Source organism: Phalangium opilio, unplaced genomic scaffold, assembly GCF_054372755.1.
Source record: "Phalangium opilio isolate 3A_F unplaced genomic scaffold, DU_Popi_V2 ptg000056l_1, whole genome shotgun sequence".
NCBI classification, from domain to species: Eukaryota; Metazoa; Arthropoda; class Arachnida; order Opiliones; family Phalangiidae; genus Phalangium; species Phalangium opilio.
Window position 1 is genome coordinate 2,733,970 of NW_028324175.1, and position 72,089 is coordinate 2,806,058.

The 72,089-nt window shown below is 47.0% G+C and overlaps 13 non-coding genes across 13 annotated transcripts; all 13 read right to left on the reverse strand.

Annotated features, from left to right (window-relative positions):
• Positions 1-4,999: 4,999 nt before the first annotated feature.
• On the reverse strand, positions 5,000-5,072 carry TRNAN-AUU (transfer RNA asparagine (anticodon AUU)). Its single transcript has one exon. It is a non-coding gene; the product is annotated as a tRNA-Asn (tRNA).
• Positions 5,073-5,146: 74 nt separating this feature from the next.
• TRNAN-AUU (transfer RNA asparagine (anticodon AUU)) lies at positions 5,147-5,219 on the reverse strand. Its single transcript has one exon. It is a non-coding gene; the product is annotated as a tRNA-Asn (tRNA).
• A 15,014-nt stretch (positions 5,220-20,233) lies between these two features.
• Positions 20,234-20,306, reverse strand: TRNAD-GUC (transfer RNA aspartic acid (anticodon GUC)). The gene has a single exon. It is a non-coding gene; the product is annotated as a tRNA-Asp (tRNA).
• Positions 20,307-24,482: 4,176 nt separating this feature from the next.
• TRNAD-GUC (transfer RNA aspartic acid (anticodon GUC)) lies at positions 24,483-24,555 on the reverse strand. Its single transcript has one exon. It is a non-coding gene; the product is annotated as a tRNA-Asp (tRNA).
• Positions 24,556-30,342: 5,787 nt separating this feature from the next.
• TRNAD-GUC (transfer RNA aspartic acid (anticodon GUC)) lies at positions 30,343-30,415 on the reverse strand. The gene has a single exon. It is a non-coding gene; the product is annotated as a tRNA-Asp (tRNA).
• A 951-nt stretch (positions 30,416-31,366) lies between these two features.
• Positions 31,367-31,439, reverse strand: TRNAN-AUU (transfer RNA asparagine (anticodon AUU)). Its single transcript has one exon. It is a non-coding gene; the product is annotated as a tRNA-Asn (tRNA).
• Positions 31,440-39,547: 8,108 nt separating this feature from the next.
• TRNAD-GUC (transfer RNA aspartic acid (anticodon GUC)) lies at positions 39,548-39,620 on the reverse strand. Its single transcript has one exon. It is a non-coding gene; the product is annotated as a tRNA-Asp (tRNA).
• A 1,246-nt stretch (positions 39,621-40,866) lies between these two features.
• On the reverse strand, positions 40,867-40,939 carry TRNAD-GUC (transfer RNA aspartic acid (anticodon GUC)). The gene has a single exon. It is a non-coding gene; the product is annotated as a tRNA-Asp (tRNA).
• A 1,246-nt stretch (positions 40,940-42,185) lies between these two features.
• Positions 42,186-42,258, reverse strand: TRNAD-GUC (transfer RNA aspartic acid (anticodon GUC)). Its single transcript has one exon. It is a non-coding gene; the product is annotated as a tRNA-Asp (tRNA).
• Positions 42,259-44,827: 2,569 nt separating this feature from the next.
• TRNAD-GUC (transfer RNA aspartic acid (anticodon GUC)) lies at positions 44,828-44,900 on the reverse strand. The gene has a single exon. It is a non-coding gene; the product is annotated as a tRNA-Asp (tRNA).
• A 3,448-nt stretch (positions 44,901-48,348) lies between these two features.
• On the reverse strand, positions 48,349-48,421 carry TRNAS-GCU (transfer RNA serine (anticodon GCU)). The gene has a single exon. It is a non-coding gene; the product is annotated as a tRNA-Ser (tRNA).
• Positions 48,422-63,891: 15,470 nt separating this feature from the next.
• On the reverse strand, positions 63,892-63,964 carry TRNAI-GAU (transfer RNA isoleucine (anticodon GAU)). Its single transcript has one exon. It is a non-coding gene; the product is annotated as a tRNA-Ile (tRNA).
• Positions 63,965-65,649: 1,685 nt separating this feature from the next.
• Positions 65,650-65,722, reverse strand: TRNAI-GAU (transfer RNA isoleucine (anticodon GAU)). Its single transcript has one exon. It is a non-coding gene; the product is annotated as a tRNA-Ile (tRNA).
• Between the last annotated feature and the right edge of the window lie 6,367 nt (positions 65,723-72,089).

The following is a 72,089-nucleotide window of genomic DNA, read 5'->3' on the forward strand; positions in this document are numbered from 1 at the left end:
AGGTTTTTACACAATACCTGACGAGTATTTAACTTTCGGGCTTCCGTGGCGCAATGGTTAGCGCGTTCGGCTGTTAACCAATAGGTTGGTGGTTCGAGCCCATCCGGGAGCGGTGTTGTGAGGTCTCAGATGTGACGTAAGAAGTCAAGGTTTTTACACAATACCTGACGAGTATTTAACTTTCGGGCTTCCGTGGCGCAATGGTTAGCGCGTTCGGCTGTTAACCAATAGGTTGGTGGTTCGAGCCCATCCGGGAGCGGTGTTGTCAGGTCTCAGATGTGACGCAAGAAGTCAAGGTTTTTACACAATACCTGACGAGTATTTAACTTTTGGGCTTCCGTGGCGCAATGGTTAGCGCGTTCGGCTGTTAACCAATAGGTTGGTGGTTCGAGCCCATCCGGGAGCGGTGTTGTGAGGTCTCAGATGTGACGTAAAAAGTCAAGGTTTTTACACAATACCTGACGAGCATTTAACATTTGGGCTTCCATGGCGCAATGTTTAGCGCGTTCGGCTGTTAACCAATAGGTTGGTGGTTCGAGCCCATCCGGGAGCGGTGTTGTGAGGTCTCAGATGTGACGTAAAAAGTCAAGGTTTTTACACAATACCTGACGAGCATTTAACTTTTGGGCTTCCGTGGCGCAATGTTTAGAGCGTTCGGCTGTTAACCAATAGGTTGGTGGTTCGAGCCCATCCGGGAGCGGTGTTGTGAGGTCTCAGATGTGACGTAAAAAAGTCAAGGTTTTTACACAATACCTGACGAGCATTAAACTTTTGGGCTTCCTTGGCGCAATGGTTAGCGCGTTCGGCTGTTACCCAATAGGTTGGTGGTTCGAGCCCATCCGGGAGCGGTGTTGTGAGGTCTCAGATATGACGTAAGAAGTCAAGGTTTTTACACAATACCTGACGAGTATTTAACTTTTGGGCTTCCGTGGCGCAATGGTTAGCGCGTTCGGCTGTTAACCAATAGGTTGGTGGTTCGAGCCCATCCGGGAGCGGTGTTGTGAGGTCTCAGATGTGACGTAAAAAGTCAAGGTTTTTACACAATACCTGACGAGCAATTAATTTTTGGGATTCCGTGGCGCAATGGTTAGCGCGTTCAGCTGTTAATCGAAAGGTTGGTGGTTCGAGCCCACCCGGGAGAGGTGTTGTGGGGTCTCAAATGTAACGTAGAAAGCCAAAGTTTTTCCACAACACCTGACAACCATTTAATTTCTGAGCTTCCGTGGCTCAATGGTTAGCGCGTTCGGCTGTTAACCAATAGGTTGGTGGTTCGAGCCCATCCGGGAGCGGTGTTGTGAGGTCTCAGATGTGACGTAAAAAGTCAAGGTTTTTACACAATACCTGACAAGCATTTAACTTTTGGGCTTCCGTGGCGCAATGGTTAGCGCGTTCGGCTGTTAACCAATAGGTTGGTGGTTCGAGCCCATCCGGGAGCGGTGTTGTGAGGTCTCAGATGTGACGTAAAAAGTCAAGTTTTTTGCACAATACCTGACGAGCATTTAGGTTTCGGGCTTCCGTGGCGCAATAGTTAGCGCGTTCGGCTGTTAAGCAATAGGTTGGTGGTTCGAGCCCATCCGGGAGCGGTGTTGTGAGGTCTCAGATGTGACGTAAAAAGTCAAGGTTTTCCACAATACCTGACAACCATTTAATTTCTGAGCTTCTGTGGCTCAATGGTTAGCGCGTTCGGCTGTTAACCAATAGGTTGGTGGTTCGAGCCCACCCGGGAGCGGTGTTGTGGGATCTGAAATGTAACGTAGAAAGCCAAAGTTTTTGCACAATAAATGACGACCATTTAATTTTTGGGCTTCCGTGGCGCAATGGTTAGCGCGTTCGGCTTTTAACCAATAGGTTGGTGGTTCGACCCCATCCGGGAGCGGTGTTGTGAGGTCTCAGATGTGACGTAAAAAGTCAAGGTTTTTACATAATACCTGACGAGCATTTAACTTTTGGGCTTCCGTGGCGCAATGGTTAGCGCGTTCAGCTGCTATTCAAAAGACTGGTGGTTTGAGCTCTCCCGGGAGCGGTGTTGTGACGTCTCAAATGTAACATAAAATGTCAGAGTTTTTCCACAATACCTGTCGAACATTGAATTTTTGGGCTTCCGTGGCGCAATGGTTAGCGCGTTCAGCTGTTAATCGAGAGGTTGGTGGTACGAGCCCACTCGGGAGAGGTGTTGTGGGGTCTCAGATGTAGCGTAAAAAGTCAAAACTTTTCCACAATACGTGACAACCATTTAATTTCTGAGCTTCCGTGGCTCAATGGTTAGCGCTTTCAGCTGTTAACCAATAGGTTGGTGGTTCGAGCCCATCCGGGAGCGGTGTTGTGAGGTCTCAGATGTGACGTAAAAAGTCAAGGTTTTTCCACAATACCTGACGAGCATTTAATTTTTGGGCTTCCGTGGCGCAATGATTAGCGCGTTCAGCAGTTAACAAATAGGTTAGTGGTTCGAGCCCACCCGGGAGCGGCGTTGTGGGATCTCAAACGTAACGTAGAAAGCCAAAGTTTTTCCACAATACCTGACGACCATTTAATTTTTGGGCTTCCGTGGCGCAATGGTTAACGCGTTCGGCTGTTAACCAATACGTTGGTGGTTCGAGCCCACCCGGGAGCGGTGTTGTGGGATCTCAAATGTAACGTAGAAAGCCAAAGTTTTTCCACAATACGTGACGACCATTTAATTTCTGAGCTTCCGTGGCTCAATGGTTAGCGCGTTCGGCTGTTGAAGCCCAAAAATTAAATGCTCGTCAGGTATTGTGGAAAAACTCTAACATTTTACGTTACATCTGAGACGTCACAACACCGCTCCCGGGAGGGCTCGAACCACCAACCTTTCGGTTAACAGCCGAACGCGCTAACCATTGAGCCACGGAAGCTCAGAAATTAAATGGTTGTCAGGTATTGTTGAAAAGTTACGACTTTTCAAGCTACATCTGAGACCCCACAAAACCTCTCTCGTTTGGGCTCGAACCAGCAACCTTTCGGTTAACAGCTGAACGCGCTGACCATTGCGCCACTGAAGCCCAAAAATTAAATGTTCGTCAGGTATTGTGGAAAAACTCCGACATTTTACGTTTCATCTGAGACGTCACAACACCTCTCCCGGGTGGGCTCGAATACCAACCTTTCGATTAACAGCTGAACGCGCTAACCATTGCGCCACGGAAGCCCAAAAATTAAATGCTCGTCAGGTATTGTGGAAAAACTCTGACATTTTACGTTACATCTGAGACGTCACAACACCGCTCCCGGGAGGGCTCGAACCACCAACCTTTCGGTTAACAGCTGAACGCGCTGACCATTGCGCCACTGAAGCCCAAAAATTAAATTTTCGTCAGGTATTGTGGTAAAACCTTGTCTTTTTACTTCACATCTGAGACCTCACAACACCGCTCCCGGATGGGCTCGAACCACCAACCTTTCGGTTAACAACCGAACGCGCTAACCATTCGCCACGGACGCCCAAAAATTAAATGGTCGTCAGGTATTGTGGAAAAACTTTGGCTATTTACGTTACATTTGAGATCCAAAAACACCGCTCCCGGGTGGGCTCGAACCACCAACCTATTGGTTAACAGCCGAACGCGCTAACCATTGAGCCACGGAAGATCAGAAATTAAATGGTTTTCACGTATTGTGGAAAAGTTTTGACTTTTAACGCTACATCTGAGACCCCACAACACCTCTTCCGGTGGGCTCGAACCACCAACCTTTCGATTAAGTGCTCGACGCGCTAATTATTGCGCCACGGAAGGCCAAAAATTAAATGTTCGTCAGATATTGTGGAAAAACTCTGACATTTTACGTAACATCTGAGACGTCACAACACCGCTCCCGGATGGGCTCGAACCACCAACCTTTCGGTTAACAGCCGAACGCGCTAGCCATTGCGCCACGGACGCCCAAAAATTAAATGGTTGTCAGGTTTTGTTGAAAAGTTACGACTTTTCACGCTACATCTGAGACCCCACAAAACCTCTCTTTTGGGCTCGAACCACCAACCTTTCGGTTAACAGCTGAACGCGCTAACCATTGCGCCACGGAAGCCCAAAAATTAAATGCTCGTCAGGAATTGTGGAAAAATTTTGGCTATTTACGTTACATTTGAGATCCAAAAACACCGCTCCCGGGTGGGCTCGAACCACCAAGCTAATGGTTAACAGCCGAACGCGCTAACCATTGAGCCACGAAAGATCAGAAAACAAATGTTTATCACGTATTATGGAAAAAGTTTGACTTTTCACGCTACATCTGAGACCTCACAACACCTCTCCCGGGTGGGCTCGAACCACCAACCTTTCGATTAACAGCTGAACGCGCTAACCATTGCGCCACGGAAGCCCAAAAAATAAATGCTCGTCAGGTATTGAGGTAAAACTTTGACTTTTTACTTCACATCCGAGACCTCACAACACCGCTACCGGATGGGCTCGAACCACCAACCTTTCGATTAACAGCCGAACGCGCTAACCATTGAGCCACGGAAGCTCAGAAATTAAATGGTTGTCACGTATTGTGGAAAAGTTTTGACTTTTTACGCTACATCTGAGACCCCACATCACCTCTTCCGGGTGGGCTCGAACCACCAACCTTTCGATTAACAGCTGAACGCGCTAACCATTGCGCCACGGAAGCCCAAAAATTAAATGTTCGTCAGGTATTGTGGAAAAACTCTGACATTTTACGTTACATCTGAGACCCCACAACACCTCTTCCGGTGGGCTCGAACCACCAACCTTTCGATTAAGTGCTCGACGCGCTAATTATTTCGCCACGGAAGGCCAAAAATTAAATGTTCGTCAGGTATTGTGGAAAAACTCTGACATTTTACGTAACATCTGAGACGTCACAACACCGCTCCCGGATGGGCTCGAACCACCAACCTTTCGGTTAACAGCCGAACGCGCTAGCCATTGCGCCACGGAAGCCCAAAAATTAAATGCTCGTCGGGTATTGTGGAAAAACTCTGACATTTTACGTTACATCTGAGACGTCACAACACCGCTCCCGGGAGGGCTCGAACCACCAACCTATTGGTTAATAGCCGAACGCGCTAACCACTGCGCCACTGAAGCCCAAAAATTAAATTTTCGTCAGGTATTGAGGTAAAACTTTGACTTTTTACTTCACATCTGAGGCCTCACAACACCACTCCCGGATGGGCTCGAACCACCAACCTATTGGTTAATAGCCGAACGCGCTAACCACTGCGCCACGGAAGCTCAGAAATTAAATGGTTGTCACGTATTGTGGAAAAGTTTTGACTTTTTACGCTACATCTGAGACCCCACATCACCTCTTCCGGGTGGGCTCGAACCACCAACCTTTCGGTTAACAGCCGAACGCGCTAACCATTGCGCCACGGACGCCCAAAAAAAATGGTCGTCAGGTATTGCGGAAAAACTTTGGCTATTTACGTTACATTTGAGATCCAAAAACACCGCTCCCGGGTGGGCTCGAACCACCAAGCTATTGGTTAACAGCCGAACGCGCTAATCATTGAGCCACGAAAGATCAGAAAATAAATGGTTATCACGTATTATGGAAAAAGTTTGACTTTTCACGCTTCATCTGAGACCGCACAACACCTCTCCCGGGTGGGCTCGAATACCAACCTTTCGATTAACAGCTGAACGCGCTAACCATTGCGCCACGGAAGCCCAAAAATTAAATGCTCGTCAGGTATTGTGGAAAAACTCTGACATTTTACGTTACATCTGAGACGTCACAACACTGCTCCCGGGAGGGCTCGAACCACCAACCTTTCGGTTAACAGCTGAACGCGCTGACCATTGCGCCACTGAAGCCCAAAAATTAAATTTTCGTCAGGTATTGAGGTAAAATCTTGTCTTTTTACTTCACATCTGAGACCTCACAACACCGCTCCCGGATGGGCTCGAACCACCAACCTTTCGGTTAACAGCCGAACGCGCTAACCATTCGCCACGGACGCCCAAAAATTAAATGGTCGTCAGGTATTGTGGAAAAACTTTGGCTATTTACGTTACATTTGAGATCCAAAAACACCGCTCCCGGGTGGGCTCGAACCACCAAGCTATTGGTTAACAGCCGAACGCGCTAATCATTGAGCCACGAAAGATCAGAAAATAAATGGTTATCACGTATTATGGAAAAAGTTTGACTTTTCACGCTTCATCTGAGACCGCACAACACCTCTCCCGGGTGGGCTCGAATACCAACCTTTCGATTAACAGCTGAACGCGCTAACCATTGCGCCACGGAAGCCCAAAAATTAAATGCTCGTCAGGTATTGTGGAAAAACTCTGACATTTTACGTTACATCTGAGACGTCACAACACTGCTCCCGGGAGGGCTCGAACCACCAACCTTTCGGTTAACAGCTGAACGCGCTGACCATTGCGCCACTGAAGCCCAAAAATTAAATTTTCGTCAGGTATTGAGGTAAAATCTTGTCTTTTTACTTCACATCTGAGACCTCACAACACCGCTCCCGGATGGGCTCGAACCACCAACCGTTCGGTTAACAGCCGAACGCGCTAACCATTCGCCACGGACGCCCAAAAATTAAATGGTCGTCAGGTATTGTGGAAAAACTTTGGCTATTTACGTTACATTTGAGATCCAAAAACACCGCTCCCGGGTGGGCTCGAACCACCAAGCTATTGGTTAACAGCCGAACGCGCTAACCATTGAGCAACGGAAGATCAGAAATTAAATGGTTGTCACGTATTGTGGAAAAGTTTTGACTTTTAACGCTACATCTGAGACCCCACAACACCTCTTCCGGTGGGCTCGAACCACCAACCTTTCGATTAAGTGCTCGACGCGCTAATTATTGCGCCACGGAAGGCCAAAAATTAAATGTTCGTCAGGTATTGTGGAAAAACTCTGACATTTTACGTAACATCTGAGACGTCACAACACCGCTCCCGGATGGGCTCGAACCACCAACCTTTCGGTTAACAGCCGAACGCGCTAGCCATTGCGCCACGGACGCCCAAAAATTAAATGGTTGTCAGGTTTTGTTGAAAAGTTACGACTTTTCACGCTACATCTGAGACCCCACAAAACCTCTCTTTTGGGCTCGAGCCACCAACCTTTCGGTTAACAGCTGAACGCGCTAACCATTGCGCCACGGAAGCCCAAAAATTAAATGCTCGTCGGGTATTGTGGAAAAACTCTGACATTTTACGTTACATCTGAGACGTCACAACACCACTCCCGGGAGGGCTCGAACCACCAACCTTTCGGTTAACAGCTGAACGCGCTGACCATTGCGCCACTGAAGCCCAAAAATTAAATTTTCGTCAGGTATTGAGGTAAAACTTTGACTTTTTACTTCACATCCGAGACCTCACAACACCGCTCCCGGGAGGGCTCGAAATACCAACCTTTCGGTTAACAGCCGAACGCGCTAACCATTGAGCCACGGAAGCTCAGAAATTAAATGGTTGTCAGGTATTGTTGAAAAGTTACGACTTTTCAAGCTACATCTGAGACCCCACAAAACCTCTCTCGTTTGGGCTCGAACCACCAACCTTTCAGTTAACAGCTGAACGCGCTGACCATTGCGCCACTGAAGCCCAAAAATTAAATGTTCGTCAGGTATTGTGGAAAAACTCCGACATTTTACGTTACATCTGAGACGTCACAACACTTCTCCCGGATGGGCTCGAACCACCAACCTATTGGTTAATAGCCGAACGCGCTAACCATTGCGCCACTGAAGCCCAAAAATTAAATTTTCGTCAGGTATTGAGGTAAAACTTTGACTTTTTACTTCACATCTGAGGCCTCACAACACCACTCCCGGATGGGCTCGAACCACCAACCTTTCGGTTAACAGCCGAACGCGCTAACCATTGCGCCACGGACGCCCAAAAAAAATGGTCGTCAGGTATTGCGGAAAAACTTTGGCTATTTACGTTACATTTGAGATCCAAAAACACCGCTCCCGGGTGGGCTCGAACCACCAAGCTATTGGTTAACAGCCGAACGCGCTAATCATTGAGCCACGAAAGATCAGAAAATAAATGGTTATCACGTATTATGGAAAAAGTTTGACTTTTCACGCTTCATCTGAGACCGCACAACACCTCTCCCGGGTGGGCTCGAATACCAACCTTTCGATTAACAGCTGAACGCGCTAACCATTGCGCCACGGAAGCCCAAAAATTAAATGCTCGTCAGGTATTGTGGAAAAACTCTGACATTTTACGTTACATCTGAGACGTCACAACACCGCTCCCGGGAGGGCTCGAACCACCAACCTTTCGGTTAACAGCTGAACGCGCTGACCATTGCGCCACTGAAGCCCAAAAATTAAATTTTCGTCAGGTATTGAGGTAAAATCTTGTCTTTTTACTTCACATCTGAGACCTCACAACACCGCTCCCGGATGGGCTCGAACCACCAACCTTTCGGTTAACAGCCGAACGCGCTAACCATTCGCCACGGACGCCCAAAAATTAAATGGTCGTCAGGTATTGTGGAAAAACTTTGGCTATTTACGTTACATTTGAGATCCAAAAACACCGCTCCCGGGTGGGCTCGAACCACCAAGCTATTGGTTAACAGCCGAACGCGCTAACCATTGAGCAACGGAAGATCAGAAATTAAATGGTTGTCACGTATTGTGGAAAAGTTTTGACTTTTAACGCTACATCTGAGACCCCACAACACCTCTTCCGGTGGGCTCGAACCACCAACCTTTCGATTAAGTGCTCGACGCGCTAATTATTGCGCCACGGAAGGCCAAAAATTAAATGTTCGTCAGGTATTGTGGAAAAACTCTGACATTTTACGTAACATCTGAGACGTCACAACACCGCTCCCGGATGGGCTCGAACCACCAACCTTTCGGTTAACAGCCGAACGCGCTAGCCATTGCGCCACGGACGCCCAAAAATTAAATGGTTGTCAGGTTTTGTTGAAAAGTTACGACTTTTCACGCTACATCTGAGACCCCACAAAACCTCTCTTTTGGGCTCGAGCCACCAACCTTTCGGTTAACAGCTGAACGCGCTAACCATTGCGCCACGGAAGCCCAAAAATTAAATGGTCGTCAGGTATTGTGGAAAAACTTTGGCTATTTACGTTATATTTGAGATCCAAAAACACCGCTCCCGGGTGGGCTCGAACCACCAAGCTAATGGTTAACAGCCGAACGCGCTAACCATTGAGCCACGAAAGATCAGAAAATAAATGGTTATCGCGTATTATGGAAAAAGTTTGACTTTTCACGCTACATCTGAGACCTCACAACACCTCTCCCGGGTGGGCTCGAACCACCAACCTTTCGATTAACAGCTGAACGCGCTAACCATTGCGCCACGGAAGCCCAAAAAATAAATGCTCGTCAGGTATTGAGGTAAAACTTTGACTTTTTACTTCACATCCGAGACCTCACAACACCGCTCCCGGATGGGCTCGAACCACCAACCTTTCGATTAACAGCCGAACGCGCTAACCATTGAGCCACGGAAGCTCAGAAATTAAATGGTTGTCACGTATTGTGGAAAAGTTTTGACTTTTTACGCTACATCTGAGACCCCACATCACCTCTTCCGGGTGGGCTCGAACCACCAACCTTTCGATTAACAGCTGAACGCGCTAACCATTGCGCCACGGAAGCCCAAAAATTAAATGTTCGTCAGGTATTGTGGAAAAACTCTGACATTTTACGTTACATCTGAGACCCCACAACACCTCTTCCGGTGGGCTCGAACCACTAACCTTTCGATTAAGTCCTCGACGCGCTAATTATTGCGCCACGGAAGGCCAAAAATTAAATGTTCGTCAGGTATTGTGGAAAAACTCTGACATTTTACGTAACATCTGAGACGTCACAACACCGCTCCCGAATGGGCTCTAACCACCAACCTTTCGGTTAACAGCCGAACGCGCTAGCCATTGCGCCACGGAAGCCCAAAAATTAAATGCTCGTCGGGTATTGTGGAAAAACTCTGACATTTTACGTTACATCTGAGACGTCACAACACCGCTCCCGGGAGGGCTCGAACCACCAACCTTTCGGTTAACAGCTGAACGCGCTGACCATTGCGCCACTGAAGCCCAAAAATTAAATGTTCGTCAGGTATTGTGGAAAAACTCCGACATTTTACGTTTCATCTGAGACGTCACAACACCTCTCCCGGGTGGGCTCGAATACCAACCTTTCGATTAACAGCTGAACGCGCTAACCATTGCGCCACGGAAGCCCAAAAATTAAATGCTCGTCAGGTATTGTGGAAAAACTCTGACATTTTACGTTACATCTGAGACGTCACAACACCGCTCCCGGGAGGGCTCGAACCACCAACCTTTCGGTTAACAGCTGAACGCGCTGACCATTGCGCCACTGAAGCCCAAAAATTAAATTTTCGTCAGGTATTGTGGTAAAACCTTGTCTTTTTACTTCACATCTGAGACCTCACAACACCGCTCCCGGATGGGCTCGAACCACCAACCTTTCGGTTAACAGCCGAACGCGCTAACCATTCGCCACGGACGCCCAAAAGTTAAATGGTCGTCAGGTATTGTGGAAAAACTTTGGCTATTTACGTTACATTTGAGATCCAAAAACACCGCTCCCGGGTGGGCTCGAACCACCAACCTATTGGTTAACAGCCGAACGCGCTAACCATTGAGCCACGGAAGATCAGAAATTAAATGGTTGTCACGTATTGTGGAAAAGTTTTGACTTTTAACGCTACATCTGAGACCCCACAACACCTCTTCCGGTGGGCTCGAACCACCAACCTTTCGATTAAGTGCTCGACGCGCTAATTATTGCGCCACGGAAGGCCAAAAATTAAATGTTCGTCAGATATTGTGGAAAAACTCTGACATTTTACGTAACATCTGAGACGTCACAACACCGCTCCCGGATGGGCTCGAACCACCAACCTTTCGGTTAACAGCCGAACGCGCTAGCCATTGCGCCACGGACGCCCAAAAATTAAATGGTTGTCAGGTTTTGTTGAAAAGTTACGACTTTTCACGCTACATCTGAGACCCCACAAAACCTCTCTTTTGGGCTCGAACCACCAACCTTTCGGTTAACAGCTGAACGCGCTAACCATTGCGCCACGGAAGCCCAAAAATTAAATGGTCGTCAGGTATTGTGGAAAAATTTTGGCTATTTACGTTACATTTGAGATCCAAAAACACCGCTCCCGGGTGGGCTCGAACCACCAAGCTAATGGTTAACAGCCGAACGCGCTAACCATTGAGCCACGAAAGATCAGAAAACAAATGGTTATCACGTATTATGGAAAAAGTTTGTCTTTTCACGCTACATCTGAGACCTCACAACACCTCTCCCGGGTGGGCTCGAACCACCAACCTTTCGATTAACAGCTGAACGCGCTAACCATTGCGCCACGGAAGCCCAAAAAATAAATGCTCGTCAGGTATTGAGGTAAAACTTTGACTTTTTACTTCACATCCGAGACCTCACAACACCGCTCCCGGATGGGCTCGAACCACCAACCTTTCGATTAACAGCCGAACGCGCTAACCATTGAGCCACGGAAGCTCAGAAATTAAATGGTTGTCACGTATTGTGGAAAGGTTTTGACTTTTTACGCTACATCTGAGACCCCACATCACCTCTTCCGGGTGGGCTCGAACCACCAACCTTTCGATTAACAGCTGAACGCGCTAACCATTGCGCCACGGAAGCCCAAAAATTAAATGTTCGTCAGGTATTGTGGAAAAACTCTGACATTTTACGTTACATCTGAGACCCCACAACACCTCTTCCGGTGGGCTCGAACCACCAACCTTTCGATTAAGTGCTCGACGCGCTAATTATTGCGCCACGGAAGGCCAAAAATTAAATGTTCGTCAGGTATTGTGGAAAAACTCTGATATTTTACGTAACATCTGAGACGTCACAACACCGCTCCCGGATGGGCTCGAACCACCAACCTTTCGGTTAACAGCCGAACGCGCTAGCCATTGCGCCACGGAAGCCCAAAAATTAAATGCTCGTCGGGTATTGTGGAAAAACTCTGACATTTTACGTTACATCTGAGACGTCACAACACCGCTCCCGGGAGGGCTCGAACCACCAACCTTTCGGTTAACAGCTGAACGCGCTGACCATTGCGCCACTGAAGCCCAAAAATTAAATTTTCGTCAGGTATTGAGGTAAAACTTTGACTTTTTACTTCACATCCGAGACCTCACAACACCGCTCCCGGGAGGGCTCGAAATACCAACCTTTCGGTTAACAGCCGAACGCGCTAACCATTGAGCCACGGAAGCTCAGAAATTAAATGGTTGTCAGGTATTGTTGAAAAGTTACGACTTTTCAAGCTACATCTGAGACCCCACAAAACCTCTCTCGTTTGGGCTCGAACCACCAACCTTTCAGTTAACAGCTGAACGCGCACCATTGCGCCACTGAAGCCCAAAAATTAAATGTTCGTCAGGTATTGTGGAAAAACTCCGACATTTTACGTTACATCTGAGACGTCACAACACTTCTCCCGGATGGGCTCGAACCACCAACCTATTGGTTAATAGCCGAACGCGCTAACCATTGCGCCACTGAAGCCCAAAAATTAAATTTTCGTCAGGTATTGAGGTAAAACTTTGACTTTTTACTTCACATCTGAGGCCTCACAACACCACTCCCGGATGGGCTCGAACCACCAACCTTTCGGTTAACAGCCGAACGCGCTAACCATTGCGCCACGGACGCCCAAAAAAAATGGTCGTCAGGTATTGCGGAAAAACTTTGGCTATTTACGTTACATTTGAGATCCAAAAACACCGCTCCCGGGTGGGCTCGAACCACCAAGCTATTGGTTAACAGCCGAACGCGCTAATCATTGAGCCACGAAAGATCAGAAAATAAATGGTTATCACGTATTATGGAAAAAGTTTGACTTTTCACGCTTCATCTGAGACCGCACAACACCTCTCCCGGGTGGGCTCGAATACCAACCTTTCGATTAACAGCTGAACGCGCTAACCATTGCGCCACGGAAGCCCAAAAATTAAATGCTCGTCAGGAATTGTGGAAAAACTCTGACATTTTACGTTACATCTGAGACGTCACAACACCGCTCCCGGGAGGGCTCGAACCACCAACCTTTCGGTTAACAGCTGAACGCGCTGACCATTGCGCCACTGAAGCCCAAAAATTAAATTTTCGTCAGGTATTGAGGTAAAATCTTGTCTTTTTACTTCACATCTGAGACCTCACAACACCGCTCCCGGATGGGCTCGAACCACCAACCTTTCGGTTAACAGCCGAACGCGCTAACCATTCGCCACGGACGCCCAAAAATTAAATGGTCGTCAGGTATTGTGGAAAAACTTTGGCTATTTACGTTACATTTGAGATCCAAAAACACCGCTCCCGGGTGGGCTCGAACCACCAAGCTATTGGTTAACAGCCGAACGCGCTAACCATTGAGCAACGGAAGATCAGAAATTAAATGGTTGTCACGTATTGTGGAAAAGTTTTGACTTTTAACGCTACATCTGAGACCCCACAACACCTCTTCCGGTGGGCTCGAACCACCAACCTTTCGATTAAGTGCTCGACGCGCTAATTATTGCGCCACGGAAGGCCAAAAATTAAATGTTCGTCAGGTATTGTGGAAAAACTCTGACATTTTACGTAACATCTGAGACGTCACAACACCGCTCCCGGATGGGCTCGAACCACCAACCTTTCGGTTAACAGCCGAACGCGCTAGCCATTGCGCCACGGACGCCCAAAAATTAAATGGTTGTCAGGTTTTGTTGAAAAGTTACGACTTTTCACGCTACATCTGAGACCCCACAAAACCTCTCTTTTGGGCTCGAGCCACCAACCTTTCGGTTAACAGCTGAACGCGCTAACCATTGCGCCACGGAAGCCCAAAAATTAAATGCTCGTCGGGTATTGTGGAAAAACTCTGACATTTTACGTTACATCTGAGACGTCACAACACCGCTCCCGGGAGGGCTCGAACCACCAACCTTTCGGTTAACAGCTGAACGCGCTGACCATTGCGCCACTGAAGCCCAAAAATTAAATTTTCGTCAGGTATTGAGGTAAAACTTTGACTTTTTACTTCACATCCGAGACCTCACAACACCGCTCCCGGGAGGGCTCGAAATACCAACCTTTCGGTTAACAGCCGAACGCGCTAACCATTGAGCCACGGAAGCTCAGAAATTAAATGGTTGTCAGGTATTGTTGAAAAGTTACGACTTTTCAAGCTACATCTGAGACCCCACAAAACCTCTCTCGTTTGGGCTCGAACCACCAACCTTTCAGTTAACAGCTGAACGCGCACCATTGCGCCACTGAAGCCCAAAAATTAAATGTTCGTCAGGTATTGTGGAAAAACTCCGACATTTTACGTTACATCTGAGACGTCACAACACTTCTCCCGGATGGGCTCGAACCACCAACCTATTGGTTAATAGCCGAACGCGCTAACCATTGCGCCACTGAAGCCCAAAATTTAAATTTTCGTCAGGTATTGAGGTAAAACTTTGACTTTTTACTTCACATCTGAGGCCTCACAACACCACTCCCGGATGGGCTCGAACCACCAACCTTTCGGTTAACAGCCGAACGCGCTAACCATTGCGCCACGGACGCCCAAAAAAAATGGTCGTCAGGTATTGCGGAAAAACTTTGGCTATTTACGTTACATTTGAGATCCAAAAACACCGCTCCCGGGTGGGCTCGAACCACCAAGCTATTGGTTAACAGCCGAACGCGCTAATCATTGAGCCACGAAAGATCAGAAAATAAATGGTTATCACGTATTATGGAAAAAGTTTGACTTTTCACGCTTCATCTGAGACCGCACAACACCTCTCCCGGGTGGGCTCGAATACCAACCTTTCGATTAACAGCTGAACGCGCTAACCATTGCGCCACGGAAGCCCAAAAATTAAATGCTCGTCAGGAATTGTGGAAAAACTCTGACATTTTACGTTACATCTGAGACGTCACAACACCGCTCCCGGGAGGGCTCGAACCACCAACCTTTCGGTTAACAGCTGAACGCGCTGACCATTGCGCCACTGAAGCCCAAAAATTAAATTTTCGTCAGGTATTGAGGTAAAATCTTGTCTTTTTACTTCACATCTGAGACCTCACAACACCGCTCCCGGATGGGCTCGAACCACCAACCTTTCGGTTAACAGCCGAACGCGCTAACCATTCGCCACGGACGCCCAAAAATTAAATGGTCGTCAGGTATTGTGGAAAAACTTTGGCTATTTACGTTACATTTGAGATCCAAAAACACCGCTCCCGGGTGGGCTCGAACCACCAAGCTATTGGTTAACAGCCGAACGCGCTAACCATTGAGCAACGGAAGATCAGAAATTAAATGGTTGTCACGTATTGTGGAAAAGTTTTGACTTTTAACGCTACATCTGAGACCCCACAACACCTCTTCCGGTGGGCTCGAACCACCAACCTTTCGATTAAGTGCTCGACGCGCTAATTATTGCGCCACGGAAGGCCAAAAATTAAATGTTCGTCAGGTATTGTGGAAAAACTCTGACATTTTACGTAACATCTGAGACGTCACAACACCGCTCCCGGATGGGCTCGAACCACCAACCTTTCGGTTAACAGCCGAACGCGCTAGCCATTGCGCCACGGACGCCCAAAAATTAAATGGTTGTCAGGTTTTGTTGAAAAGTTACGACTTTTCACGCTACATCTGAGACCCCACAAAACCTCTCTTTTGGGCTCGAGCCACCAACCTTTCGGTTAACAGCTGAACGCGCTAACCATTGCGCCACGGAAGCCCAAAAATTAAATGGTCGTCAGGTATTGTGGAAAAACTTTGGCTATTTACGTTACATTTGAGATCCAAAAACACCGCTCCCGGGTGGGCTCGAACCACCAAGCTAATGGTTAACAGCCGAACGCGCTAACCATTGAGCCACGAAAGATCAGAAAATAAATGGTTATCACGTATTATGGAAAAAATTTGACTTTTCACGCTACATCTGAGACCTCACAACACCTCTCCCGGGTGGGCTCGAACCACCAACCTTTCGATTAACAGCTGAACGCGCTAACCATTGCGCCACGGAAGCCCAAAAAATAAATGCTCGTCAGGTATTGAGGTAAAACTTTGACTTTTTACTTCACATCCGAGACCTCACAACACCGCTCCCGGATGGGCTCGAACCACCAACCTTTCGATTAACAGCCGAACGCGCTAACCATTGAGCCACGGAAGCTCAGAAATTAAATGGTTGTCACGTATTGTGGAAAAGTTTGACTTTTTATGCTACATCTGAGACCCCACATCACCTCTTCCGGGTGGGCTCGAACCACCAACCTTTCGATTAACAGCTGAACGCGCTAACCATTGCGCCACGGAAGCCCAAAAATTAAATGTTCGTCAGGTATTGTGGAAAAACTCTGACATTTTACGTTACATCTGAGACCCCACAACACCTCTTCCGGTGGGCTCGAACCACCAACCTTTCGATTAAGTGCTCGACGCGCTAATTATTGCGCCACGGAAGGCCAAAAATTAAATGTTCGTCAGGTATTGTGGAAAAACTCTGACATTTTACGTAACATCTGAGACGTCACAACACCGCTCCCGGATGGGCTCGAACCACCAACCTTTCGGTTAACAGCCGAACGCGCTAGCCATTGCGCCACGGAAGCCCAAAAATTAAATGCTCGTCAGGTATTGTGGAAAAACTCTGACATTTTACGTTACATCTGAGACGTCACAACACCGCTCCCGGGAGGGCTCGAACCACCAACCTTTCGGTTAACAGCTGAACGCGCTGACCATTGCGCCACTGAAGCCCAAAAATTAAATTTTCGTCAGGTATTGAGGTAAAATCTTGTCTTTTTACTTCACATCTGAGACCTCACAACACCGCTCCCGGATGGGCTCGAACCACCAACCTTTCGGTTAACAGCCGAACGCGCTAACCATTCGCCACGGACGCCCAAAAATTAAATGGTCGTCAGGTATTGTGGAAAAACTTTGGCTATTTACGTTACATTTGAGATCCAAAAACACCGCTCCCGGGAGGGCTCGAACCACCAAGCTATTGGTTAACAGCCGAACGCGCTAACCATTGAGCCACGGAAGATCAGAAATTAAATGGTTGTCACGTATTGTGGAAAAGTTTTGACTTTTAACGCTACATCTGAGACCCCACAACACCTCTTCCGGTGGGCTCGAACCACCAACCTTTCGATTAAGTGCTCGACGCGCTAATTATTGCGCCACGGAAGGCCAAAAATTAAATGTTCGTCAGGTATTGTGGAAAAACTCTGACATTTTACGTAACATCTGAGACGTCACAACACCGCTCCCGGATGGGCTCGAACCACCAACCTTTCGGTTAACAGCCGAACGCGCTAGCCATTGCGCCACGGACGCCCAAAATTTAAATGGTTGTCAGGTTTTGTTGAAAAGTTACGACTTTTCACGCTACATCTGAGACCCCACAAAACCTCTCTTTTGGGCTCGAACCACCAACCTTTCGGTTAACAGCTGAACGCGCTAACCATTGCGCCACGGAAGCCCAAAAATTAAATGGTCGTCAGGTATTGTGGAAAAACTTTGGCTATTTACGTTACATTTGGGATCCAAAAACACCGCTCCCGGGTGGGCTCGAACCACCAAGCTAATGGTTAACAGCCGAACGCGCTAACCATTGAGCCACGAAAGATCAGAAAATAAATGGTTATCACGTATTATGGAAAAAGTTTGACTTTTCACGCTACATATGAGACCTCACAACACCTCTCCCGGGTGGGCTCGAACCACCAACCTTTCGATTAACAGCTGAACGCGCTAACCATTGCGCCACGGAAGCCCAAAAAATAAATGCTCGTCAGGTATTGAGGTAAAACTTTGACTTTTTACTTCACATCCGAGACCTCACAACACCGCTCCCGGATGGGCTCGAACCACCAACCTTTCGATTAACAGCCGAACGCGCTAACCATTGAGCCACGGAAGCTCAGAAATTAAATGGTTGTCACGTATTGTGGAAAAGTTTGACTTTTTATGCTACATCTGAGACCCCACATCACCTCTTCCGGGTGGGCTCGAACCACCAACCTTTCGATTAACAGCTGAACGCGCTAACCATTGCGCCACGGAAGCTCAAAAATTAAATGTTCGTCAGGTATTGTGGAAAAACTCTGACATTTTACGTTACATCTGAGACCCCACAACACCTCTTCCGGTGGGCTCGAACCACCAACCTTTCGATTAAGTGCTCGACGCGCTAATTATTGCGCCACGGAAGGCCAAAAATTAAATGTTCGTCAGGTATTGTGGAAAAACTCTGACATTTTACGTAACATCTGAGACGTCACAACACCGCTCCCGGATGGGCTCGAACCACCAACCTTTCGGTTAACAGCCGAACGCGCTAGCCATTGCGCCACGGAAGGCCAAAAATTAAATGCTCGTCAGGTATTGTGGAAAAACTCTGACATTTTACGTTACATCTGAGACGTCACAACACCGCTCCCGGGAGGGCTCGAACCACCAACGTTTCGGTTAACAGCTGAACGCGCTGACCATTGCGCCACTGAAGCCCAAAAATTAAATTTTCGTCAGGTATTGAGGTAAAACTTTGACTTTTTACTTCACATCCGAGACCTCACAACACCGCTCCCGGATAAGCTCGAACCACCAACCTTTCGATTGACAGCCGAACGCGCTAACCATTGAGCCACGGAAGCTCAGAAATTAAATGGTTGTCACGTATTGTGGAAAAGTTACGACTTTTCACGCTACATCTGAGACCCCACAAAACCTCTCTTTTGGGCTCGAACCACCAACCTTTCGGTTAACAGCTGAACGCGCTAACCAATGCGCCACGGAAGCCCAAAAATTAAATGGTCGTCAGGTATTGTGGAAAAACTTTGGCTATTTACGTTACATTTGAGATCCAAAAACACCGCTCCCGGGTGGGCTCGAACCACCAAGCTAATGGTTAACAGCCGAACGCGCTAACCATTGAGCCACGAAAGATCAGAAAATAAATAGTTATCACGTATTATGGAAAAAGTTTGACTTTTCACGCTACATCTGAGACCTCACAACACCTCTCCCGGGTGGGCTCGAATACCAACCTTTCGATTAACAGCTGAACGCGCTAACCATTGCGCCACGGAAGCCCAAAAATTAAATGGTCGTCAGGTATTGTGGAAAAACTTTGGCTATTTACGTTACATTTGAGTTCCAAAAACACCGCTCCCGGGTGGGCTCGAACCACCAAGCTAATGGTTAACAGCCGAACGCGCTAACCATTGAGCCACGAAAGATCAGAAAATAAATGGTTATCACGTATTATGGAAAAAGTTTGACTTTTCACGCTACATCTGAGACCTCACAACACCTCTCCCGGGTGGGCTCGAACCACCAACCTTTCGATTAACAGCTGAACGCGCTAACCATTGCGCCACGGAAGCCCAAAAAATAAATGCTCGTCAGGTATTGAGGTAAAACTTTGACTTTTTACTTCACATCCGAGACCTCACAACACCGCTCCCGGATGGGCTCGAACCACCAACCTTTCGATTAACAGCCGAACGCGCTAACCATTGAGCCACGGAAGCTCAGAAATTAAATGGTTGTCACGTATTGTGGAAAAGTTTGACTTTTTATGCTACATCTGAGACCCCACATCACCTCTTCCGGGTGGGCTCGAACCACCAACCTTTCGATTAACAGCTGAACGCGCTAACCGTTGCGCCACGGAAGCCCAAAAATTAAATGTTCGTCAGGTATTGTGGAAAAACTCTGACATTTTACGTTACATCTGAGACCCCACAACACCTCTTCCGGTGGGCTCGAACCACCAACCTTTCGATTAAGTGCTCGACGCGCTAATTATTGCGCCACGGAAGGCCAAAAATTAAATGTTCGTCAGGTATTGTGGAAAAACTCTGACATTTTACGTAACATCTGAGACGTCACAACACCGCTCCCGGATGGGCTCGAACCACCAACCTTTCGGTTAACAGCCGAACGCGCTAGCCATTGCGCCACGGAAGCCCAAAAATTAAATGCTCGTCAGGTATTGTGGAAAAACTCTGACATTTTACGTTACATCTGAGACGTCACAACACCGCTCCCGGGAGGGCTCGAACCACCAACGTTTCGGTTAACAGCTGAACGCGCTGACCATTGCGCCACTGAAGCCCAAAAATTAAATTTTCGTCAGGTATTGAGGTAAAACTTTGACTTTTTACTTCACATCCGAGACCTCACAACACCGCTCCCGGATGGGCTCGAACCACCAACCTTTCGATTGACAGCCGAACGCGCTAACCATTGAGCCACGGAAGCTCAGAAATTAAATGGTTGTCACGTATTGTGGAAAAGTTACGACTTTTCACGCTACATCTGAGACCCCACAAAACCTCTCTTTTGGGCTCGAACCACCAACCTTTCGGTTAACAGCTGAACGCGCTAACCAATGCGCCACGGAAGCCCAAAAATTAAATGGTCGTCAGGTATTGTGGAAAAACTTTGGCTATTTACGTTACATTTGAGATCCAAAAACACCGCTCCCGGGTGGGCTCGAACCACCAAGCTAATGGTTAACAGCCGAACGCGCTAACCATTGAGCCACGAAAGATCAGAAAATAAATAGTTATCACGTATTATGGAAAAAGTTTGACTTTTCACGCTACATCTGAGACCTCACAACACCTCTCCCGGGTGGGCTCGAATACCAACCTTTCGATTAACAGCTGAACGCGCTAACCATTGCGCCACGGAAGCCCAAAAATTAAATGGTCGTCAGGTATTGTGGAAAAACTCTGACATTTTACGTAACATCTGAGACGTCACAACACCGCTCCCGGATGGGCTCGAACCACCAACCTTTCGGTTAACAGCCGAACGCGCTAGCCATTGCGCCACGGAAGCCCAAATATTAAATGCTCGTCAGGTATTGTGGAAAAACTCTGACATTTTACGTTACATCTGAGACGTCACAACACCGCTCCCGGGAGGGCTCGAACCACCAACCTTTCGGTTAACAGCTGAACGCGCTGACCATTGCGCCACTGAAGCCCAAAAATTAAATTTTCGTCAGGTATTGAGGTAAAATCTTGTCTTTTTACTTCACATCTGAGACCTCACAACACCGCTCCCGGATGGGCTCGAACCACCAACCTTTCGGTTAACAGCCGAACGCGCTAACCATTCGCCACGGACGCCCAAAAATTAAATGGTCGTCAGGTATTGTGGAAAAACTTTGGCTATTTACGTTACATTTGAGATCCAAAAACACCGCTCCCGGGAGGGCTCGAACCACCAAGCTATTGGTTAACAGCCGAACGCGCTAACCATTGAGCCACGGAAGATCAGAAATTAAATGGTTGTCACGTATTGTGGAAAAGTTTTGACTTTTAACGCTACATCTGAGACCCCACAACACCTCTTCCGGTGGGCTCGAACCACCAACCTTTCGATTAAGTGCTCGACGCGCTAATTATTGCGCCACGGAAGGCCAAAAATTAAATGTTCGTCAGGTATTGTGGAAAAACTCTGACATTTTACGTAACATCTGAGACGTCACAACACCGCTCCCGGATGGGCTCGAACCACCAACCTTTCGGTTAACAGCCGAACGCGCTAGCCATTGCGCCACGGACGCCCAAAATTTAAATGGTTGTCAGGTTTTGTTGAAAAGTTACGACTTTTCACGCTACATCTGAGACCCCACAAAACCTCTCTTTTGGGCTCGAACCACCAACCTTTCGGTTAACAGCTGAACGCGCTAACCATTGCGCCACGGAAGCCCAAAAATTAAATGGTCGTCAGGTATTGTGGAAAAACTTTGGCTATTTACGTTACATTTGGGATCCAAAAACACCGCTCCCGGGTGGGCTCGAACCACCAAGCTAATGGTTAACAGCCGAACGCGCTAACCATTGAGCCACGAAAGATCAGAAAATAAATGGTTATCACGTATTATGGAAAAAGTTTGACTTTTCACGCTACATATGAGACCTCACAACACCTCTCCCGGGTGGGCTCGAACCACCAACCTTTCGATTAACAGCTGAACGCGCTAACCATTGCGCCACGGAAGCCCAAAAAATAAATGCTCGTCAGGTATTGAGGTAAAACTTTGACTTTTTACTTCACATCCGAGACCTCACAACACCGCTCCCGGATGGGCTCGAACCACCAACCTTTCGATTAACAGCCGAACGCGCTAACCATTGAGCCACGGAAGCTCAGAAATTAAATGGTTGTCACGTATTGTGGAAAAGTTTGACTTTTTATGCTACATCTGAGACCCCACATCACCTCTTCCGGGTGGGCTCGAACCACCAACCTTTCGATTAACAGCTGAACGCGCTAACCATTGCGCCACGGAAGCTCAAAAATTAAATGTTCGTCAGGTATTGTGGAAAAACTCTGACATTTTACGTTACATCTGAGACCCCACAACACCTCTTCCGGTGGGCTCGAACCACCAACCTTTCGATTAAGTGCTCGACGCGCTAATTATTGCGCCACGGAAGGCCAAAAATTAAATGTTCGTCAGGTATTGTGGAAAAACTCTGACATTTTACGTAACATCTGAGACGTCACAACACCGCTCCCGGATGGGCTCGAACCACCAACCTTTCGGTTAACAGCCGAACGCGCTAGCCATTGCGCCACGGAAGCCCAAAAATTAAATGCTCGTCAGGTATTGTGGAAAAACTCTGACATTTTACGTTACATCTGAGACGTCACAACACCGCTCCCGGGAGGGCTCGAACCACCAACGTTTCGGTTAACAGCTGAACGCGCTGACCATTGCGCCACTGAAGCCCAAAAATTAAATTTTCGTCAGGTATTGAGGTAAAACTTTGACTTTTTACTTCACATCCGAGACCTCACAACACCGCTCCCGGATAAGCTCGAACCACCAACCTTTCGATTGACAGCCGAACGCGCTAACCATTGAGCCACGGAAGCTCAGAAATTAAATGGTTGTCACGTATTGTGGAAAAGTTACGACTTTTCACGCTACATCTGAGACCCCACAAAACCTCTCTTTTGGGCTCGAACCACCAACCTTTCGGTTAACAGCTGAACGCGCTAACCAATGCGCCACGGAAGCCCAAAAATTAAATGGTCGTCAGGTATTGTGGAAAAACTTTGGCTATTTACGTTACATTTGAGATCCAAAAACACCGCTCCCGGGTGGGCTCGAACCACCAAGCTAATGGTTAACAGCCGAACGCGCTAACCATTGAGCCACGAAAGATCAGAAAATAAATAGTTATCACGTATTATGGAAAAAGTTTGACTTTTCACGCTACATCTGAGACCTCACAACACCTCTCCCGGGTGGGCTCGAATACCAACCTTTCGATTAACAGCTGAACGCGCTAACCATTGCGCCACGGAAGCCCAAAAATTAAATGGTCGTCAGGTATTGTGGAAAAACTTTGGCTATTTACGTTACATTTGAGTTCCAAAAACACCGCTCCCGGGTGGGCTCGAACCACCAAGCTAATGGTTAACAGCCGAACGCGCTAACCATTGAGCCACGAAAGATCAGAAAATAAATGGTTATCACGTATTATGGAAAAAGTTTGACTTTTCACGCTACATCTGAGACCTCACAACACCTCTCCCGGGTGGGCTCGAACCACCAACCTTTCGATTAACAGCTGAACGCGCTAACCATTGCGCCACGGAAGCCCAAAAAATAAATGCTCGTCAGGTATTGAGGTAAAACTTTGACTTTTTACTTCACATCCGAGACCTCACAACACCGCTCCCGGATGGGCTCGAACCACCAACCTTTCGATTAACAGCCGAACGCGCTAACCATTGAGCCACGGAAGCTCAGAAATTAAATGGTTGTCACGTATTGTGGAAAAGTTTGACTTTTTATGCTACATCTGAGACCCCACATCACCTCTTCCGGGTGGGCTCGAACCACCAACCTTTCGATTAACAGCTGAACGCGCTAACCGTTGCGCCACGGAAGCCCAAAAATTAAATGTTCGTCAGGTATTGTGGAAAAACTCTGACATTTTACGTTACATCTGAGACCCCACAACACCTCTTCCGGTGGGCTCGAACCACCAACCTTTCGATTAAGTGCTCGACGCGCTAATTATTGCGCCACGGAAGGCCAAAAATTAAATGTTCGTCAGGTATTGTGGAAAAACTCTGACATTTTACGTAACATCTGAGACGTCACAACACCGCTCCCGGATGGGCTCGAACCACCAACCTTTCGGTTAACAGCCGAACGCGCTAGCCATTGCGCCACGGAAGCCCAAAAATTAAATGCTCGTCAGGTATTGTGGAAAAACTCTGACATTTTACGTTACATCTGAGACGTCACAACACCGCTCCCGGGAGGGCTCGAACCACCAACGTTTCGGTTAACAGCTGAACGCGCTGACCATTGCGCCACTGAAGCCCAAAAATTAAATTTTCGTCAGGTATTGAGGTAAAACTTTGACTTTTTACTTCACATCCGAGACCTCACAACACCGCTCCCGGATGGGCTCGAACCACCAACCTTTCGATTGACAGCCGAACGCGCTAACCATTGAGCCACGGAAGCTCAGAAATTAAATGGTTGTCACGTATTGTGGAAAAGTTACGACTTTTCACGCTACATCTGAGACCCCACAAAACCTCTCTTTTGGGCTCGAACCACCAACCTTTCGGTTAACAGCTGAACGCGCTAACCAATGCGCCACGGAAGCCCAAAAATTAAATGGTCGTCAGGTATTGTGGAAAAACTTTGGCTATTTACGTTACATTTGAGATCCAAAAACACCGCTCCCGGGTGGGCTCGAACCACCAAGCTAATGGTTAACAGCCGAACGCGCTAACCATTGAGCCACGAAAGATCAGAAAATAAATAGTTATCACGTATTATGGAAAAAGTTTGACTTTTCACGCTACATCTGAGACCTCACAACACCTCTCCCGGGTGGGCTCGAATACCAACCTTTCGATTAACAGCTGAACGCGCTAACCATTGCGCCACGGAAGCCCAAAAATTAAATGGTCGTCAGGTATTGTGGAAAAACTTTGGCTATTTACGTTACATTTGAGTTCCAAAAACACCGCTCCCGGGTGGGCTCGAACCACCAAGCTAATGGTTAACAGCCGAACGCGCTAACCATTGAGCCACGAAAGATCAGAAAATAAATGGTTATCACGTATTATGGAAAAAGTTTGACTTTTCACGCTACATCTGAGACCTCACAACACCTCTCCCGGGTGGGCTCGAACCACCAACCTTTCGATTAACAGCTGAACGCGCTAACCGTTGCGCCACGGAAGCCCAAAAATTAAATGTTCGTCAGGTATTGTGGAAAAACTCTGACATTTTACGTTACATCTGAGACCCCACAACACCTCTTCCGGTGGGCTCGAACCACCAACCTTTCGATTAAGTGCTCGACGCGCTAATTATTGCGCCACGGAAGGCCAAAAATTAAATGTTCGTCAGGTATTGTGGAAAAACTCTGACATTTTACGTAACATCTGAGACGTCACAACACCGCTCCCGGATGGGCTCGAACCACCAACCTTTCGGTTAACAGCCGAACGCGCTAGCCATTGCGCCACGGAAGCCCAAAAACTAAATGCTCGTCAGGTATTGTGGAAAAACTCTGACATTTTACGTTACATCTGAGACGTCACAACACCGCTCCCGGGAGGGCTCGAACCACCAACCTTTCGGTTAACAGCTGAACGCGCTGACCATTGCGCCACTGAAGCCCAAAAATTAAATTTTCGTCAGGTATTGAGGTAAAATCTTGTCTTTTTACTTCACATCTGAGACCTCACAACACCGCTCCCGGATGGGCTCGAACCACCAACCTTTCGGTTAACAGCCGAACGCGCTAACCATTCGCCACGGACGCCCAAAAATTAAATGGTCGTCAGGTATTGTGGAAAAACTTTGGCTATTTAAGTTACATTTGAGATCCAAAAACACCGCTCCCGGGTGGGCTCGAACCACCAAGCTATTGGTTAACAGCCGAACGCGCTAACCATTGAGCCACGGAAGATCAGAAATTAAATGGTTGTCACGTATTGTGGAAAAGTTTTGACTTTTAACGCTACATCTGAGACCCCACAACACCTCTTCCGGTGGGCTCGAACCACCAACATTTCGATTAAGTGCTCGACGCGCTAATTATTGCGCCACGGAAGGCCAAAAATTAAATGTTCGTCAGGTATTGTGGAAAAACTCTGACATTTTACGTAACATCTGAGACGTCACAACACCGCTCCCGGATGGGCTCGAACCACCAACCTTTCGGTTAACAGCCGAACGCGCTAGCCATTGCGCCACGGACGCCCAAAAATTAAATGGTTGTCAGGTTTTGTTGAAAAGTTACGACTTTTCACGCTACATCAGAGACCCCACAAAACCTCTCTTTTGGGCTCGAACCACCAACCTTTCGGTTAACAGCTGAACGCGCTAACCATTGCGCCACGGAAGCCCAAAAATTAAATGGTCGTCAGGTATTGTGGAAAAACTTTGGCTATTTACGTTACATTTGAGATCCAAAAACACCGCTCCCGGGTGGGCTCGAACCACCAAGCTAATGGTTAACAGCCGAACGCGCTAACCATTGAGCCACGAAAGATCAGAAAATAAATGGTTATCACGTATTATGGAAAAAGTTTGACTTTTCACGCTACATCTGAGACCTCACAACACCTCTCCCGGGTGGGCTCGAACCACCAACCTTTCGATTAACAGCTGAACGCGCTAACCATTGCGCCACGGAAGCCCAAAAAATAAATGCTCGTCAGGTATTGAGGTAAAACTTTGACTTTTTACTTCACATCCGAGACCTCACAACACCGCTCCCGGATGGGCTCGAACCACCAACCTTTCGATTAACAGCCGAACGCGCTAACCATTGAGCCACGGAAGCTCAGAAATTAAATGGTTGTCACGTATTGTGGAAAAGTTTGACTTTTTATGCTACATCTGAGACCCCACATCACCTCTTCCGGGTGGGCTCGAACCACCAACCTTTCGATTAACAGCTGAACGCGCTAACCATTGCGCCACGGAAGCCCAAAAATTAAATGTTCGTCAGGTATTGTGGAAAAACTCTGACATTTCACGTTACATCTGAGACCCCACAACACCTCTTCCGGTGGGCTCGAACCACCAACCTTTCGATTAAGTGCTCGACGCGCTAATTATTGCGCCACGGAAGGCCAAAAATTAAATGTTCGTCAGGTATTGTGGAAAAACTCTGACATTTTACGTAACATCTGAGACGTCACAACACCGCTCCCGGATGGGCTCGAACCACCAACCTTTCGGTTAACAGCCGAACGCGCTAGCCATTGCGCCACGGAAGCCCAAAAACTAAATGCTCGTCAGGTATTGTGGAAAAACTCTGACATTTTACGTTACATCTGAGACGTCACAACACCGCTCCCGGGAGGGCTCGAACCACCAACCTTTCGGTTAACAGCTGAACGCGCTGACCATTGCGCCACTGAAGCCCAAAAATTAAATTTTCGTCAGGTATTGAGGTAAAATCTTGTCTTTTTACTTCACATCTGAGACCTCACAACACCGCTCCCGGATGGGCTCGAACCACCAACCTTTCGGTTAACAGCCGAACGCGCTAACCATTCGCCACGGACGCCCAAAAATTAAATGGTCGTCAGGTATTGTGGAAAAACTTTGGCTATTTAAGTTACATTTGAGATCCAAAAACACCGCTCCCGGGTGGGCTCGAACCACCAAGCTATTGGTTAACAGCCGAACGCGCTAACCATTGAGCCACGGAAGATCAGAAATTAAATGGTTGTCACGTATTGTGGAAAAGTTTTGACTTTTAACGCTACATCTGAGACCCCACAACACCTCTTCCGGTGGGCTCGAACCACCAACATTTCGATTAAGTGCTCGACGCGCTAATTATTGCGCCACGGAAGGCCAAAAATTAAATGTTCGTCAGGTATTGTGGAAAAACTCTGACATTTTACGTAACATCTGAGACGTCACAACACCGCTCCCGGATGGGCTCGAACCACCAACCTTTCGGTTAACAGCCGAACGCGCTAGCCATTGCGCCACGGACGCCCAAAAATTAAATGGTTGTCAGGTTTTGTTGAAAAGTTACGACTTTTCACGCTACATCTGAGACCCCACAAAACCTCTCTTTTGGGCTCGAACCACCAACCTTTCGGTTAACAGCTGAACGCGCTAACCATTGCGCCACGGAAGCCCAAAAATTAAATGGTCGTCAGGTATTGTGGAAAAACTTTGGCTATTTACGTTACATTTGAGATCCAAAAACACCGCTCCCGGGTGGGCTCGAACCACCAAGCTAATGGTTAACAGCCGAACGCGCTAACCATTGAGCCACGAAAGATCAGAAAATAAATGGTTATCACGTATTATGGAAAAAGTTTGACTTTTCACGCTACATCTGAGACCTCACAACACCTCTCCCGGGTGGGCTCGAACCACCAACCTTTCGATTAACAGCTGAACGCGCTAACCATTGCGCCACGGAAGCCCAAAAAATAAATGCTCGTCAGGTATTGAGGTAAAACTTTGACTTTTTACTTCACATCCGAGACCTCACAACACCGCTCCCGGATGGGCTCGAACCACCAACCTTTCGATTAACAGCCGAACGCGCTAACCATTGAGCCACGGAAGCTCAGAAATTAAATGGTTGTCACGTATTGTGGAAAAGTTTGACTTTTTATGCTACATCTGAGACCCCACATCACCTCTTCCGGGTGGGCTCGAACCACCAACCTTTCGATTAACAGCTGAACGCGCTAACCATTGCGCCACGGAAGCCCAAAAATTAAATGTTCGTCAGGTATTGTGGAAAAACTCTGACATTTTACGTTACATCTGAGACCCCACAACACCTCTTCCGGTGGGCTCGAACCACCAACCTTTCGATTAAGTGCTCGACGCGCTAATTATTGCGCCACGGAAGGCCAAAAATTAAATGTTCGTCAGGTATTGTGGAAAAACTCTGACATTTTACGTAACATCTGAGACGTCACAACACCGCTCCCGGATGGGCTCGAACCACCAACCTTTCGGTTAACAGCCGAACGCGCTAGCCATTGCGCCACGGACGCCCAAAAATTAAATGGTTGTCAGGTTTTGTTGAAAAGTTACGACTTTTCACGCTACATCTGAGACCCCACAAAACCTCTCTTTTGGGCTCGAACCACCAACCTTTCGGTTAACAGCTGAACGCGCTAACCATTGCGCCACGGAAGCCCAAAAATTAAATGGTCGTCAGGTATTGTGGAAAAACTTTGGCTATTTACGTTACATTTGAGATCCAAAAACACCGCTCCCGGGTGGGCTCGAACCACCAAGCTAATGGTTAACAGCCGAACGCGCTAACCATTGAGCCACGAAAGATCAGAAAATAAATGGTTATCACGTATTATGGAAAAAGTTTGACTTTTCACGCTACATCTGAGACCTCACAACACCTCTCCCGGGTGGGCTCGAACCACCAACCTTTCGATTAACAGCTGAACGCGCTAACCATTGCGCCACGGAAGCCCAAAAAATAAATGCTCGTCAGGTATTGAGGTAAAACTTTGACTTTTTACTTCACATCCGAGACCTCACAACACCGCTCCCGGATGGGCTCGAACCACCAACCTTTCGATTAACAGCCGAACGCGCTAACCATTGAGCCACGGAAGCTCAGAAATTAAATGGTTGTCACGTATTGTGGAAAAGTTTGACTTTTTATGCTACATCTGAGACCCCACATCACCTCTTCCGGGTGGGCTCGAACCACCAACCTTTCGATTAACAGCTGAACGCGCTAACCATTGCGCCACGGAAGCCCAAAAATTAAATGTTCGTCAGGTATTGTGGAAAAACTCTGACATTTTACGTTACATCTGAGACCCCACAACACCTCTTCCGGTGGGCTCGAACCACCAACCTTTCGATTAAGTGCTCGACGCGCTAATTATTGCGCCACGGAAGGCCAAAAATTAAATGTTCGTCAGGTATTGTGGAAAAACTCTGACATTTTACGTAACATCTGAGACGTCACAACACCGCTCCCGGATGGGCTCGAACCACCAACCTTTCGGTTAACAGCCGAACGCGCTAGCCATTGCGCCACGGAAGCCCAAAAATTAAATGCTCGTCAGGTATTGTGGAAAAACTCTGACATTTTACGTTACATCTGAGACGTCACAACACCGCTCCCGGGAGGGCTCGAACCACCAACGTTTCGGTTAACAGCTGAACGCGCTGACCATTGCGCCACTGAAGCCCAAAAATTAAATTTTCGTCAGGTATTGAGGTAAAACTTTGACTTTTTACTTCACATCCGAGACCTCACAACACCGCTCCCGGATGGGCTCGAACCACCAACCTTTCGATTGACAGCCGAACGCGCTAACCATTGAGCCACGGAAGCTCAGAAATTAAATGGTTGTCACGTATTGTGGAAAAGTTACGACTTTTCACGCTACATCTGAGACCCCACAAAACCTCTCTTTTGGGCTCGAACCACCAACCTTTCGGTTAACAGCTGAACGCGCTAACCAATGCGCCACGGAAGCCCAAAAATTAAATGGTCGTCAGGTATTGTGGAAAAACTCTGACATTTTACGTTACATCTGAGACCCCACAACACCTCTTCCGGTGGGCTCGAACCACCAACCTTTCGATTAAGTGCTCGACGCGCTAATTATTGCGCCACGGAAGGCCAAAAATTAAATGTTCGTCAGGTATTGTGGAAAAACTCTGACATTTTACGTAACATCTGAGACGTCACAACACCGCTCCCGGATGGGCTCGAACCACCAACCTTTCGGTTAACAGCCGAACGCGCTAGCCATTGCGCCACGGACGCCCAAAAATTAAATGGTTGTCAGGTTTTGTTGAAAAGTTACGACTTTTCACGCTACATCTGAGACCCCACAAAACCTCTCTTTTGGGCTCGAACCACCAACCTTTCGGTTAACAGCTGAACGCGCTAACCATTGCGCCACGGAAGCCCAAAAATTAAATGGTCGTCAGGTATTGTGGAAAAACTTTGGCTATTTACGTTACATTTGAGATCCAAAAACACCGCTCCCGGGTGGGCTCGAACCACCAAGCTAATGGTTAACAGCCGAACGCGCTAACCATTGAGCCACGAAAGATCAGAAAATAAATGGTTATCACGTATTATGGAAAAAGTTTGACTTTTCACGCTACATCTGAGACCTCACAACACCTCTCCCGGGTGGGCTCGAACCACCAACCTTTCGATTAACAGCTGAACGCGCTAACCATTGCGCCACGGAAGCCCAAAAAATAAATGCTCGTCAGGTATTGAGGTAAAACTTTGACTTTTTACTTCACATCCGAGACCTCACAACACCGCTCCCGGATGGGCTCGAACCACCAACCTATTGGTTAATAGCCGAACGCGCTAACCATTGCGCCACTGAAGCCCAAAAATTAAATTTTCGTCAGGTATTGAGGTAAAACTTTGACTTTTTACTTCACATCCGAGGCCTCACAACACCGCTCCCGGATGGGCTCGAACCACCAACCTTTCGGTTAACAGCCGAACGCGCTAACCATTGCGCCACGGACGCCCAAAAAAAATGGTCGTCAGGTATTGCGGAAAAACTTTGGCTATTAACGTTACATTTGAGATCCAAAAACACCGCTCCCGGGTGGGCTCGAACCACCAAGCTATTGGTTAACAGCCGAACGCGCTAACCATTGAGCCACGAAAGATCAGAAAATAAATGGTTATCACGTATTATGGAAAAAGTTTGACTTTTCAAGCTACATCTGAGACCCCACAAAACCTCTCTCGTTTGAGCTCGAACCACCAACCTTTCGGTTAACAGCTGAACGCGCTGACCATTGCGCCACTGAAGCCCAAAAATTAAATGTTCGTCAGGTATTGTGGAAAAACTCCGACATTTTACGTTACATCTGAGACGTCACAACACCGCTCCCGGGAGGGCTCGAACCACCAACCTTTCGGTTAACAGCTGAACGCGCTGACCATTGCGCCACTGAAGCCCAAAAATTAAATTTTCGTCAGGTATTGAGGTAAAACCTTGTCTTTTTACTTCACATCTGAGACCTCACAACACCGCTCCCGGATGGGCTCGAACCACCAACCTTTCGGTTAACAGCCGAACGCGCTAACCATTCGCCACGGACGCCCAAAAATTAAATGGTCGTCAGGTATTGTGGAAAAACTTTGGCTATTTACGTTACATTTGAGATCCAAAAACACCGCTCCCGGGTGGGCTCGAACCACCAACCTATTGGTTAACAGCCGAACGCGCTAACCATTGAGCCACGGAAGATCAGAAATTAAATGGTTGTCACGTATTGTGGAAAAGTTTTGACTTTTAACGCTACATCTGAGACCCCACAACACCTCTTCCGGGTGGGCTCGAACCACCAACCTTTCGATTAAGTGCTCGACGCGCTAATTATTGCGCCACGGAAGGCCAAAAATTAAATGTTCGTCAGGTATTGTGGAAAATCTCTGACATTTTACGTAACATCTGAGACGTCACAACACCGCTCCCGGATGGGCTCGAACCACCAACCTTTCGGTTAACAGCCGAACGCGCTAGCCATTGCGCCACGGACGCCCAAAAATCAAATGGTTGTCAGGTTTTGTTGAAAAGTTACGACTTTTCACGCTACATCTGAGACCCCACAAAACCTCTCTTTTGGGCTCGGACCACCAACCTTTCGGTTAACAGCTGAACGCGCTAACCATTGCGCCACGGAAGCCCAAAAATTAAATGGTCGACAGGTATTGTGGAAAAACTTTGGCCATTTACGTTACATTTGAGATCCAAAAACACCGCTCCCGGGTGGGCTCGAACCACCAAGCTATTGGTTAACAGCCGAACGCGCTAACCATTGAGCCACGAAAGATCAGAAAATAAATGGTTATCACGTATTATGGAAAAAGTTTGACTTTTCACGCTACATCTGAGACCTCACAACACCTCTCCCGGGTGGGCTCGAACCACCAACCTTTCGATTAACAGCTGAACGCGCTAACCATTGCGCCACGGAAGCCCAAAAAATAAATGTTCGTCAGGTATTGTGGAAAAACTCTGACATTTTACGTTACATCTGAGACATCACAACACCGCTCCCGGATGGGCTAGAACCACCAACCTATTGGTTAACAGCCGAACGCGCTAACCATTGAGCCACGGAAGCTCAGAAATTAAATGGTTGTCAGGTATTGTTGAAAAGTTACGACTTTTCACGCTACATCTGAGACCCCACAAAACCTCTCTCGTTTGGGCTCGAACCACCAACCTTTCGGTTAACAGCTGAACGCGCTGACCATTGCGCCACTGAAGCCCAAAAATTAAATGTTCGTCAGGTATTGTGGAAAAACTCTGACATTTTACGTTACATCTGAGACGTCACAACACTTCTCCCGGATGGGCTCGTACCACCAACCTATTGGTTAATAGCCGAACGCGCTAACGATTGCGCCACTGAAGCCCAAAAATTAAATTTTCGTCAGGTATTGAGGTAAAACTTTGACTTTTTACTTCACATCTGAGGCCTCACAACACCGCTCCCGGATGGGCTCGAACCACCAACCTTTCGGTTAACAGCCGAATGCGCTAACCATTCGCCACGGACGCCCAAAAATTAAAAGGTCGTCAGGTATTGTGGAAAAACTTTGGCTATTTACGTTACATTTGAGATCCAAAAACACCGCTCCCGGGTGGGCTTGAACCACCAACCTATTGGTTAACAGCCGAACGCGCTAACCATTGAGCCACCAAAGCTCAGAAAATAAATGGTTGTCACGTATTGTGGAAAAGTTTTGACTTTTTACGCTACATATGAGACCCAACAACACCTCTCCCGGGTGGGCTCGAACCACCAACCTTTCGATTAACAGCTGAACGCGCTAACCATTGCGCCACGCAAGCCCAAAAATTAAATGTTTGTCAGGTATTGTGGAAAAACTCTGACATTTTACGTTACATCTGAGACGTCACAACACTTCTCCCGGATAGGCTCGAACCACCAACCAATTGGTTAACAGCCGAACGCGCTAACCATTGAGCCACAGAAGCTCAGAAATTAAATGGTTGTTAGGTTTTGTGGATAAGTGTGACATTATGCTTTGTATTATTAGTAGGCCAGTTTATGAACAGCCCCATATTAGCCTAATGTCTATTATTTATCTAATCTCTCTTGTATAAAAAGGCCCCCTCTCTGTGTTAAAAATTCAGTCTATCTCGGACCTCGATCATGTATAAATCATTGTAAATAAAACCATAGTTTTAAAGTATCAACTCCTGTGTAGTCGTACAAACACACAACATGGTGTCAGAAGTTCGTTAATGTGGTATTTAGTCGCGCGATATCACGGTTAGCTTTAATTCGTTAATCAGTAATCGACTAGATTTGCGGTCTACCTCGACACGGAAAATGCAGAACGCCGCAGCCTTTCAAGTGCAACCGCCTTGCCAATTCAACTTTTCGAATTCCAATGAGTGGCCCCGATGGAGGAGGAGGTTCGAGAGATTCAGATCCGCGTCCGGTCTTAGTTCCAAGACAGGAGAGTAACAAGTCAACGCGTTAATATACATGATGGGCGACAAAGCTGATGACGTATTCTTGTCATTTACGTTTGCCACCGATGCAGAGAAGTCTGACTTCAATGTCGTTATGAATAAATTCGAAGGACATTTCATTCTCCGGAGGAACGTTATCTACGAGCGAGCAACCTTCAACTCACGAGTTCAGCAAGATGGCGAACCGGTAGAAGAGTTTATCACCGCGTGTCGAGCCCAGATTTAGAAATGTGCCTACGGAACTCTCCAAGACGAATTGCTGAGAGACCGAATAGTAGTCGGGGTGCGAGACAAAGCCCTGTCGGAAAAAATGCAATTAGACGGAAACCTTACACTGGAGAAAGCGATCTCAACCGCCCGCCATGCCGAAGAAGTTCGCCGACAACAACAAGAATTAAACGCAGGAAGTTATAAAAACGGAACTCCGGCTGTTGTCGAAAAGCTTGGCTCTCGAAACACCTCTCAGACGAAGGAGAACAGGCGACCAAGAGCAACTCATCCTTCAAGACCAATTCAACGCGATCAAAAGGTTACTTCAGATACCTGCAAGAAATGCGGAATATTCGAGAAACACAATCGAGAGCGATGCCCAGCATATAGAGCAGTTTGCAGGAAGTGTAAGAAGATTGGCCGCTACGAGTGTGTGTGTCAAAGGTCAACCATCAACTACAATCGTGAGGTCACATCGCAAATGATCTCTGTGGATGAAGATGACTCAACGCCAATGGATACGTTCTTGGGAAAAGTCAGCAGCGACGAGATTCAAGATCGTTGGATGGTAAACATTAGGAATAATGCAAAACAAGTTCAATTCAAGATAGATACCGGCGCGGACGTTTGCGTATTACCAGACTAGCTATACAAGGCGAAATTTCAAGACTTAGCACTGAATAAATCTGACCGACGTCTGTTTGGACCAGGGAAGACCTTGATTAACTGCAAAGGTTTCATTGAAGCCTACCTGTCAAGTAGAGATACCACCATCCATGACAAGGTCTATGTCATCGACCAATTGCAAGTTCCACTTCTAAGCCTCAGAGCAAGTGAAGACCTGAAAATATTTCAAAGAATCGATGAGCTGCAACTCACGGAGACGAGTATAAGACCAAAGGACCATTATCCTCAACTATTTACCGGCTTAGGACGAGTCAAACGAAGCTACAAACTGAAGCTTAAACCGAACGCAGTACCGTATGCAGTGACGACTCCACGTCGAGTTGCGATTCCTTTGATGTCACAAGTCGAAGCTGAATTGAAACGAATGGTGGACTTGGGAGTAATCCGGAGAGTCGAGGACCCCACAGACTGGTGCGCTCCCATGGTGGTCGTGAGAAAGGATTCTGGCGAATTAAGGATATGCGTGGATTATACGCAACTGAATAACTACGTACAACGTGAACGGTACCAGATACCGGCTGTAGACCATACGCTTGGACGACTGGCTGGAGCCGAGATCTTCTCAAAACTTGATTGTAATTCCGGTTATTGGCAGATACCGCTACATCCGGACTCCATATTACTAACGACTTTCATGACGCCATTTGGAAGATATTGCTGCAATTGCCTGCCCTTTGGTTTAACATCTGCATCCGAGCACTACCAAAGCCAAATGTCTTCGTATATTGAAGGCGTCAAGAACAGAGTTTGTCATCAGGACGACATTCTAGTATGGAGCAAGGACATGGCCGAACATGATGAAAACCTAAAGGAAGTTCTCGAAAGATTGAAAGACCAAGGAGTCACGCTCAATGAAAGGAAATGCCTCTTTGGAGTCAAAAGGATCAAGTTTTTGGGGCACGTAATAGACAGTGCCGGGATCAGTCCAGACGAGGAGAAGGTTCGAGCCATAGTCGAGATGAAATCACCATCTGATGTCGCAGAGCTACGTCGTCTATTAGGAATGGTAAATTATCTTGGAAAGTTCATTCCCCGAATGGCCGAGCAGCTTAAACCACTAAGTAGTCTATTGAGCACCAAGAACAGCTGGATTTGGGGCCCAAGTCAAGAAATGGCCTTCAAATACCTCAAGACGACGCTCACAAGCAAGCCTGTTTTGGGTATCTTCGATCTGAGGAAGCCAACAGTAGTATCCGCCGATGCGTCAAGCTATGGGATTGGAGCAATACTTCGACAAGAACAAGCCAATGGAACTTACAAAGTCATTGCCTATGCCTCGAAGACGTTATCCTCGACAGAACAACGCTATGCGCAGATCGAGAAGGAGGCGTATGCATTAACGTGGGCATGCCAGCGATTTGAGGATTTCATAACGGGTATAACAATAAAGCTAGAAACTGATCATCAGCCCCTTGTTTCCATATTGCATTCGAAACAACTGGACGATTTATCTCCGAGACTGCAAAGGCTACGTCTACGCATGATGCGATACTCGTACAAGGTCTCCTACGTGCCTGAAAATCCTTAGTTGCCGCTGATACATTGTCTAGAGCTCCGTTGATAGACGTTGACGACAACGAGCTACAACAAGAAATTTCTGCTCACGTACAGTTAGTAATGATGAACCTACCCACTACAGATCCAAAGCTTGCGGAAATTCTTCATAAACAACAGGAAGATGCTACATGCAGAACATTACAACGTTACCTCGAACATGGATGGCCGGAGAAAAAACGCGTACACAGTAGTTGTAATGACTACTTCAGCTACAGGCATGAAATCACCATCCAAGACGGAATCATCATGAAAGGCAGCAGACTGCTCATTCCAAGTTCCATGCGTCCAGAAATAATGGATCGAATTCATCAAGGTCACATGGGAATCGTCAAATATCGAGAAAGAGACAAACAATCCGTCTGGTGGCCTGGAATTTCACGGGAAATCGAAGATAAGGTGAAAAGATGCGAACGATGACTCAAAGAATCAGTCAACTTTCATGAGCCCTTAAAGCCAACAAGCTTACCCGAACGACCATGGCAAGCAGTTGCCATAGATATGCTACATCATGGGGGAAAATGGTACCTGGTCATGATGGACTACTACTCAAAATATCTGGAATTGGCTCGAATGAAAGATCAAACTACAAAAACTGTCATCGAGATCATCGAAGATATATTTGCACGACACGGAATTCCAGAGGTGGTCCGCAGCGATAATGGCACTAATTTATCAGCGACAAGAACCTTGGAATTCATCGCATTCTCCAAGAAATATGGATTTCGATCTATCACGAGCAGCCCAAGATATCCTCAAAGTAATGGGTTCGCAGAAGCAGCAGTAAAGACAGCGAAATCCATTTTAAAGAAATCTGACAACATCCCTTTGGCACTCTTGGCGTACCGATCTACACCGACGTCCAATGGTTTCAGTCCAGCACAAATGCTTATGAGTCGCCATCTCCGAACAACGCTCCCATTACCGTCAAACATGCTTGTCCCGACGATCTTATCAGCAGAACGTATCAAAGAAACATCACTAACGCAGAAAAAAACTCAAACGAAATTACGACCAACGCCATAGAGTCAGAGAGCTACACAAATTAGATCTTGGGAAAAGGGTATGGATAACCGATTTACGCAAAGAAGGAACCGTTGTCGAGAAAGCAGAGGAGCCCCGATCATATATAATCGAGACGTCTAAAGGAAGGATTCGAAGAAACCGGTTCCATCTAGTTCCCCTAGCGGACAGTCATCAAAATCACGGAATCAAGTCTTTCACTCCGGAATCAAGTATTGGCCCAGAGGACGTCATAGATCCACCAAACATCATTGATCGAGAGGAACCTGTCTCTGAGCCAGCCCACGACAATCATCCATGCAATGCTGAAAACATTCAAGATACCGACAGAGAGAACTTGCGAGCTGATCCATCTGAGTCCAATACCACGAGGTCACCGGAAAGTACGAATAAGAGAAAGACAAGAAGCAAATTGCCAAAAGACGACAAAGGGACAATAACACGATCCGGAAGAATCTCAAAGCCATCGACTAAGTTAAATTTATAAAACGCATTCTTATTTGTATAAAAAAAGGGGATGTGACATTATGCTTTGTATTATTAGTAGGCCAGTTTATGAACAGCCCCATATTAGCTTAATGTCTATTATTTATCTAATCTCTCGTGTATAAAAAGGCCCCCTCTCTGTGTTAAAAATTCAGTCTATCTCGGACCTCGATCATGTATAAATCATTGTAAATAAAACCATAGTTTTAAAGTATCAACTCCTGTGTAGTCGTACAAACACACAACAATAAGTTATGACTTTTTACGTTACATCTGAGACCCTACAACACCTCTCCCAGGTGGGCTCGAACCACCATCCTTTCGGTTAACAGCCGAACGCGCTAACCATTGCGCCATGGAAGCCCAAAAGTTAAATGGTTGTCACGTATTGTGGAAAAACTCTGACATTTTACGTTACATCTGAGACCCCACAACACCTCTTCCGGTGGGCTCGAACCACCAACCTTTCGATTAACAGCTGAACGCGCTAACCATTGCGCCACGGAAGTCCAAAAGTTAAATGTTCGTCAGGTATTGTGGAAAAACTCTGACATTTTACGTTACACCTCTTCCGGTGGGCTCGAACCACCAACCTTTCGATTAAGTGCTCGACGCGCTAATTATTGCGCCACGGAAGCTCAGAAATTAAATGGTTGTCACGTATTGTGGAAAAGTTACGACTTTTCACGCTACATCTGAGACCCCACAAAACCTCTCTTTTGGGCTCGAACCACCAACCTTTCGGTTAACAGCCGAACGCGCTAGCCATTGCGCCACGGAAGCCCAAAAATTAAATGCTCGTCAGGTATTGTGGAAAAACTCTGACATTTTACGTTACATCTGAGACGTCACAACACCGCTCCCGGGAGGGCTCGAACCACCAACCTTTCGGTTAACAGCTGAACGCGCTGACCATTGCGCCACTGAAGCCCAAAAATTAAATTTTCGTCAGGTATTGAGGTAAAACTTTGACTTTTTACTTCACATCCGAGACCTCACAACACCGCTCCCGGATGGGCTCGAACCACCAACCTTTCGATTGACAGCCGAACGCGCTAACCATTGAGCCACGGAAGCTCAGAAATTAAATGGTTGTCACGTATTGTGGAAAAGTTTTGACTTTTTACGTTACATCTGAGACCCCACAACACCTCTTCCGGGCGGGCTCGAACCACCAACCCTTCGATTAACAGCTGAACGCGCTAACCATTGCGCCACGGAAGCCCAAAAGTTAAATGTTCGTCAGGTGTTGTGGAAAAACTCTGACATTTTACGTTACATCTGAGACGTCACAACACCGCTCCCGGGAGGGCTCGAACCACCAACCTTTCGGTTAACAGCTGAACGCGCTGACCATTGCGCCACTGAAGCCCAAAAATTAAATTTTCGTCAGGTATTGAGGTAAAACCTTGACTTTTTACTTCTCATCTCAGACCTCACAACACCGCTCCCGGATGGGCTCGAACCACCAACCTTTCGGTTAACAGCCGAACGCGCTAACCATTCGCCACGGACGCCCAAAAATTAAATGGTCGTCAGGTATTGTGGAAAAACTTTGGCTATTTACGTTACATTTGAGATCCAAAAACACCGCTCCCGGGTGGGCTCGAACCACCAACCTATTGGTTAACAGCCGAACGCGCTAACCATTGAGCCACGGAAGATCAGAAGTTAAATGGTTGTCACGTATTGTGGAAAAGTTTTGACTTTTAACGCTACATCTGAGACCCCACAACACCTCTCCCGGGTGGGCTCGAACCACCAACCTTTCGATTAACAGCTGAACGCGCTAACCATTGCGCCACGGAAGTCCAAAAGTTAAATGTTCGTCAGGTATTGTGGAAAAACTCTGACATTTTACGTTACATCTGAGACCCCACAACACCTCTTCCGGTGGGCTCGAACCACCAACCTTTCGATTAAGTGCTCGACGCGCTAATTATTGCGCCACGGAAGCTCAGAAATTAAATGGTTGTCACGTATTGTGGAAAAGTTACGACTTTTCACGCTACATCTGAGACCCCACAAAACCTCTCTTTTGGGCTCGAACCACCAACCTTTCGGTTAACAGCCGAACGCGCTAGCCATTGCGCCACGGAAGCCCAAAAATTAAATGCTCGTCAGGTATTGTGGAAAAACTCTGACATTTTACGTTACATCTGAGACGTCACAACACCGCTCCCGGGAGGGCTCGAACCACCAACCTTTCGGTTAACAGCTGAACGCGCTGACCATTGCGCCACTGAAGCCCAAAAATTAAATTTTCGTCAGGTATTGAGGTAAAACTTTGACTTTTTACTTCACATCCGAGACCTCACAACACCGCTCCCGGATGGGCTCGAACCACCAACCTTTCGATTGACAGCCGAACGCGCTAACCATTGAGCCACGGAAGCTCAGAAATTAAATGGTTGTCACGTATTGTGGAAAAGTTTTGACTTTTTACGTTACATCTGAGACCCCACAACACCTCTTCCGGGCGGGCTCGAACCACCAACCCTTCGATTAACAGCTGAACGCGCTAACCATTGCGCCACGGAAGCCCAAAAGTTAAATGTTCGTCAGGTGTTGTGGAAAAACTCTGACATTTTACGTTACATCTGAGACGTCACAACACCGCTCCCGGGAGGGCTCGAACCACCAACCTTTCGGTTAACAGCTGAACGCGCTGACCATTGCGCCACTGAAGCCCAAAAATTAAATTTTCGTCAGGTATTGAGGTAAAACCTTGACTTTTTACTTCTCATCTCAGACCTCACAACACCGCTCCCGGATGGGCTCGAACCACCAACCTTTCGGTTAACAGCCGAACGCGCTAACCATTCGCCACGGACGCCCAAAAATTAAATGGTCGTCAGGTATTGTGGAAAAACTTTGGCTATTTACGTTACATTTGAGATCCAAAAACACCGCTCCCGGGTGGGCTCGAACCACCAACCTATTGGTTAACAGCCGAACGCGCTAACCATTGAGCCACGGAAGATCAGAAGTTAAATGGTTGTCACGTATTGTGGAAAAGTTTTGACTTTTAACGCTACATCTGAGACCCCACAACACCTCTCCCGGGTGGGCTCGAACCACCAACCTTTCGATTAACAGCTGAACGCGCTAACCATTGCGCCACGGAAGTCCAAAAGTTAAATGTTCGTCAGGTATTGTGGAAAAACTCTGACATTTTACGTTACATCTGAGACCCCACAACACCTCTTCCGGTGGGCTCGAACCACCAACCTTTCGATTAAGTGCTCGACGCGCTAATTATTGCGCCACGGAAGCTCAGAAATTAAATGGCTGTCACGTATTGTGGAAAAGTTACGACTTTTCACGCTACATCTGAGACCCCACAAAACCTCTCTTTTGGGCTCGAACCACCAACCTTTCGGTTAACAGCCGAACGCGCTAGCCATTGCGCCACGGAAGCCCGAAAATTAAATGCTCGTCAGGTATTGTGGAAAAACTCTGACATTTTACGTTACATCTGAGACGTCACAACACCGCTCCCGGGAGGGCTCGAACCACCAACCTTTCGGTTAACAGCTGAACGCGCTGACCATTGCGCCACTGAAGCCCAAAAACTAAATTTTCGTCAGGTATTGAGGTAAAACTTTGACTTTTTACTTCACATCCGAGACCTCACAACACCGCTCCCGGATGGGCTCGAACCACCAACCTTTCGATTGACAGCCGAACGCGCTAACCATTGAGCCACGGAAGCTCAGAAATTAAATGGTTGTCACGTATTGTGGAAAAGTTTTGACTTTTTACGTTACATCTGAGACCCCACAACACCTCTTCCGGGCGGGCTCGAACCACCAACCCTTCGATTAACAGCTGAACGCGCTAACCATTGCGCCACGGAAGCCCAAGAGTTAAATGTTCGTCAGGTGTTGTGGAAAAACTCTGACATTTTACGTTACATCTGAGACGTCACAACACCGCTCCCGGGAGGGCTCGAACCACCAACCTTTCGGTTAACAGCTGAACGCGCTGACCATTGCGCCACTGAAGCCCAAAAATTAAATTTTCGTCAGGTATTGAGGTAAAACCTTGACTTTTTACTTCTCATCTCAGACCTCACAACACCGCTCCCGGATGGGCTCGAACCACCAACCTTTCGGTTAACAGCCGAACGCGCTAACCATTCGCCACGGACGCCCAAAAATTAAATGGTCGTCAGGTATTGTGGAAAAACTTTGGCTATTTACGTTACATTTGAGATCCAAAAACACCGCTCCCGGGTGGGCGCGAACCACCAACCTATTGGTTAACAGCCGAACGCGCTAACCATTGAGCCACGGAAGATCAGAAGTTAAATGGTTGTCACGTATTGTGGAAAAGTTTTGACTTTTAACGCTACATCTGAGACCCCACAACACCTCTCCCGGGTGGGCTCGAACCACCAACCTTTCGATTAACAGCTGAACGCGCTAACCATTGCGCCACGGAAGCCCAAAAAATAAATGCTCGTCAGGTATTGAGGTAAAACTTTGACTTTTTACTTCACATCCGAGACCTCACAACACCGCTCCCGGATGGGCTCGAACCACCAACCTTTCGATTAACAGCCGAACGCGCTAACCATTGAGCCACGGAAGCTCAGAAATTAAATGGTTGTCACGTATTGTGGAAAAACTCTGACATTTTACGTTACATCTGAGACCCCACAACACCTCTTCCGGTGGGCTCGAACCACCAACCTTTCGATTAAGTGCTCGACGCGCTAATTATTGCGCCACGGAAGGCCAAAAATTAAATGTTCGTCAGGTATTGTGGAAAAACTCTGACATTTTACGTAACATCTGAGACGTCACAACACCGCTCCCGGATGGGCTCGAACCACCAACCTTTCGGTTAACAGCCGAACGCGCTAGCCATTGCGCCACGGAAGCCCAAAAATTAAATGCTCGTCAGGTATTGTGGAAAAACTCTGACATTTTACGTTACATCTGAGACGTCACAACACCGCTCCCGGGAGGGCTCGAACCACCAACCTTTCGGTTAACAGCTGAACGCGCTGACCATTGCGCCACTGAAGCCCAAAAATTAAATTTTCGTCAGGTATTGAGGTAAAACCTTGACTTTTTACTTCTCATCTGAGACCTCACAACACCGCTCCCGGATGGGCTCGAACCACCAACCTTTCGGTTAACAGCCGAACGCGCTAACCATTCGCCACGGACGCCCAAAAATTAAATGGTCGTCAGGTATTGTGGAAAAACTTTGGCTATTTACGTTACATTTGAGATCCAAAAACACCGCTCCCGGGTGGGCTTGAACCACCAACCTATTGGTTAACAGCCGAACGCGCTAACCATTGAGCCACGGAAGATCAGAAATTAAATGGTTGTCACGTATTGTGGAAAAGTTTTGACTTTTAACGCTACATCTGAGACCCCACAACACCTCTTCCGGGTGGGCTCAAACCACCAACCTTTCGATTAAGAGCTGGACGCGCTAATTACTGCGCCACGGAAGCCCAAAAATTAAATGTTCGTCAGGTATTGTGGAAAAACTCTGACATTTTACGTAACATCTGAGACGTCACAACACCGCTCCCGGATGGGCTCGAACCACCAACCTTTCGGTTAACAGCCGAACGCGCTAGCCATTGCGCCACGGACGCCCAAAAATTAAATGGTTGTCAGGTATTGTTGAAAAGTTACGACTTTTCACGCTACATCTGAGACCCCACAAATCCTCTCTCGTTTGGGCTCGAACCACCAACCTTTCGGTTAACAGCTGAACGCACTAACCATTGCGCCACGGAAGCCCAAAAATTAAATGGTCGTCAGGTATTGTAGAAAAACTTTGGCTATTTACGTTACATTTGAGATCCAAAAACACCGCTCCCGGGTGGGCTCGAACCACCAAGCTATTGGTTAACAGCCGAACGCGCTAACCATTGAGCCACGAAAGATCAGAAAATAAATGGTTATCACGTATTATGGAAAAAGTTTGACTTTTCACGCTACATCTGAGACCTCACAACACCTCTGCCGGGTGGGCTCGAACCACCAACCTTCGATTAACAGCTGAACGCGCTAACCATTGCGCCACGGAAGCCCAAAAATTAAATGCTCGTCAGGTATTGTGGAAAAACTCTCACATTTTACGTTACATCTGAGACGTCACAACACCGCTCCCGGGAGGGCTCGAACCACCAACCTTTCGGTTAACAGCTGAACGCGCTGACCATTGCGCCACTGAAGCCCAAAAATTAAATTTTCGTCAGGTATTGAGGTAAAACTATGACTTTTTACTTCACATCCGAGACCTCACAACACCGCTCCCGGATGGGATCGAACCACCAACCTTTCGATTGACAGCCGAACGCGCTAACCATTGAGCCACGGAAGCTCAGAAATTAAATGGTTGTCACGTATTGTGGAAAGTTTTGACTTTTTACGCTACATCTGAGACCCCACAACACCTCTTCCGGGTGGGCTCGAACCACCAACCTTTCGATTAACAGCTGAACGCGCTAACCATTGCGCCACGGAAGCCCAAAAATTAAATGTTCGTCAGGTATTGTGGAAAAACTCTGACATTTTACGTTACATCTGAGACGTCACAACACTTCTCCCGGATGGGCTCGAACCACCAACCTATTGGTTAATAGCCGAACGCGCTAACCATTGCGCAACTGAAGCCCAAAAATTAAATTTTCGTCAGGTATTGAGGTAAAACCTTGTCTTTTTACTTCACATCTGAGACCTCACAACACCGCTCCCGGATGGGCTCGAACCACCAACCTTTCGGTTAACAGCCGAACGCGCTAACCATTCGCCACGGACGCCCAAAAATTAAATGGTCGTCAGGTATTGTGGAAAAACTTTGGCTATTTACGTTACATTTGAGATCCAAAAACACCGCTCCCGGGTGGGCTCGAACCACCAACCTATTGGTTAACAGCCGAACGCGCTAACCATTGAGCCACGGAAGATCAGATATTAAATGGTTGTCACGTATTGTGGAAAAGTTTTGACTTTTAACGCTACATCTGAGACCCCACAACACCTCTTCCGGGTGGGCTCGAACCACCAACCTTTCGATTAAGTGCTCGACGCGCTAATTATTGCGCCACGGAAGGCCAAAAATTAAATGTTCGTCAGGTATTGTGGAAAATCTCTGACATTTTACGTAACATCTGAGACGTCACAACACCGCTCCCGGATGGGCTCGAACCACCAACCTTTCAGTTAACAGCCGAACGCGCTAGCCATTGCGCCACGGACGCCCAAAAATTAAATGGTTGTCAGGTTTTGTTGAAAAGTTACGACTTTTCACGCTACATCTGAGACCCCACAAAACCTCTCTTTTGGGCTCGAACCACCAACCTTTTGGTTAACAGCTGAACGCGCTAACCATTGCGCCACGGAAGCCCAAAAATTAAATGGTCGACAGGTATTGTGGAAAAACTTTGGCAATTTACGTTACATTTGAGATCCAAAAACACCGCTCCCGGGTGGGCTCGAACCACCAAGCTATTGGTTAACAGCCGAACGCGCTAACCATTGAGCCACGAAAGATCAGAAAATAAATGGTTATCACGTATTATGGAAAAAGTTTGACTTTTCACGCTACATCTGAGACCTCACAACACCTCTCCCGGGTGGGCTCGAACCACCAACCTTTCGATTAACAGCTGAACGCGCTAACCATTGCGCCACGGAAGCCCAAAAAATAAATGCTCGTCAGGTATTGAGGTAAAACTTTGACTTTTTACTTCACATCCGAGACCTCATAACACCGCTCCCGGATGGGCTTGAACCACCAACCTTTCGATTAACAGCCGAACGCGCTAACCATTGAGCCACGGAAGCTCACAAATTAAATGGTTGTCACGTATTGTGGAAAAGTTTTGGCTTTTTACGCTACATCTGAGACCCCACATCACCTCTTCCGGGTGGGCTCGAACCACCACCCTTTCGATTAACAGCTGAACGCGCTAACCATTGCGCCACGGAAGCCCAAAAAATAAATGTTCGTCAGGTATTGTGGAAAAACTCTGACATTTTACGTTACATCTGAGACATCACAACACCGCTCCCGGATGGGCTAGAACCACCAACCTATTGGTTAACAGCCGAACGCGCTAACCATTGAGCCGCGGAAGCTCAGAATTTAAATGGTTGTCAGGTATTGTTGAAAAGTTACGACTTTTCACGCTACATCTGAGACCTCACAACACCTCTCCCGGGTGGGCTCGAACCACCAACCTTTCGATTAACAGCTGAACGCGCTAACCATTGCGCCACGGAAGCCCAAAAAATAAATGCTCGTCAGGTATTGAGGTAAAACTTTGACTTTTTACTTCACATCCGAGACCTCACAACACCGCTCCCGGATGGGCTCGAACCACCAACCTTTCGATTAACAGCCGAACGCGCTAACCATTGAGCCACGGAAGCTCACAAATTAAATGGTTGTCACGTATTGTGGAAAAGTTTTGGCTTTTTACGCTACATCTGAGACCCCACATCACCTCTTCCGGGTGGGCTCGAACCACCACCCTTTCGATTAACAGCTGAACGCGCTAACCATTGCGCCACGGAAGCCCAAAAAATAAATGTTCGTCAGGTATTGTGGAAAAACTCTGACATTTTACGTTACATCTGAGACATCACAACACCGCTCCCGGATGGGCTAGAACCACCAACCTATTGGTTAACAGCCGAACGCGCTAACCATTGAGCCGCGGAAGCTCAGAAATTAAATGGTTGTCAGGTATTGTTGAAAAGTTACGACTTTTCACGCTACATCTGAGACCCCACAAAACCTCTCTCGTTTGGGCTCGAACCACCAACCTTTCGGTTAACAGCTGAACGCGCTGACCATTGCGCCACTGAAGCCCAAAAATTAAATGTTCGTCAGGTATTGTGGAAAAACTCTGACATTTTACGTTACATCTGAGACGTCACAACACTTCTCCCGGATGGGCTCGAACCACCAACCTATTGGTTAATAGCCGAACGCGCTAACCATTGAGCCACGGAAGCTCAGAAATTAAATGGTTGTCAGGTATTGATGAAAAGTTACGACTTTTCAAGCTACATCTGAGACCCCACAAAACCTCTCTCGTTTGGGCTCGAACCACCAACCTTTCGGTTAACAGCTGAACGCGCTGACCATTGCGCCACTGAAGCCCAAAAATTAAATGTTCGTCAGGTATTGTGGAAAAACTCCGACATTTTACGTTACATCTGAGACGTCACAACACTTCTCCCGGATGGGCTCGAACCACCAACCTATTGGTTAATAGCCGAACGCGCTAACCATTGCGCCACTGAAGCCCAAAAATTAAATTTTCGTCAGGTATTGAGGTAGAACTTTGACTTTTTACTTCACATCTGAGGCCTCACAACACCGCTCCCGGATGGGCTCGAACCACCAACCTTTCGGTTAACAGCCGAACGCGCTAACCATTGCGCCACGGACGCCCAAAAAAAATGACCGTCAGGTATTGCGGAAAAACTTTGGCTATTTACGTTACATTTGAGATCCAAAAACACCGCTCCCGGGTGGGCTCGAACCACCAAGCTATTGGTTAACAGCCGAACGCGCTAACCATTGAGCCACGAAAGATCAGAAAATAAATGGTTATCACGTATTATGGAAAAAGTTTGACTTTTCACGCTTCATCTGAGACCTCACAACACCTCTCCCGGGTGGGCTCGAATACCAACCTTTCGATTAACAGCTGAACGCGCTAACCATTGCGCCACGGAAGCCCAAAAATTAAATGCTTGTCAGGTATTGTGGAAAAACTCTGACATTTTACGTTACATCTGAGACGTCACAACACCGCTCCCGGGAGGGCTCGAACCACCAACCTTTCGGTTAGCAGCTGAACGCGCTGACCATTGCGCCACTGAAGCCCAAAGATTAAATTTTCGTCAGGAATTGAGGTAAAACCTTGTCTTTTTACTTCACATCTGAGACCTCACAACACCGCTCCCGGATGGGCTCGAACCACCAGCCTTTCGGTTAACAGCCGAACGCGCTAACCATTCGCCACGGACGCCCAAAAATTAAATGGTCGTCAGGTATTGTGGAAAAACTTTGGCTATTTACGTTACATTTGAGATCCAAAAACACCGCTCCCGGGTGGGCTCGAACCACCAACCTATTGGTTAACAGCCGAACGCGCTAACCATTGAGCCACGGAAGATCAGAAATTAAATGGTTGTCACGTATTGTGGAAAAGTTTTGACTTTTAACGCTACATCTGAGACCCCACAACACCTCTTCCGGGTGGGCTCGAACCACCAACCTTTCGATTAAGTGCTCGACGCGCTAATTATTGCGCCACGGAAGGCCAAAAATTAAATGTTCGTCAGGTATTGTGGAAAATCTCTGACATTTTACGTAACATCTGAGACGTCAAAACACCGCTCCCGGATGGGCTCGAACCACCAACCTTTCGGTTAACAGCCGAACGCGCTAGCCATTGCGCCACGGACGCCCAAAAGTTAAATGGTTGTCAGGTTTTGTTGAAAAGTTACGACTTTTCACGCTACATCTGAGACCCCACAAAACCTCTCTTTTGGGCTCGAACCACCAACCTTTCGGTTAACAGCTGAACGCGCTAACCATTGCGCCACGGAAGCCCAAAAATTAAATGGTCGACAGGTATTGTGGAAAAACTTTGGCCATTTACGTTACATTTGAGATCCAAAAACACCGCTCCCGGGTGGGCTCGAACCACCAAGCTATTGGTTAACAGCCGAACGCGCTAACCATTGAGCCACGAAAGATCAGAAAATAAATGGTTATCACGTATTATGGAAAAAGTTTGACTTTTCACGCTACATCTGAGACCTCACAACACCTCTCCCGGGTGGGCTCGAACCACCAACCTTTCGATTAACAGCTGAACGCGCTAACCATTGCGCCACGGAAGCCCAAAAAATAAATGCTCGTCAGGTATTGAGGTAAAACTTTGACTTTTTACTTCACATCCGAGACCTCACAACACCGCTCCCGGATGGGCTCGAACCACCAACCTTTCGATTAACAGCCGAACGCGCTAACCATTGAGCCACGGAAGCTCACAAATTAAATGGTTGTCACGTATTGTGGAAAAGTTTTGGCTTTTTACGCTACATCTGAGACCCCACATCACCTCTTCCGGGTGGGCTCGAACCACCACCCTTTCGATTAACAGCTGAACGCGCTAACCATTGCGCCACGGAAGCCCAAAAAATAAATGTTCGTCAGGTATTGTGGAAAAACTCTGACATTTTACGTTACATCTGAGACATCACAACACCGCTCCCGGATGGGCTAGAACCACCAACCTATTGGTTAACAGCCGAACGCGCTAACCATTGAGCCGCGGAAGCTCAGAAATTAAATGGTTGTCAGGTATTGTTGAAAAGTTACGACTTTTCACGCTACATCAGAGACCCCACAAAACCTCTCTCGTTTGGGCTCGAACCACAACCTTTCGGTTAACAGCTGAACGCGCTGACCATTGCGCCACTGAAGCCCAAAAATTAAATGTTCGTCAGGTATTGTGGAAAAACTCTGACATTTTACGTTACATCTGAGACGTCACAACACTTCTCCCGGATGGGCTCGAACCACCAACCTATTGGTTAATGGCCGAACGCGCTAACCATTGAGCCACGGAAGCTCAGAAATTAAATGGTTGTCAGGTATTGATGAAAAGTTACGACTTTTCACGCTACATCTGAGACCCCACAAAACCTCTCTCGTTTGGGCTCGAACCACCAACCTTTCGGTTAACAGCTGAACGCGCTGACCATTGCGCCACTGAAGCCCAAAAATTAAATGTTCGTCAGGTATTGTGGAAAAACTCCGACATTTTACGTTACATCTGAGACGTCACAACACTTCTCCCGGATGGGCTCGAACCACCAACCTATTGGTTAATAGCCGAACGCGCTAACCATTGCGCCACTGAAGCCCAAAAATTAAATTTTCGTCAGGTATTGAGGTAGAACTTTGACTTTTTACTTCACATCTGAGGCCTCACAACACCGCTCCCGGATGGGCTCGAACCACCAACCTTTCGGTTAACAGCCGAACGCGCTAACCATTGCGCCACGGACGCCCAAAAAAAATGGTCGTCAGGTATTGCGGAAAAACTTTGGCTATTTACGTTACATTTGAGATCCAAAAACACCGCTCCCGGGTGGGCTCGAACCACCAAGCTATTGGTTAACAGCCGAACGCGCTAACCATTGAGCCACGAAAGATCAGAAAATAAATGGTTATCACGTATTATGGAAAAAGTTTGACTTTTCACGCTTCATCTGAGACCTCACAACACCTCTCCCGGGTGGGCTCGAATACCAACCTTTCGATTAACAGCTGAACGCGCTAACCATTGCGCCACGGAAGCCCAAAAATTAAATGCTTGTCAGGTATTGTGGAAAAACTCTGACATTTTACGTTACATCTGAGACGTCACAACACCGCTCCCGGGAGGGCTCGAACCACCAACCTTTCGGTTAACAGCTGAACGCGCTGACCATTGCGCCACTGAAGCCCAAAAATTAAATTTTCGTCAGGTATTGAGGTAAAACCTTGTCTTTTTACTTCACATCTGAGACCTCACAACACCGCTCCCGGATGGGCTCGAACCACCAACCTTTCGGTTAACAGCCGAACGCGCTAACCATTCGCCACGGACGCCCAAAAATTAAATGGTCGTCAGGTATTGTGGAAAAACTTTGGCTATTTACGTTACATTTGAGATCCAAAAACACCGCTCACGGGTGGGCTCGAACCACCAACCTATTGGTTAACAGCCGAACGCGCTAACCATTGAGCCACGGAAGATCAGAAATTAAATGGTTGTCACGTATTGTGGAAAAGTTTTGACTTTTAACGCTACATCTGAGACCCCACAACACCTCTTCCGGGTGGGCTCGAACCACCAACCTTTCGATTAACAGCTGAACGCGCTAACCATTGCGCCACGGAAGCCCAAAAAATAAATGCTCGTCAGGTATTGAGGTAAAACTTTGACTTTTTACTTCATATCCGAGACCTCACAACACCGCTCCCGGATGGGCTCGAACCACCAACCTTTCGATTAACAGCCGAACGCGCTAACCATTGAGCCACGGAAGCTCAGAAATTAAATGGTTGTCACGTATTGTGGAAAAGTTTTGACTTTTTACGCTACATCTGAGACCCCACAAAACCTCTCTTTTGGGCTCGAACCACCAACCTTTCGGTTAACAGCTGAACGCGCTAACCATTGCGCCACGGAAGCCCAAAAATTAAATGGTCGACAGGTATTGTGGAAAAACTTTGGCCATTTACGTTACATTTGAGATCCAAAAACACCGCTCCCGGGTGGGCTCGAACCACCAAGCTATTGGTTAACAGCCGAACGCGCTAACCATTGAGCCACGAAAGATCAGAAAATAAATGGTTATCACGTATTATGGAAAAAGTTTGACTTTTCACGCTACATCTGAGACCTCACAACACCTCTCCCGGGTGGGCTCGAACCACCAACCTTTCGATTAACAGCTGAACGCGCTAACCATTGCGCCACGGAAGCCCAAAAAATAAATGCTCGTCAGGTATTGAGGTAAAACTTTGACTTTTTACTTCACATCCGAGACCTCACAACACCGCTCCCGGATGGGCTCGAACCACCAACCTTTCGATTAACAGCCGAACGCGCTAACCATTGAGCCACGGAAGCTCACAAATTAAATGGTTGTCACGTATTGTGGAAAAGTTTTGGCTTTTTACGCTACATCTGAGACCCCACATCACCTCTTCCGGGTGGGCTCGAACCACCACCCTTTCGATTAACAGCTGAACGCGCTAACCATTGCGCCACGGAAGCCCAAAAAATAAATGTTCGTCAGGTATTGTGGAAAAACTCTGACATTTTACGTTACATCTGAGACATCACAACACCGCTCCCGGATGGGCTAGAACCACCAACCTATTGGTTAACAGCCGAACGCGCTAACCATTGAGCCGCGGAAGCTCAGAAATTAAATGGTTGTCAGGTATTGTTGAAAAGTTACGACTTTTCACACTACATCTGAGACCCCACAAAACCTCTCTCGTTTGGGCTCGAACCACCAACCTTTCGGTTAACAGCTGAACGCGCTGACCATTGCGCCACTGAAGCCCAAAAATTAAATGTTCGTCAGGTATTGTGGAAAAACTCTGACATTTTACGTTACATCTGAGACGTCACAACACTTCTCCCGGATGGGCTCGAACCACCAACCTATTGGTTAATAGCCGAACGCGCTAACCATTGAGCCACGGAAGCTCAGAAATTAAATGGTTGTCAGGTATTGATGAAAAGTTACGACTTTTCAAGCTACATCTGAGACCCCACAAAACCTCTCTCGTTTGGGCTCGAACCACCAACCTTTCGGTTAACAGCTGAACGCGCTGACCATTGTGCCACTGAAGCCCAAAAATTAAATGTTCGTCAGGTATTGTGGAAAAACTCCGACATTTTACGTTACATCTGAGACGTCACAACACTTCTCCCGGATGGGCTCGAACCACCAACCTATTGGTTAATAGCCGAACGCGCTAACCATTGCGCCACTGAAGCCCAAAAATTAAATTTTCGTCAGGTATTGAGGTAGAACTTTGACTTTTTACTTCACATCTGAGGCCTCACAACACCGCTCCCGGATGGGCTCGAACCACCAACCTTTCGGTTAACAGCCGAACGCGCTAACCATTGCGCCACGGACGCCCAAAAAAAATGGTCGTCAGGTATTGCGGAAAAACTTTGGCTATTTACGTTACATTTGAGATCCAAAAACACCGCTCCCGGGTGGGCTCGAACCACCAACCTATTGGTTAACAGCCTAACGCGCTAACCATTGAGCCACGGAAGATCAGAAATTAAATGGTTGTCACGTATTGTGGAAAAGTTTTGACTTTTAACGCTACATCTGAGACCCCACAACACCTCTTCCGGGTGGGCTCGAACCACCAACCTTTCGATTAACAGCTGAACGCGCTAACCATTGCGCCACGGAAGCCCAAAAAATAAATGCTCATCAGGTATTGAGGTAAAACTTTGACTTTTTACTTCATATCCGAGACCTCACAACACCGCTCCCGGATGGGCTCGAACCACCAACCTTTCGATTAACAGCCGAACGCGCTAACCATTGAGCCACGGAAGCTCAAAAATTAAATGGTTGTCACGTATTGTGAAAAAGTTTTGACTTTTTACGCTACATCTGAGACCCCACAAAACCTCTCTTTTGGGCTCGAACCACCAACCTTTCGGTTAACAGCTGAACGCGCTAACCATTGCGCCACGGAAGCCCAAAAATTAAATGGTCGACAGGTATTTTGGAAAAACTTTGGCCATTTACGTTACATTTGAGATCCAAAAACACCGCTCCCGGGTGGGCTCGAACCACCAAGCTATTGGTTAACAGCCGAACGCGCTAACCATTGAGCCACGAAAGATCAGAAAATAAATGGTTATCACGTATTATGGAAAAAGTTTGACTTTTCAAGCTACATCTGAGACCCCACAAAACCTCTCTCGTTTGGGCTCGAACCACCAACCTTTCGGTTAACAGCTGAACGCGCTGACCATTGTGCCACTGAAGCCCAAAAATTAAATGTTCGTCAGGTATTGTGGAAAAACTCCGACATTTTACGTTACATCTGAGACGTCACAACACTTCTCCCGGATGGGCTCGAACCACCAACCTATTGGTTAATAGCCGAACGCGCTAACCATTGCGCCACTGAAGCCCAAAAATTAAATTTTCGTCAGGTATTGAGGTAGAACTTTGACTTTTTACTTCACATCTGAGGCCTCACAACACCGCTCCCGGATGGGCTCGAACCACCAACCTTTCGGTTAACAGCCGAACGCGCTAACCATTGCGCCACGGACGCCCAAAAAAAATGGTCGTCAGGTATTGCGGAAAAACTTTGGCTATTTACGTTACATTTGAGATCCAAAAACACCGCTCCCGGGTGGGCTCGAACCACCAACCTATTGGTTAACAGCCTAACGCGCTAACCATTGAGCCACGGAAGATCAGAAATTAAATGGTTGTCACGTATTGTGGAAAAGTTTTGACTTTTAACGCTACATCTGAGACCCCACAACACCTCTTCCGGGTGGGCTCGAACCACCAACCTTTCGATTAACAGCTGAACGCGCTAACCATTGCGCCACGGAAGCCCAAAAAATAAATGCTCATCAGGTATTGAGGTAAAACTTTGACTTTTTACTTCATATCCGAGACCTCACAACACCGCTCCCGGATGGGCTCGAACCACCAACCTTTCGATTAACAGCCGAACGCGCTAACCATTGAGCCACGGAAGCTCAAAAATTAAATGGTTGTCACGTATTGTGAAAAAGTTTTGACTTTTTACGCTACATCTGAGACCCCACAAAACCTCTCTTTTGGGCTCGAACCACCAACCTTTCGGTTAACAGCTGAACGCGCTAACCATTGCGCCACGGAAGCCCAAAAATTAAATGGTCGACAGGTATTGTGGAAAAACTTTGGCCATTTACGTTACATTTGAGATCCAAAAACACCGCTCCCGGGTGGGCTCGAACCACCAAGCTATTGGTTAACAGCCGAACGCGCTAACCATTGAGCCACGAAAGATCAGAAAATAAATGGTTATCACGTATTATGGAAAAAGTTTGACTTTTCACGCTACATCTGAGACCTCACAACACCTCTCCCGGGTGGGCTCGAACCACCAACCTTTCGATTAACAGCTGAACGCGCTAACCATTGCGCCACGGAAGCCCAAAAAATAAATGCTCGTCAGGTATTGAGGTAAAACTTTGACTTTTTACTTCACATCCGAGACCTCACAACACCGCTCCCGGATGGGCTCGAACCACCAACCTTTCGATTAACAGCCGAACGCGCTAACCATTGAGCCACGGAAGCTCACAAATTAAATGGTTGTCACGTATTGTGGAAAAGTTTTGGCTTTTTACGCTACATCTGAGACCCCACATCACCTCTTCCGGGTGGGCTCGAACCACCACCCTTTCGATTAACAGCTGAACGCGCTAACCATTGCGCCACGGAAGCCCAAAAAATAAATGTTCGTCAGGTATTGTGGAAAAACTCTGACATTTTACGTTACATCTGAGACATCACAACACCGCTCCCGGATGGGCTAGAACCACCAACCTATTGGTTAACAGCCGAACGCGCTAACCATTGAGCCGCGGAAGCTCAGAAATTAAATGGTTGTCAGGTATTGTTGAAAAGTTACGACTTTTCACGCTACATCAGAGACCCCACAAAACCTCTCTCGTTTGGGCTCGAACCACAACCTTTCGGTTAACAGCTGAACGCGCTGACCATTGCGCCACTGAAGCCCAAAAATTAAATGTTCGTCAGGTATTGTGGAAAAACTCTGACATTTTACGTTACATCTGAGACGTCACAACACTTCTCCCGGATGGGCTCGAACCACCAACCTATTGGTTAATGGCCGAACGCGCTAACCATTGAGCCACGGAAGCTCAGAAATTAAATGGTTGTCAGGTATTGATGAAAAGTTACGACTTTTCACGCTACATCTGAGACCCCACAAAACCTCTCTCGTTTGGGCTCGAACCACCAACCTTTCGGTTAACAGCTGAACGCGCTGACCATTGCGCCACTGAAGCCCAAAAATTAAATGTTCGTCAGGTATTGTGGAAAAACTCCGACATTTTACGTTACATCTGAGACGTCACAACACTTCTCCCGGATGGGCTCGAACCACCAACCTATTGGTTAATAGCCGAACGCGCTAACCATTGCGCCACTGAAGCCCAAAAATTAAATTTTCGTCAGGTATTGAGGTAGAACTTTGACTTTTTACTTCACATCTGAGGCCTCACAACACCGCTCCCGGATGGGCTCGAACCACCAACCTTTCGGTTAACAGCCGAACGCGCTAACCATTGCGCCACGGACGCCCAAAAAAAATGGTCGTCAGGTATTGCGGAAAAACTTTGGCTATTTACGTTACATTTGAGATCCAAAAACACCGCTCCCGGGTGGGCTCGAACCACCAAGCTATTGGTTAACAGCCGAACGCGCTAACCATTGAGCCACGAAAGATCAGAAAATAAATGGTTATCACGTATTATGGAAAAAGTTTGACTTTTCACGCTTCATCTGAGACCTCACAACACCTCTCCCGGGTGGGCTCGAATACCAACCTTTCGATTAACAGCTGAACGCGCTAACCATTGCGCCACGGAAGCCCAAAAATTAAATGCTTGTCAGGTATTGTGGAAAAACTCTGACATTTTACGTTACATCTGAGACGTCACAACACCGCTCCCGGGAGGGCTCGAACCACCAACCTTTCGGTTAACAGCTGAACGCGCTGACCATTGCGCCACTGAAGCCCAAAAATTAAATTTTCGTCAGGTATTGAGGTAAAACCTTGTCTTTTTACTTCACATCTGAGACCTCACAACACCGCTCCCGGATGGGCTCGAACCACCAACCTTTCGGTTAACAGCCGAACGCGCTAACCATTCGCCACGGACGCCCAAAAATTAAATGGTCGTCAGGTATTGTGGAAAAACTTTGGCTATTTACGTTACATTTGAGATCCAAAAACACCGCTCCCGGGTGGGCTCGAACCACCAACCTATTGGTTAACAGCCGAACGCGCTAACCATTGAGCCACGGAAGATCAGAAATTAAATGGTTGTCACGTATTGTGGAAAAGTTTTGACTTTTAACGCTACATCTGAGACCCCACAACACCTCTTCCGGGTGGGCTCGAACCACCAACCTTTCGATTAACAGCTGAACGCGCTAACCATTGCGCCACGGAAGCCCAAAAAATAAATGCTCGTCAGGTATTGAGGTAAAACTTTGACTTTTTACTTCATATCCGAGACCTCACAACACCGCTCCCGGATGGGCTCGAACCACCAACCTTTCGATTAACAGCCGAACGCGCTAACCATTGAGCCACGGAAGCTCAGAAATTAAATGGTTGTCACGTATTGTGGAAAAGTTTTGACTTTTTACGCTACATCTGAGACCCCACAAAACCTCTCTTTTGGGCTCGAACCACCAACCTTTCGGTTAACAGCTGAACGCGCTAACCATTGCGCCACGGAAGCCCAAAAATTAAATGGTCGACAGGTATTGTGGAAAAACTTTGGCCATTTACGTTACATTTGAGATCCAAAAACACCGCTCCCGGGTGGGCTCGAACCACCAAGCTATTGGTTAACAGCCGAACGCGCTAACCATTGAGCCACGAAAGATCAGAAAATAAATGGTTATCACGTATTATGGAAAAAGTTTGACTTTTCACGCTACATCTGAGACCTCACAACACCTCTCCCGGGTGGGCTCGAACCACCAACCTTTCGATTAACAGCTGAACGCGCTAACCATTGCGCCACGGAAGCCCAAAAAATAAATGCTCGTCAGGTATTGAGGTAAAACTTTGACTTTTTACTTCACATCCGAGACCTCACAACACCGCTCCCGGATGGGCTCGAACCACCAACCTTTCGATTAACAGCCGAACGCGCTAACCATTGAGCCACGGAAGCTCACAAATTAAATGGTTGTCACGTATTGTGGAAAAGTTTTGGCTTTTTACGCTACATCTGAGACCCCACATCACCTCTTCCGGGTGGGCTCGAACCACCACCCTTTCGATTAACAGCTGAACGCGCTAACCATTGCGCCACGGAAGCCCAAAAAATAAATGTTCGTCAGGTATTGTGGAAAAACTCTGACATTTTACGTTACATCTGAGACATCACAACACCGCTCCCGGATGGGCTAGAACCACCAACCTATTGGTTAACAGCCGAACGCGCTAACCATTGAGCCGCGGAAGCTCAGAAATTAAATGGTTGTCAGGTATTGTTGAAAAGTTACGACTTTTCACACTACATCTGAGACCCCACAAAACCTCTCTCGTTTGGGCTCGAACCACCAACCTTTCGGTTAACAGCTGAACGCGCTGACCATTGCGCCACTGAAGCCCAAAAATTAAATGTTCGTCAGGTATTGTGGAAAAACTCTGACATTTTACGTTACATCTGAGACGTCACAACACTTCTCCCGGATGGGCTCGAACCACCAACCTATTGGTTAATAGCCGAACGCGCTAACCATTGAGCCACGGAAGCTCAGAAATTAAATGGTTGTCAGGTATTGATGAAAAGTTACGACTTTTCAAGCTACATCTGAGACCCCACAAAACCTCTCTCGTTTGGGCTCGAACCACCAACCTTTCGGTTAACAGCTGAACGCGCTGACCATTGTGCCACTGAAGCCCAAAAATTAAATGTTCGTCAGGTATTGTGGAAAAACTCCGACATTTTACGTTACATCTGAGACGTCACAACACTTCTCCCGGATGGGCTCGAACCACCAACCTATTGGTTAATAGCCGAACGCGCTAACCATTGCGCCACTGAAGCCCAAAAATTAAATTTTCGTCAGGTATTGAGGTAGAACTTTGACTTTTTACTTCACATCTGAGGCCTCACAACACCGCTCCCGGATGGGCTCGAACCACCAACCTTTCGGTTAACAGCCGAACGCGCTAACCATTGCGCCACGGACGCCCAAAAAAAATGGTCGTCAGGTATTGCGGAAAAACTTTGGCTATTTACGTTACATTTGAGATCCAAAAACACCGCTCCCGGGTGGGCTCGAACCACCAACCTATTGGTTAACAGCCTAACGCGCTAACCATTGAGCCACGGAAGATCAGAAATTAAATGGTTGTCACGTATTGTGGAAAAGTTTTGACTTTTAACGCTACATCTGAGACCCCACAACACCTCTTCCGGGTGGGCTCGAACCACCAACCTTTCGATTAACAGCTGAACGCGCTAACCATTGCGCCACGGAAGCCCAAAAAATAAATGCTCATCAGGTATTGAGGTAAAACTTTGACTTTTTACTTCATATCCGAGACCTCACAACACCGCTCCCGGATGGGCTCGAACCACCAACCTTTCGATTAACAGCCGAACGCGCTAACCATTGAGCCACGGAAGCTCAAAAATTAAATGGTTGTCACGTATTGTGAAAAAGTTTTGACTTTTTACGCTACATCTGAGACCCCACAAAACCTCTCTTTTGGGCTCGAACCACCAACCTTTCGGTTAACAGCTGAACGCGCTAACCATTGCGCCACGGAAGCCCAAAAATTAAATGGTCGACAGGTATTGTGGAAAAACTTTGGCCATTTACGTTACATTTGAGATCCAAAAACACCGCTCCCGGGTGGGCTCGAACCACCAAGCTATTGGTTAACAGCCGAACGCGCTAACCATTGAGCCACGAAAGATCAGAAAATAAATGGTTATCACGTATTATGGAAAAAGTTTGACTTTTCAAGCTACATCTGAGACCCCACAAAACCTCTCTCGTTTGGGCTCGAACCACCAACCTTTCGGTTAACAGCTGAACGCGCTGACCATTGTGCCACTGAAGCCCAAAAATTAAATGTTCGTCAGGTATTGTGGAAAAACTCCGACATTTTACGTTACATCTGAGACGTCACAACACTTCTCCCGGATGGGCTCGAACCACCAACCTATTGGTTAATAGCCGAACGCGCTAACCATTGCGCCACTGAAGCCCAAAAATTAAATTTTCGTCAGGTATTGAGGTAGAACTTTGACTTTTTACTTCACATCTGAGGCCTCACAACACCGCTCCCGGATGGGCTCGAACCACCAACCTTTCGGTTAACAGCCGAACGCGCTAACCATTGCGCCACGGACGCCCAAAAAAAATGGTCGTCAGGTATTGCGGAAAAACTTTGGCTATTTACGTTACATTTGAGATCCAAAAACACCGCTCCCGGGTGGGCTCGAACCACCAACCTATTGGTTAACAGCCTAACGCGCTAACCATTGAGCCACGGAAGATCAGAAATTAAATGGTTGTCACGTATTGTGGAAAAGTTTTGACTTTTAACGCTACATCTGAGACCCCACAACACCTCTTCCGGGTGGGCTCGAACCACCAACCTTTCGATTAACAGCTGAACGCGCTAACCATTGCGCCACGGAAGCCCAAAAAATAAATGCTCATCAGGTATTGAGGTAAAACTTTGACTTTTTACTTCATATCCGAGACCTCACAACACCGCTCCCGGATGGGCTCGAACCACCAACCTTTCGATTAACAGCCGAACGCGCTAACCATTGAGCCACGGAAGCTCAAAAATTAAATGGTTGTCACGTATTGTGAAAAAGTTTTGACTTTTTACGCTACATCTGAGACCCCACAAAACCTCTCTTTTGGGCTCGAACCACCAACCTTTCGGTTAACAGCTGAACGCGCTAACCATTGCGCCACGGAAGCCCAAAAATTAAATGGTCGACAGGTATTGTGGAAAAACTTTGGCCATTTACGTTACATTTGAGATCCAAAAACACCGCTCCCGGGTGGGCTCGAACCACCAAGCTATTGGTTAACAGCCGAACGCGCTAACCATTGAGCCACGAAAGATCAGAAAATAAATGGTTATCACGTATTATGGAAAAAGTTTGACTTTTCACGCTACATCTGAGACCTCACAACACCTCTCCCGGGTGGGCTCGAACCACCAACCTTTCGATTAACAGCTGAACGCGCTAACCATTGCGCCACGGAAGCCCAAAAAATAAATGCTCGTCAGGTATTGAGGTAAAACTTTGACTTTTTACTTCACATCCGAGACCTCACAACACCGCTCCCGGATGGGCTCGAACCACCAACCTTTCGATTAACAGCCGAACGCGCTAACCATTGAGCCACGGAAGCTCACAAATTAAATGGTTGTCACGTATTGTGGAAAAGTTTTGGCTTTTTACGCTACATCTGAGACCCCACATCACCTCTTCCGGGTGGGCTCGAACCACCACCCTTTCGATTAACAGCTGAACGCGCTAACCATTGCGCCACGGAAGCCCAAAAAATAAATGTTCGTCAGGTATTGTGGAAAAACTCTGACATTTTACGTTACATCTGAGACATCACAACACCGCTCCCGGATGGGCTAGAACCACCAACCTATTGGTTAACAGCCGAACGCGCTAACCATTGAGCCGCGGAAGCTCAGAAATTAAATGGTTGTCAGGTATTGTTGAAAAGTTACGACTTTTCACGCTACATCTGAGACCCCACAAAACCTCTCTCGTTTGGGCTCGAACCACCAACCTTTCGGTTAACAGCTGAACGCGCTGACCATTGCGCCACTGAAGCCCAAAAATTAAATGTTCGTCAGGTATTGTGGAAAAACTCTGACATTTTACGTTACATCTGAGACGTCACAACACTTCTCCCGGATGGGCTCGAACCACCAACCTATTGGTTAATAGCCGAACGCGCTAACCATTGAGCCACGGAAGCTCAGAAATTAAATGGTTGTCAGGTATTGATGAAAAGTTACGACTTTTCAAGCTACATCTGAGACCCCACAAAACCTCTCTCGTTTGGGCTCGAACCACCAACCTTTCGGTTAACAGCTGAACGCGCTGACCATTGCGCCACTGAAGCCCAAAAATTAAATATTCGTCAGGTATTGTGGAAAAACTCCGACATTTTACGTTACATCTGAGACGTCACAACACTTCTCCCGGATGGGCTCGAACCACCAACCTATTGGTTAATAGCCGAACGCGCTAACCATTGCGCCACTGAAGCCCAAAAATTAAATTTTCGTCAGGTATTGAGGTAGAACTTTGACTTTTTACTTCACATCTGAGGCCTCACAACACCGCTCCCGGATGGGCTCGAACCACCAACCTTTCGGTTAACAGCCGAACGCGCTAACCATTGCGCCACGGACGCCCAAAAAAAATGCTCGTCAGGTATTGCGGAAAAACTTTGGCTATTTACGTTACATTTGAGATCCAAAAACACCGCTCCCGGGTGGGCTCGAACCACCAAGCTATTGGTTAACAGCCGAACGCGCTAACCATTGAGCCACGAAAGATCAGAAAATAAATGGTTATCACGTATTATGGAAAAAGTTTGACTTTTCACGCTTCATCTGAGACCTCACAACACCTCTCCCGGGTGGGCTCGAATACCAACCTTTCGATTAACAGCTGAACGCGCTAACCATTGCGCCACGGAAGCCCAAAAATTAAATGCTTGTCAGGTATTGTGGAAAAACTCTGACATTTTACGTTACATCTGAGACGTCACAACACCGCTCCCGGGAGGGCTCGAACCACCAACCTTTCGGTTAACAGCTGAACGCGCTGACCATTGCGCCACTGAAGCCCAAAAATTAAATTTTCGTCAGGTATTGAGGTAAAACCTTGTCTTTTTACTTCACATCTGAGACCTCACAACACCGCTCCCGGATGGGCTCGAACCACCAACCTTTCGGTTAACAGCCGAACGCGCTAACCATTCGCCACGGACGCCCAAAAATTAAATGGTCGTCAGGTATTGTGGAAAAACTTTGGCTATTTACGTTACATTTGAGATCCAAAAACACCGCTCCCGGGTGGGCTCGAACCACCAACCTATTGGTTAACAGCCGAACGCGCTAACCATTGAGCCACGGAAGATCAGAAATTAAATGGTTGTCACGTATTGTGGAAAAGTTTTGACTTTTAACGCTACATCTGAGACCCCACAACACCTCTTCCGGGTGGGCTCGAACCACCAACCTTTCGATTAACAGCTGAACGCGCTAACCATTGCGCCACGGAAGCCCAAAAAATAAATGCTCGTCAGGTATTGAGGTAAAACTTTGACTTTTTACTTCATATCCGAGATCTCACAACACCGCTCCCGGATGGGCTCGAACCACCAACCTTTCGATTAACAGCCGAACGCGCTAACCATTGAGCCACGGAAGCTCAGAAATTAAATGGTTGTCACGTATTGTGGAAAAGTTTTGACTTTTTACGCTACATCTGAGACCCCACAAAACCTCTCTTTTGGGCTCGAACCACCAACCTTTCGGTTAACAGCTGAACGCGCTAACCATTGCGCCACGGAAGCCCAAAAATTAAATGGTCGACAGGTATTGTGGAAAAACTTTGGCCATTTACGTTACATTTGAGATCCAAAAACACCGCTCCCGGGTGGGCTCGAACCACCAAGCTATTGGTTAACAGCCGAACGCGCTAACCATTGAGCCAAGAAAGATCAGAAAATAAATGGTTATCACGTATTATGGAAAAAGTTTGACTTTTCACGCTACATCTGAGACCTCACAACACCTCTCCCGGGTGGGCTCGAACCACCAACCTTTCGATTAACAGCCGAACGCGCTAACCATTGAGCCACGGAAGCTCAGAAATTAAATGGTTGTCACGTATTGTGGAAAAGTTTTGACTTTTTACGCTACATCTGAGACCCCACATCACCTCTTCCGGGTGGGCTCGAACCACCAACCTTTCGATTATCAGCTGAACGCGCTAACCATTGCGCCACGGAAGCCCAAAAAATAAATGTTCGTCAGGTATTGTGGAAAAACTCTGACATTTTACGTTACATCTGAGACATCACAACACCGCTCCCGGATGGGCTCGAACCACCAACCTTTCGGTTAACAGCCGAACGCGCTAACCATTGCGCCACGGACGCCCAAAAAAAATGCTCGTCAGGTATTGCGGAAAAACTTTGGCTATTTACGTTACATTTGAGATCCAAAAACACCGCTCCCGGGTGGGCTCGAACCACCAAGCTATTGGTTAACAGCCGAACGCGCTAACCATTGAGCCACGAAAGATCAGAAAATAAATGGTTATCACGTATTATGGAAAAAGTTTGACTTTTCACGCTTCATCTGAGACCTCACAACACCTCTCCCGGGTGGGCTCGAATACCAACCTTTCGATTAACAGCTGAACGCGCTAACCATTGCGCCACGGAAGCCCAAAAATTAAATGCTTGTCAGGTATTGTGGAAAAACTCTGACATTTTACGTTACATCTGAGACGTCACAACACCGCTCCCGGGAGGGCTCGAACCACCAACCTTTCGGTTAACAGCTGAACGCGCTGACCATTGCGCCACTGAAGCCCAAAAATTAAATTTTCGTCAGGTATTGAGGTAAAACCTTGTCTTTTTACTTCACATCTGAGACCTCACAACACCGCTCCCGGATGGGCTCGAACCACCAACCTTTCGGTTAACAGCCGAACGCGCTAACCATTCGCCACGGACGCCCAAAAATTAAATGGTCGTCAGGTATTGTGGAAAAACTTTGGCTATTTACGTTACATTTGAGATCCAAAAACACCGCTCCCGGGTGGGCTCGAACCACCAACCTATTGGTTAACAGCCGAACGCGCTAACCATTGAGCCACGGAAGATCAGAAATTAAATGGTTGTCACGTATTGTGGAAAAGTTTTGACTTTTAACGCTACATCTGAGACCCCACAACACCTCTTCCGGGTGGGCTCGAACCACCAACCTTTCGATTAACAGCTGAACGCGCTAACCATTGCGCCACGGAAGCCCAAAAAATAAATGCTCGTCAGGTATTGAGGTAAAACTTTGACTTTTTACTTCATATCCGAGATCTCACAACACCGCTCCCGGATGGGCTCGAACCACCAACCTTTCGATTAACAGCCGAACGCGCTAACCATTGAGCCACGGAAGCTCAGAAATTAAATGGTTGTCACGTATTGTGGAAAAGTTTTGACTTTTTACGCTACATCTGAGACCCCACAAAACCTCTCTTTTGGGCTCGAACCACCAACCTTTCGGTTAACAGCTGAACGCGCTAACCATTGCGCCACGGAAGCCCAAAAATTAAATGGTCGACAGGTATTGTGGAAAAACTTTGGCCATTTACGTTACATTTGAGATCCAAAAACACCGCTCCCGGGTGGGCTCGAACCACCAAGCTATTGGTTAACAGCCGAACGCGCTAACCATTGAGCCAAGAAAGATCAGAAAATAAATGGTTATCACGTATTATGGAAAAAGTTTGACTTTTCACGCTACATCTGAGACCTCACAACACCTCTCCCGGGTGGGCTCGAACCACCAACCTTTCGATTAACAGCCGAACGCGCTAACCATTGAGCCACGGAAGCTCAGAAATTAAATGGTTGTCACGTATTGTGGAAAAGTTTTGACTTTTTACGCTACATCTGAGACCCCACATCACCTCTTCCGGGTGGGCTCGAACCACCAACCTTTCGATTATCAGCTGAACGCGCTAACCATTGCGCCACGGAAGCCCAAAAAATAAATGTTCGTCAGGTATTGTGGAAAAACTCTGACATTTTACGTTACATCTGAGACATCACAACACCGCTCCCGGATGGGCTAGAACCACCAACCTATTGGTTAACAGCCGAACGCGCTAACCATTGAGCCACGGAAGCTCAGAAATTAAATGGTTGTCAGGTATTGTTGAAAAGTTACGACTTTTCACGCTACATCTGAGACCCCACAAAACCTCTCTCGTTTGGGCTCGAACCACCAACCTTTCGGTTAACAGCTGAACGCGCTGACCATTGCGCCACTGAAGCCCAAAAATTAAATGTTCATCAGGTATTGTGGAAAAACTCTGACATTTTACGTTACATCTGAGACGTCACAACACTTCTCCCGGATGGGCTCGAACCACCAACCTATTGGTTAATAGCCGAACGCGCTAACCATTGCGCCACTGAAGCCCAAAAATTAAATTTTCGTCAGGTATTGAGGTAAAACTTTGACTTTTTACTTCACATCTGAGGTCTCACAACACCGCTCCCGGATGGGCTCGAACCACCAACCTTTCGGTTAACAGCCGAATGCGCTAACCATTCGCCACGGACGCCCAAAAATTAAATGGTCGTCAGGTATTGTGGAAAAACTTTGGCTATTTACGTTACATTTGAGATCCAAAAACACCGCTCCCGGGTGGGCTTGAACCACCAACCTATTGGTTAACAGCCGAACGCGCTAACCATTGAGCCACGAAAGCTCAGAAAATAAATGGTTGTCACGTATTGTGGAAAAGTTTTGACTTTTTACGCTACATATGAGACCCAACAACACCTCTCCCGGGTGGGCTCGAACCACCAAACTTTCGATTAACAGCTGAACGCGCTAAACATTGCGCCACGCAAGCCCAAAAATTGAATGTTCGTCAGGTATTGTGGAAAAACTCTGACATTTTACGTTACATCTGAGACGTCACAACACTTCTCCCGGATAGGCTCGAACCACCAACCAATGGGTTAACAGCCGAACGCGCTAACCATTGAGCCACAGAAGCTCAGAAATTAAATGGTTGTTAGGTTTTGTGGATAAGTGTGACATTATGCTTTGTATTATTAGTAGGCCAGTTTATGAACAGCCCCATATTAGCTTAATGTCTATTATTTATCTAATCTCTCTTGTATAAAAAGGCCCCCTCTCTGTGTTAAAAATTCAGTCTATCTCGGACCTCGATCATGTATAAATCATTGTAAATAAAACCATAGTTTTAAAGTATCAACTCCTGTGTAGTCGTACAAACACACAACATGGTGTCAGAAGTTCGTTAATGTGGTATTTAGTCGCGCGATATCACGGTTAGCTTTAATTCGTTAATCAGTAATCGACTAGATTTGCGGTCTACCTCGACACGGAAAATGCAGAACGCCGCAGCCTTTCAAGTGCAACCGCCTTGCCAATTCAACTTTTCGAATTCCAATGAGTGGCCCCGATGGAGGAGGAGGTTCGAGAGATTCAGATCCGCGTCCGGTCTTAGTTCCAAGACAGGAGAGGAACAAGTCAACGCGTTAATATACATGATGGGCGACAAAGCTGATGACGTATTCTTGTCATTTACGTTTGCCACCGATGCAGAGAAGTCTGACTTCAATGTCGTTATGAATAAATTCGAAGGACATTTCATTCTCCGGAGGAACGTTATCTACGAGCGAGCAACCTTCAACTCACGAGTTCAGCAAGATGGCGAACCGGTAGAAGAGTTTATCACCGCGTGTCGAGCCCAGATTTAGAAATGTGCCTACGGAACTCTCCAAGACGAATTGCTGAGAGACCGAATAGTAGTCGGGGTGCGAGACAAAGCCCTGTCGGAAAAAATGCAATTAGACGGAAACCTTACACTGGTGAAAGCGATCTCAACCGCCCGCCATGCCGAAGAAGTTCGCCGACAACAACAAGAATTAAACGCAGGAAGTTATAAAAACGGAACTCCGGCTGTTGTCGAAAAGCTTGGCTCTCGAAACACCTCTCAGACGAAGGAGAACAGGCGACCAAGAGCAACTCATCCTTCAAGACCAATTCAACGCGATGAAATGGTTACTTCAGATACCTGCAAGAAATGCGGAATATTCGAGAAACACAATCGAGAGCGATGCCCAGCATATAGAGCAGTTTGCAGGAAGTGTAAGAAGATTGGCCGCTACGAGCGTGTGTGTCAAAGGTCAACCACCAACTACAATCGTGAGGTCACATCGCAAATGATCTCTGTGGATGAAGATGACTCAACGCCAATGGATACGTTCTTGGGAAAAGTCAGCAGCGACGAGATACAAGATCGTTGGATGGTAAACATTAGGAATAATGCAAAACAAGTTCAATTCAAGATAGATACCGGCGCGGACGTTTGCGTATTACCAGACTAGCTATACAAGGCTAAATTTCAAGACTTAGCACTGAATAAATCTGACCGACGTCTGTTTGGACCAGGGAAGACCTTGATTAACTGCAAAGGTTTCATTGAAGCCTACCTGTCAAGTAGAGATACCACCATCCATGACAAGGTCTATGTCATCGACCAATTGCAAGTTCCACTTCTAAGCCTCAGAGCAAGTGAAGACCTGAAAATAGTTCAAAGAATCGATGAGCTGCAACTCACGGAGACGAGTATAAGACCAAAGGACCATTATCCTCAACTATTTACCGGCTTAGGACGAGTCAAACGAAGCTACAAACTGAAGCTTAAACCGAACGCAGTACCGTATGCAGTGACGACTCCACGTCGAGTTGCGATTCCTTTGATGTCACAAGTCGAAGCTGAGTTGAAACGAATGGTGGACTTGGGAGTAATCCGGAGAGTCGAGGACCCCACAGACTGGTGCGCTCCCATGGTGGTCGTGAGAAAGGATTCTGGCGAATTAAGGATATGCGTGGATTATACGCAACTGAATAACTACGTACAACGTGAACGGTACCAGATACCGGCTGCAGACCATACGCTTGGACGACTGGCTGGAGCCGAGATCTTCTCAAAACTTGATTATAATTCCGGTTATTGGCAGATACCGCTACATCCGGACTCCATATTACTAACGACTTTCATGACGCCATTTGGAAGATATTGCTGCAATTGCCTGCCCTTTGGTTTAACATCTGCATCCGAGCACTACCAAAGCCAAATGTCTTCGTATATTGAAGGCGTCAAGAACACAGTTTGTCATCAGGACGACATTCTAGTATGGGGCAAGGACATGGCCGAACATGATGAAAACCTAAAGGAAGTTCTCGAAAGATTGAAAGACCAAGGAGTCACGCTCAATGAAAGGAAATGCCTCTTTGGAGTCAAAAGGATCAAGTTTTTGGGGCACGTAATAGACAGTGCCGGGATCAGTCCAGACGAGGAGAAGGTTCGAGCCATAGTCGAGATGAAATCACCATCTGATGTCGCAGAGCTACGTCGTCTATTAGGAATGGTAAATTATCTTGGAAAGTTCATTCCCCGAATGGCCGAGCAGCTTAAACCACTAAGTAGTCTATTGAGCACCAAGAACAGCTGGATTTGGGGCCCAAGTCAAGAAATGGCCTTCAAATACCTCAAGACGACGCTCACAAGCAAGCCTGTTTTGGGTATCTTCGATCTGAGGAAGCCAACAGTAGTATCCGCCGATGCGTCAAGCTATGGGATTGGAGCAATACTTCGACAAGAACAAGCCAATGGAACTTACAAAGTCATTGCCTATGCCTCGAAGACGTTATCCTCGACAGAACAACGCTATGCGCAGATCGAGAAGGAGGCGTATGCATTAACGTGGGCATGCCAGCGATTTGAGGATTTCATAACGGGTATAACAATAAAGCTAGAAACTGATCATCAGCCCCTTGTTTCCATATTGCATTCGAAACAACTGGACGATTTATCTCCGAGACTGCAAAGGCTACGTCTACGCATGATGCGATACTCGTACAAGGTCTCCTACGTGCCTGAAAATCCTTAGTTGCCGCTGATACATTGTCTAGAGCTCCGTTGATAGACGTTGACGACAACGAGCTACAACAAGAAATTTCTGCTCACGTACAGTTAGTAATGATGAACCTACCCACTACAGATCCAAAGCTTGCGGAAATTCTTCATAAACAACAGGAAGATGCTACATGCAGAACATTACAACGTTACCTCGAACATGGATGGCCGGAGAAAAAATGCGAACACAGTAGTTGTAATGACTACTTCAGCTACAGGCATGAAATCACCATCCAAGACGGAATCATCATGAAAGGCAGCAGACTGCTCATTCCAAGTTCCATGCGTCCAGAAATAATGGATCGAATTCATCAAGGTCACATGGGAATCGTCAAATGTCGAGAAAGAGCAATCCGTCTGGTGGCCTGGAATTTCACGGGAAATCGAAGATAAGGTGAAAAGATGCGAACGATGACTCAAAGAATCAGTCAACTTTCATGAGCCCTTAAAGCCAACAAGCTTACCCGAACGACCATGGCAAGCAGTTGCCATAGATATGCTACATCATGGGGGAAAATGGTACCTGGTCATGATGGACTACTACTCAAAATATCTGGAATTGGCTCGAATGAAAGATCAAACTACAAAAACTGTCATCGAGATCATCGAAGATAGATTTACACGACACGGAATTCCAGAGGTGGTCCGCAGCGATAATGGCACTAATTTATCAGCGACAAGAACCTTGGAATTCATCGCATTCTCCAAGAAATATGGATTTCGATCTATCACGAGCAGCCCAAGATATCCTCAAAGTAATGGGTTCGCAGAAGCAGCAGTAAAGACAGCGAAATCCATTTTAAAGAAATCTGACAACATCCCTTTGGCACTCTTGGCGTACCGATCTACACCGACGTCCAATGGTTTCAGTCCAGCACAAATGCTTATGAGTCGCCATCTCCGAACAACGCTCCCATTACCGTCAAACATGCTTGTCCCGACGATCTTATCAGCAGAACGTATCAAAGAAACATCACTAACGCAGAAAAAAACTCAAACGAAATTACGACCAACGCCATAGAGTCAGAGAGCTACACAAATTAGATCTTGGGAAAAGGGTATGGATAACCGATTTACGCAAAGAAGGAACCGTTGTCGAGAAAGCAGAGGAGCCCCGATCATATATAATCGAGACGTCTAAAGGAAGGATTCGAAGAAACCGGTTCCATCTAGTTCCCCTACCGGACAGTCATCAAAATCACGGAATCAAGTCTTTCACTCCGGAATCAAGTATTGGCCCAGAGGACGTCATAGATCCACCAAACATCATTGATCGAGAGGAACCTGTCTCTGAGCCAGCCCACGACAATCATCCATGCAATGCTGAAAACATTCAAGATACCGACAGAGAGAACTTGCGAGCTGATCCATCTGAGTCCAATACCACGAGGTCACCGGAAAGTACGAATAAGAGAAAGACAAGAAGCAAATTGCCAAAAGACGACAAAGGGACAGTAACACGATCCGGAAGAATCTCAAAGCCATCGACTAAGTTAAATATATAAAACGCATTCTTATTTGTATAAAAAAAGGGGATGTGACATTATGCTTTGTATTATTAGTAGGCCAGTTTATGAACAGCCCCATATTAGCTTAATGTCTATTATTTATCTAATCTCTCGTGTATAAAAAGGCCCCCTCTCTGTGTTAAAAATTCAGTCTATCTCGGACCTCGATCATGTATAAATCATTGTAAATAAAACCATAGTTTTAAAGTATCAACTCCTGTGTAGTCGTACAAACACACAACAATAAGTTATGACTTTTTACGTTACATCTGAGACCCTACAACACCTCTCCCAGGTGGGCTCGAACCACCATCCTTTCGGTTAACAACCGAACGCGCTAACCATTGCGCCATGGAAGCCCAAAAATTAAATGGTAGTCAGGTATTGTGGAAAAACTTTGGCTTTCTACGCTACATTTGAGATCACACAACACCGCTCCCGGGTGGGCTCGAACCACCAACCTTTCGATTAACAGCTGGACGCGCTAATTATTGCGCCACGGAAGCCCAAAAATTAAATGTTCGTCAGGTATTGTGGAAAAACTCTGACATTTTACGTAACATCTGAGACGTCACAATACCGCTCCCGGATGGGCTCGAACCACCAACCTTTCGGTTAACAGCCGAACGCGCTAACCATTGCGCCACGGACGCCCAAAAAAAAAATGGTCGTCAGGTATTGTGGAAAATCTTTGGCTTTTTACGTTACATTAGAGATCCCACAACACCGCTCCCGGGTGGGCTCGAACCACCAACCTTTCGGTTAACAGCCGAACGCGCTAACCATTGCGCAACGGAAGCCCAAATATTAAATGGTCGTCAGGTATTGAGGTAAAACTTTGTCTTTTTACTTCACATCTGTGACCTCACAACACCG